The sequence below is a fragment of the Pan paniscus genome, chromosome 9 (assembly GCF_029289425.2).
Source record: "Pan paniscus chromosome 9, NHGRI_mPanPan1-v2.0_pri, whole genome shotgun sequence".
Taxonomy (NCBI): domain Eukaryota; kingdom Metazoa; phylum Chordata; class Mammalia; order Primates; family Hominidae; genus Pan; species Pan paniscus.
In genome coordinates, this window is record NC_073258.2 from 120,812,861 (window position 1) to 120,883,509 (window position 70,649).

The 70,649-nt window shown below is 48.6% G+C and overlaps 2 protein-coding genes across 3 annotated transcripts; one reads left to right on the plus strand and one right to left on the minus strand.

Annotated features, from left to right (window-relative positions):
* Positions 1-232: 232 nt before the first annotated feature.
* TRIM29 (tripartite motif containing 29) lies at positions 233-29,888 on the minus strand. Of its 2 annotated transcripts, none has more exons than XM_003819986.6 (9): positions 26,179-29,888; positions 17,353-17,448; positions 16,289-16,522; positions 14,638-14,836; positions 11,892-11,993; positions 9,487-9,579; positions 7,180-7,278; positions 4,283-4,359; positions 233-1,422 (listed from the first exon to the last, which is right to left on the minus strand). In XM_003819986.6, the coding sequence occupies exons 1-9, from the start codon at positions 26,980-26,982 to the stop codon at positions 1,360-1,362; spliced, it is 1,767 nt and encodes a 588-aa protein (XP_003820034.1). In that variant the 5' UTR covers positions 26,983-29,888; the 3' UTR covers positions 233-1,359. The 2 variants fall into 2 exon arrangements, with proteins under 2 accessions (XP_003820034.1, XP_034789783.1); XM_034933892.1 differs by lacking the exon at positions 26,179-29,888 and adding an exon at positions 17,601-17,864.
* Positions 29,889-57,914: 28,026 nt separating this feature from the next.
* LOC103786306 (uncharacterized) lies at positions 57,915-59,747 on the plus strand. The gene is made up of 2 exons (XM_008973402.5): positions 57,915-58,086; positions 58,716-59,747. Exon 2 carries the CDS (start codon positions 58,755-58,757, stop codon positions 59,724-59,726), a length of 972 nt encoding a protein of 323 aa, XP_008971650.1. The 5' UTR covers positions 57,915-58,086; positions 58,716-58,754; the 3' UTR covers positions 59,727-59,747.
* The last annotated feature ends 10,902 nt before the right edge of the window (positions 59,748-70,649 follow it).

Consider the following 70,649-nt stretch of genomic DNA (forward strand, 5'->3'; position numbering starts at 1 on the left):
CTGTGTTCATTGTTAGCCAAGGCCTGCCTCCCTAAGGCCCAGGTTCCTGCACTGCACCCCCTGTGTCCCAGACAGGGTGAGGGAGGTCAAGGGAGTTTCAAAGGAGCCACGTTTCTGAGAGGAGAGCAGGAAGATGACCGTGCCCTCATCAGAGGGAAAAAGTGCATTCAGAAGAACTGGAGCCTGTTCCTCTGGGGACCCTCAGGGAAATGGTCATTCAATACAAGAGAAGTGACAGACCAATGGTTTATTCCAAAGGGGAAAGCCCAAGCTGGATGTCTCCCTCCCCAACCCCTGCAAGCTGGCCCATCCTTCCAGAGCCCCCATAGGCCTGGGGCTGTTGAGACGGGAGATGTCCCCACTGTGCTGCTCCTGGTTTTGTCTCCTCTCCAATCCTTGAGCACCCTGATATGCAACATGGGGGGTAATCAGAAGGAGGAGGCAGCCTCTGATGGGGCAACGGCTGAGGGTGGGGGCAGTGTGTAAGGCACCTTTTGCGGTCAGCCCAGCCACACTCCATCGCCAGAGAGAATGCCAAAGTATAGACTGAATGAAATTCTGTAGGCAAATGGTAAATGGTAGCTGCGCCAGTAGCTATTTGCATGGGTGGATTATATCATGTTAAGGGAATTCTTTATCTCAGCAGAGGGAACAGAGGAATATCTTGGCTAAGGTCATCCTGCCAGTCAGGAGAAGCCACCCTCCAGGGACCACAGACTCAAAGTGGCTGTGGTGGAGACCCACCACCTGGGTAGGGTGATGTCAAGACACTGAGAGGTTTCCATCTGCAGTGGCCAAGGGCTGCAGGTTCTGCCATGCTGGGCATTGATAGGTAGGACCAGAGAGAGCACGTAGGGCCAGTCCTCTGGGAAGCAGGAGGTGGGCCATGTGAATGGGAGATGGGTGGCTGTGCTGTCCAGGCATCTGCTGACAACATTGGGGGATGGGGCCTTGGAGAGAAACGTCTATAGGCCTGGAGACAGCAGGGCGTGGGCAGGAAAGGCAGGCTGACACCATGCGGGTACTCACTGCTAGCCCCCAGATCCAGCCTGAGAGGAGGAGGCTGGCGGGTTAGGGCAGGCCCCACCTATCTCACCCCTGTGATGGGTTGGCCTCTGAGCACAGGAATGATGGTGACCATCTGAGGTCACAAGGCAGGAAAGGAGTCTGAATGGAGTGTGGCCAGTGGGGAAGTCGGAGAGGCCAGAACTGCCCCCAAGAGGCTGGCAGAGGGCTGCAGAGGGCAGGTGCAGGACCAGGCTCCCTCCCACCCAGACAAGCACAGTAGCTTAGAAGGCAAGAGCAGCAGGGTCAGAAGGAAGAGCAGGGGTGTGGCGCCTCGTTCCTTCCGCCAGGAGCTCATGGGGCTTCGCTGGACCCAATCCCACTGCCTTTGTTGACGTAGAATGGCCGGTAGTGAGACTGTGGGGGAAACAAGAGTGGTCAGCGAGGCCAGACGACAGATGAGCCTGCTAGCTAGACCCACCCTACCCTAACCTGCCTCAGGAGGCAGCAGTGATCCAAGCCCCGACAATTCTAGGGGCCTTTTTGGCCTGATCTGCAAGATTTACCTACCCTGTGATCAGGGGCTGGTCCCTAATGTCAGGATCTCCAGATTGGAATCCTAATTGGAGTCCATTCCCATAGTTAGTGGGTGAGCTTGAACCTCAGCCCCCGCATTACACTGGTCGAAATTTCTCTCCACAGCTCAGGAGGTTCCTCCAGCGCCACCACAGCTACTATTTATATAGCACTTTCTACTCCACAGAACTTCACAGCACTGTGCCGAGGGCTGTATGTGGATGCACTCATTTAATTTTTACAACCACCCAATTAAATAGATTACTATTATCATATTCAATTTATAGTTGAGCAAACCAAGGCACAGAGAGGCTAGGCAACTTGCCCAAGGTCACTCAGCTGGTAAGCAAGGAGCCAGAATCCAAGCCCCAGCAGGCTGCCTCCAAAACCCACACCCCCAGCTGCCAGTTCTCGGCATCACTTCTCTTATGGCGAGGGCTTCCAGGATTTTCTTCGCCTCTCTCTGCATAAATTTCCCTTACAGAAGGGGTGCAGAGAGGGTAAAGAACTGCCCCAGTCCAACACGGTCCCAGGCTCCCCACAGCCCTTTGCCTCTCTCGTCCTGTTCCTCTTCCCCCAGCCATTGGTACAGGGAGCATCTCTGGAGAGAGAGCCCAGTGACAGCTCTCCCAGCCTTCTCCATGTATTGTATCTCCCAGTAATTTCATGAAATCAGCATGCCCCACCCTGCCCAGATAACTTCATCAGGGCCCTGAGGAGGCAGCCCTCCAGGATGGAGTGGAAGAGCACGGCTTAGCTGCTGCTCACCCACGCAAGCACCGTCAGCCCCCCGGGGTCTCAGGAAGAGGATTTGTCCCTGAGCTGGGTCAGAGACTGAGCCCACTCCCATGCCCTGCGGATCCCAATACAGGAGACATCATTTGCCCCTCACACACACACCTCAAGGGTGCACTGCCTTTGGCCCTGTCTCTCAGGGAACTGACACCTCCTGGTCAGCTCCTTGCCTTTGTCTGGTCCACAGCAGGACTTGAGGGATGCTCAGACCTTGCTTAAACCACCTATTAAACAAAGGAAGAAACTGAGACCCAGGGAGGGGTAAGAACAGCTACTTACTGGCAAAGCAGAGCCTGGACCAGGTCTCCTGACCCCCAGGGGCCAGCCTGGACCCCAAGCAATTCATAGGGCAAAGTGAACAGATTTGGAAATGGCTGAAGCCTTTCTTTGAGGAAGACTGGGTCAATAATATGGGTTGCAGGTCAATGAATGGCATTGTCTGGTTAAAAGCCTGGAGTGGTAGGTGGGCATCAGGGCAAAATGCTACCTTCACCCTCCCATCCCCTCCCTGGCTTGAGGTCACAGCACATACGGCAGGTGGAAGAGCTGCAAAATCATCCTAATTATGGATGGGAAAACTGAGGCACAAAGGAATCATTTTTCCTCATGCAAAGTCACACAGCAAGTCAATGAGACAGCTGGGGCCAGCCCCCAGGGAAATTGATTCCCAGCTCAGCTTCTCTGCACCCCAGCGCCTGTCTCCACTCTCCCAGTGCTGGGTGCTTGCTGGACACCAAAACCTTGCTCTGCCAGGGGCCTCAAAGTGCTGATGAGCCTTCTCTTCAGGGCCCCAGGCTCTGAGAGGGTGGAAAAGTATGTAGTAGGGAGGGGAAGGACTGAGTCTAGAACAGAAACCTTCTTTTTTCTCCCCACATCTGCTTTCTGCAGTCCTGCTGTTGCAATGCCCCTGGGTCCAGCTCCAAATTACACACACGATCACTTAGCTCCCATCCCCAGCAATTAAAGATCCTCTCCAGTTAAACCAACCCCAGCCATTCTTTGTGGTCCAGGGCAAATCACCTCTCCTGCTCTGACCTCCAATTGCAAGGACAGCAAGAAACAAGGGCTCCGGCCCTGGTTCCAGCAGAGCTCCTGATGCCATCCACATGCCACGGCAGTGGCCGACTCCTGTAGCAGGGCCTAGAATGGACCTTCAGGAGCAAGGCATTCAGGCACATGGGGGCTCTGCATGTGAACTACAGTCCCCGATCACTGAGGTCTCAGTCAGGGTCAGATATGTCAGATCTAATGGGCACTGGGGATCATCTCAGTCCCCACATAATAAAAAGCAAGGAAGAGTCTCAGAGAGGGTATCTAACTCATCCAGGACCCCACAGTCAGCAGGTGGCCTGGACCCCAAAGCCATGCTTCCCTGTCATGCTGCTCTTCTGATATGCCTGGCCTCGGGTCATTAGATATTGACCCTAAATATATCTATTCCCGACTTTCCAGCCTCTCCCACCCCCACATTATCACCCCAATGGCCTCTATGCTGTCAGAACTGGAGAACTGCCCCCAGGGAGGTGGGACCCATCTCTAGGAGGCGGCCTGTCCTCCCACTGGGCTGTTTTACAATCCCAGAGCTGGCAGAACCCAAGCTGCCATTCCACTAGCATAGGCATCCAACAAGCATTTGCCAAATAAAAAAATCAAGGCTGCCCATTTTATAGATCAGAAAACTGAGGTCCAGAGAGTGTATGCTTAGCTAGTCCCCTGCCCATTAGCCCTGGGTCTCTACTACCCTCTGCTGTGTACAGGTATTCAGGCCACTGCTGCCTCCTTCTCCTCCACCCCATGGCCCAGAGAAGTCCTCCCACAGGCCCTGGAACCGATTGCCTCCAGGGAGCCCCCTTCAGTGCCCAGGTCTCTGGATGTGCCCAGGCCCTCCCGGCAGCACTTCCCTTACCAGCATAGTCTGCTTGCCAGATTTCCAAGTCTGGGGCTGGGCCTTGGGGCTTTGGCTCCGCATGAGGGAGGGATAGCCTGGGAAGACAAGAGATTCAGGTCAAAGGGAGCAGCGCTGGTGGTCAGGGGTCCCCGGGGCCAGAGCAGCACAGCTGCCTTCTCCAAAGTGACCACCAAGCATCATCCAGCCCATTACCAAATGCAGCCGTCTGAACACGCGTGCAGCAGCCAGGGTGCCGCAACCGAAAATCCTGGGGAGGCTGGCCAAAGGGAGGAGGCAGCAAAGCAGACAGAAGGAGGAGGAGCCGGCCAGGTGGGCTGGACCAGGCAGCAGGGGAGTGTTGCCCCCACATCCAGCGCAGCATCACACTGCTCTGCAGGGATTTCCACTCACCCACCCCGGAGGTTTACACCACGGGCCCTCCCCTTCCCAGAGCCCAGGAGCGCCACGCATAAGCATGGCCTGCCAGAGTTTCCCAGCAGGAGGCGCTCACTTGGACTCCCCTGTGCTGTTTGGACGATGCTTCCCATTCACGGAGCCCCACTTGTGCCAAGCACTGTGGAAGGGACTTTGTAGATGTCTCCTCACTGAGCCTGGCCCCGTATCTATGAGCTCAGCAGTCTGCCTGAGTTGCACAGCTCATAAGCAGCAGTCAGGATTCCAAACCAGGTGCTGGGGAGCACCGCAGGCAGGCGGGGGACAGAGTGCCGGAAATCCAAAACCCAAATTCATGTTTTTTTCTCCCTGGCTCTGTGGCCCCTCCCCTGTTTCACTAGCCAGAGACTAGGGCCTAGAGAGGTGCAGGAATTTGTCATTGTGGCCACCACCCAGGGTTAGGATGGCAAGCCCAAGAGGCCTGGAGCAGGTGCGCTCTCTGAGCTTGGTTGCAAAGATGCTAGTCTAAGACGGGGCCGCCTTGACTCCCTGCGCCTCAGCCCAGACAGACCTGAAAGGAGCTCTGGTTCACAGCACAGTGAAGGCACTCTCAGTGTCAGCCATCAGCCTGCAGGGACGCCTGGGAAGACACAGGCCATGACCTGGATGCTGAGGCCCTCAAGAAATAAGCAGGGTCTGTCCTTGGCCAGATCTCTGTCCAGTGAGAGGCTGCATGCGGTCTGTCTCGGGAAAGCCCCTCTCCTGCCCTGCTCTAAGTGAGGATGAGCAGGTCAGGCTCATGATGAGCACTGCCAGGCTGCCAGTTGGGTTGGCCCTTCCCAGGTTGGCACTGAGCAAGGAGGAGGGGGAGGAGACAGAGCAAAGAACCTGGGTCTCTTCCTGCATCTGAGGGTGGGAGCAGCCTTGGAAAGGGGGGTTCCAGGGATCCTGAGTGGAGATTAACAGGGGTAATTCAGGCCTCATCTCTCAGTTCCCAGAAAGAAAATCCCATGCCAGCCATGAGAGAGGGGAGAATGGAAACAGGGGTGGGGTCAGGGTGGCCCAAGACACCCGCCTTGTGCAGCAGGCAGAAGTCCAGATAGAGAGTGTGCTGGGGTGGCAGGTGGGGCATGCATCCCTCTCCAGGGAGCTCTGGGGAGAAGGGACCGGCACACCCTAGAAGTGGCAGAGAGCCCCCCATGTCCCACCTGCCCCGCTGTGGGAGAGAAAAGGGGAGGGATGGAAAATGGGCAGGTACCGGGATTATTTTTAGACAGCCCACTGCGACCCAGTGGTTTGGAAAACTCTGCAGTGGCCTGTCCCAAGGTGGTGAACTGATAAGGGGTTTTCCCAGTGCCTGCTGGGAGAGAGAGAGGCATTAGTGGCACAGCGCTGGTCCCAGAGGGGCCAAAAGGACCCACACCTCATTCTGGGGGCTGCTCTGAATCACACCTGAGAGCGGCCACCTCCCCTGCCAGGTGCTCTGCGGGCCAGGCTTGAGCAGAGAGCAGAAAGGCACCTGCTAGAAGCCAAACAGGCCAAGGCAAGTCCTGGAGCTCCCCAGGCCCGGATCAGGGCTAAGACATGCCCGGGGCTCCTGCAGGCTGGGACCCTCCACCCATAGTCCTGTCTCCTCCCTCTTGCCGGCAGCTCCAAGAATCCCTGTCCTGGGTATAGTATAGGACCCTGGGCCGGAAGGGACAGCTGAGTGATGAGGCCTCAGAGACCACTGTTCAGGGGTCTCTCTGCCCTGCATAGCCCCTTTCCCTCTCCTGAGCCCACCCAATGTGCTGATCTTGACTTCCAGGCCAGATGTTTGGGGTGCCAGAAGAGAGACAGGGTTACTCCCACCACAGCCATTAGAGCTGTCCCTGGGATCTTTCAGGAGATACATGAGGGTCTGGGGCCCATAGCCAGAGTCTGGTTCAAGCCTGCCCCCTCAGGATGCCCCCAACCCCCAGGGACGGGAGGCGTCAATCACTCTGCCTTGTCAGAGTGCTGGGAGCACCACAGGCAGGCGGGGGACAGAGTGCAGGAAAAGAGGATCAGCCTTGGGGGGACTTAGGGTCGTCTGGTCCTGCCTTTCCCAAAGGGGCGCCTGCAGGATTGGATCTGCAGGATGCTGGCAGGTGCCCCATGGCCACAGGACCCTAGAGCCAGCCAACGCTGGGAGTTAAATAAACTCTGCAGTAGGAGAAGCAGCATCCTGAGGATCAGAGAGGTCGGGTGCAGGGGGTATGGCGTGTCCCCCCGTCCTGACCACTGAGAGCTGTTGTTGCAGCCTGTAGTTAGAGACTAGAGAGCGGTGAAACAAGCCCTGGGAAACGCTGATGTGGCCCAGCCCCCACCCCTGCCCTCATTTTCAGCAAAGACCATGGCGGTAGCTCCCGGGCTCTCAGGCCAGGCCTCTCTCCTCCACGAGGTGAGGGAGGAACTAGCAGCTCAGCGAAGAGACCCAAGCAGGGCTTGGGAGGTGTGAGGCAGCTGCAGAGGAAAGCAGGGGCCAGGGTGGGCAAGCTCACCTTTCAGGGAGAAGGAGGAGCTGCCTTGGACGACGGGCAGGTCATTGTCAGAGTTCTGAATGCTGGAGGAGTACTCCCAGACCCGGGAGGTGTAGTTACCTGGCAGGACAAAGAAGGGCTATCAGGCCCCCACAGCTGGGAGTGGGAGAGGAGGCAGGACCAGGACACAGCCAGGTCTATGACTCTCCAGCCGCTGGCCACAACTTAAGCCAGGATGCCACTGTGTGATCCCAGTGACGCCTCACCCCCATCCTTCTGCCACCAAAGCTATCTTTCTAAAATATAAAGCATAGTCTTGTCCCTGCCCTACCTAAAGGCCACTGTCCTCAGAATAAGGGACAAAGTCCCAAGAGCAGCCCAGAGCTCTGTCGTGAGTTGCTCCCCCAACCCCCACCACCCACCCACCATCTCCCACTTCTTGACTTCACCTCTGCCCTCCCTCCACCACTGGACACTCAAACCAGGCTAAGCCTCAATGTCTGAGACACTCCATCTTCTCTCCTGCCCCAGGCTATGTGCCCAGACCCTGTCCTCTGCCTAGGACACTTCTGCTTGCCACCCTCGGCGATTCATGGGTGGGGTCTTCAAGTGTCAGCTTACATGGCACCTCCCAACGTCTGCATGTGCCTTCAGCTCCATCCCCACGTCGTCCTACACCCCCTACCCTCTGGGTCGCAATTACATGTTCAATTGTCTGTCTCCCGCAGTGAGCTCATGTGAACTGGGAATGTGCCTGTCTGGCCCCTGCATCACACCTGGTGCCTGGTACAGAGCCTGGTTCCTGGAAGGTGCTCATTGTATGGTTGATGGATAGAATGCATGAACCAACGAACGAATGAATACAAACACATCCTAAAACTTGGGGACAAGACAGTTGATAGTTGCCAAGTTGAATAGGCTAACACATGCCTATGTGCAGACATGTTCTGTAGTCCAGAGGAGAAGAAGGCAGTGGGAAGGGGGTGGGAGAAGCTGCCAGGGCACTCAGAGGGCACTGGAGTGGGGGGCTCAGAGTCCCCATGGGTGACGCACACTTCTCCAGCACCACACCCCCACCTGCCAGGCTTGAAGCATCAGTGACCTCCTTAGTCAAGCTCACTCCTTAGCAGCCTGTGGGGAGGGCTGGGGGCTGACTTTTGGGCTCAGGGGTCACAGATGGCTGGGGTTGGCCACCTGCCCCTGTGCAAAGCCCTCCCAAAGGGATCCCAGGCAGCTTCTGTAGCAAGGCCTCAGTAAGCACGTCCAGCCAGCGAGGCCAGACACCTTGCCCTCCTGTTCACTCATGCCTTTAGCCTCTCTCTCAACAACTGCTTCCTGACCCCCTCCTACTTTTGAGCTCTGGGCCTGTAGCAGCGAACAGGACAGACACAGCTCTGTCCTCAAGGTGCCCAAGGTCTACTGCATATGTGGAGGAGGGGTGCCGCTGATCACGGCTGTGAATCCAATTCTGGATGTAGAGGCCCAGGCATTGCTCTGGTGCCCCTGACCCTCCAGTCTCCATGAGTCTTGCCCTCACTGAAGAGTCCTCCAGTGCTATGTCTAGGGTGGGGGCTGACCCAGTCCCCTCCCTCCCCGTGCATGGCTGGCATGTGACCAGGAGCCCCCAGGACAGAACCAGGGCCTCCCAGAACCAGGTCTCATTGAATGCATGGCCCTGCCCTTGAGCAAATGGTCCCATCAGAGCACTGGGCAGAGGGAGACCCTGAACTTAGCAGCTCCCCCTGGGGAAGCCACATCCCCACACCCATTTCATCCCATCTGGGTCTTAAGGTGCTGCTCGCTCGCCTCACCACCTGGAGCTCCAGGGCCAGCCCCATTTCCTGCCATGCCTTCCTTTCCAGTCACAGCCAAGTTGACAACTAACCACTGTACGACTTTTCACTGCAGAAGTACTCAAATCAGTAGAGATTCTCTTTGGATCCTCGTGCCCTCATACTTGCCGGGGGTGGGGGCGCATTCCCCACACTTAAGCCCAAGGTGGCTGCTCAGACCCAGTTTTCCCCAGATCCTTCCTCAGGGATCAGAAGAGCACACAGACTCAGGGATCTCCAGGGATGCCGAGATTCCTGGCTGTTATTCCTCCAGCCTAACTAACGGTGTCCCCCACACATGTACACACACACACACTTTAAGCTCGGTAGGTAGGACCCCTCCCTACCCATGCCTGGACCCTCCACCCATCCTAGCTTCCCACATTCATCTCACACTGGGGTCCCAGCCCTGTGCCCCTGGACCCACCTCTATGCCCCTCCTGCCTGCACAGCACCACATGAACTCTGTGCACCCTTGAGCTGAGCCACCACCTACCTTTGGTGCCATAGAGATTGTTGAAATTCTTCTGGGTGGTCTCCTTGGTGAAGCGGCCAGGAGACGAGGGCTGGTATGATGTCCGGACCCCACCTGTGAAGCAGATGAAGGGGGCTGTCATTGCAGAAAATTGTCTCATCAGGACTCCTTGCCCCCAAAAAGTTGCCCAAGTGCCCATCACAGGACCTGGATTCCACCACTGAGAGAAGTCCTTTGGGTCTGACATAAGTCAATCAACTAATTTATCACCCAAATTGGCATGCTTTTGAGAGTAGAAGGACTCTGTTAGTAACCGTGCAGAGAGCATCAGCATAAACTTGGAGAGGCCATGGCAACCGCGAAGGCAGAAGCAGTAGGCTCTCAGCCACGTGAGGGTGGGGCCTCCTGGAAGTAGCCTGATGAGCCAGAAACACCTCCCAGGGGCCCACCCAGGCTGCTGCTTCCCGGGAGATCAGAGCCTCACTTCACAAGTGCTTTCCTTCCCGCACACCTGGGCTCTCACAACAGCCTTGTGAGGAAGCAGTGGGGACTGATACCACCACCGATACCCAGCTGAAAACAATGAGCTCCCCATGTGTATTCTAGCCCTCTGTTACCTCTGTCCTTCCCCACCTGACCCTCAGATGACACCACACCCCCAGTTCCGGTCCTGCCAGTCCTTCCTGTAAGCCTTTGTGCCTGTGGTCCCTGATGCCCTCTGCCCTTCGCAGTCATGCTCCCTCTACTGAGCACAGGTTCCTGGAAATTCACCCCTCCCGGGAAGGAGTCACAGCCACTGTCAATCCCACTGACCTCAAAGCTCCCAGACTCAGGACCCAGTCCCTTTAGGGGCCTTGTTTCTTTCATCTCCTTGGTGATTGCTTCGTGTCCTCCCCCCAACTCCACCCTGAGCCTGGGAGCTCCCAGAGGGCAGATTTCCTGTCCCTCCTGTCCTCGGCACAGGCTACCCACAGTGCTTGGGCAGGGATGCTGAGGGAACCTGTTTCTTCCATCACAGACATCATAGACTGACTCACAGTGCAGAGCTGGGAAGTCTCCCAGCATGTGGGCACAACCTCCCCTCTCTTCAGATACAGGTACTGAGGCCTGCCCAAGATGCCCCAGGCCCTAGGCCCTTGGGGTGGCATCATAGTGGGTGCTGCTGTTCCCTCCACCCCCTCCCACAACCTGCGGGAGGCTCACACTGGGCCCTCAGTCTCCTACAGAGCAGGAGAGACCCGCAGGAGCCTGTCAGGGCACTCGATGGCACCCCAGGGCCTGGTCCATGGATGGAAGGGAGAGACAGGAGGGACAGGGCCGGGGCGAGGCCAGATAGGGGTTCTGAGGAGAGGGGTGCTGGGGCCGGCTGGTTGGAACAGCTTATCCTCTCCCAGAACTTGCCCAAAGGCACAGCACCCCAGGCAGGGAGGAGGCAGGCTGGCCGGCTGGGGCCTGGCCCACACCAGGAATGTCAGAGGAGGGAAAGCCCAACAACCAAGAAGCCCAGGGGTTGTTTTCAAACTGGGTGGGGCAGCACAGGTGCTTTTCTGTTGAGCTCATCTCTCCAAATCCCCCAAGCCTCTCCCATTATGTGTGTGTGTGTGTGTGTGAGTGTGTGTGTGTGTGTGTGTGTGTGTAAGACGTGTGTGAATTACTGATTAGCTCCCAGAGGCTTCCCCCTCCCCAGCCCCTGTGCCTTACCCAGGCCTCCCTCCTCCCCCAGCCTCCCTCTCCCACATGCACAGGCACACACCCTCATGGTCCGAGGGCTGGCACACCCACCCTTATGTAACGGGTATTGCTGTGGTTTGTTGCTGGCGCCCAAGAATGTGAGAGGCCACCACAGGGCAAAGACAGGCAGGCACTGGTCTGTGCTAGGCCGGCACCTTGCAGGCTGGGACTGTCCAGGGCCTGAGAGGGAGGGCCAAGGGGGAACAGGGTGCAGAGCCAGGAAACTCAGAAGAGGAGGCACCACTCTCCCTGCCTAGGGGAGCAGAATGGTCCTGGGGTCGGCAGCCATCTCACAGGGCTCAGGCCCTACAAAACCTGAGCCAAAGCAAAACACAGCACCGGCCTGGCAGAAGGGAGCCCAGGAGACCTCCGGAAGGAAAGAGAAGCAGAGGTGTGGGCTGGAAGTGAGAAGACAAGGAGGGCAAAGAGGGGCTGCCCGCGTGGCCCGGGAGGAATGCCTCTGAGGAGCTGGCACCAGGTAACTTCTCATTCGAACCAGGACACTTCTGAGAGCTAACACAGACCTGTTCATCATCACATCAGGACAACACGTAGATGCCAGGACTTTCCCAGGCAAACTGGACATGCCATCACCCCCACTCAGAAGGAACCTGGCTGAGAGTCACTGCACGGACTTTGGGGGCCCCTGGGCAGCAGGAGAGACACTAGGTCTGGGGTGAGGGGCTCCCTCTTACCTTTGGGTGTCAGGTACATGGAGTATCTCTTCATGGTGTCCGGTGCACTCCACTCACCCCCGAAGCTGTTCGTGTAGTTGTTCACATAGCGATGGTCACCACCTAGGAAGCAGAGGGTCGGGTCAGCAGAGGAGCCAGGTGGGAAGGAGGAGCCAGCCACTGGGGACTTTTGGGGCTCAGAAGAGTCACCCCATAGCCCTTCCCCTATCTCCCAGGGAGATCCAAGTTTCCCCAACCTCAGAGAATATGACGCCCTGCCCAGCATTCACTCGGTTCCTGAGCTCTTGGTGGAGAAGGTGTCTGCAAAGAGCCATCCACCCTCTTGGACTGAGCCCTTGTAAATACGATTGTGTGCACAACACTTCCTAGCACTTCACCTTTACAAGGTGCTATTAATGCCCATTTCTTAGTTGATCCATACATCAATTGTGGTTGTATCCCCCTGAGACAGATAAGGAAATTGAGACTCAGGAAGTAAGAGAAGCAGCTTGCCCAATGTCACATGCCGATAAGGGCAGAGTTGGGGACTGAGCCCTGGCTCCCTACTTCCGGGTTCAGTCCCAGCCACTGCTGGCAGCCTAAGGTGAGGGGATGAGGTCCCAGTGTTGGCCTCCATGGCCCAGGGATCCAGGCAGTGGAGTGAGCTGCTATGGCAGGGGCCACTCAACTGCAGACCCCCTAACTCAAACAGATCTGCTGCTCGACACTTGACTTCCCTCAGCCGCCTCCACCCCATTCCTTTCTCTTTCGACTTCCCCGTCTTCTACTTTCCCTGTCCTTCCCTCTCTCTCTCCTGAGCAAGAGGAGGAATGTGCCTGAGACCCTCATTCTTCATCTTCATCACCTGCGCCTATCAGTGTCCTGGTGCACAGCAGATACTCAAAGAATAAACAAATGCCCTCCTAGGTGTTAGCCCAGCCCTGTGCCCCACAGAGTCCAGGATGAAGTGGCCTGGTGTCTCTTAGCGCAGGGGCCTTTGAGGGTGTGGACGAGTCCCTGGTCTGGTGGGCAGGCTAGCATCGGGGAGGAGTGGATGGTCACTCCACTGTCTGACTCACCGGCCACCACCTCCTAGAGCAGACACACTCCCAGCATCCACACAGCAGCCACACGAAAAAACAACACAGAGGCAGAGGAGCCGCCCCCACGGCCCCAGGCACAGGTGTGGGCTACTGAATCAGCAGTGCCCATCCCTGCTCCTGCTTGCCACCTCGCCACACACCTCGTACAGGACGCAGGGCCACACCTGTACAGAGGCCGTGGCCAGCATTGTGACCTAGAAATGGGACAGTGAGCGGCCAGGAGCCTGAACAGTTTCTGCAAGGCTCACCCCACCCCAGTCTAGGCCATCCCCCAGGCCTGGCCAGACCTCACCGGAGGGGCTGCCCTGCTGAGTTTGTACCCCAGGGACGATGATTATCACACTCCTCAACCCCACTTCTGCAGCCACCGCCAGCTGCAGCTTCTCAGATGAGAGGGCATGGGAGACTGAATAGCAGAGTGTTCAACCCCGCCGTACCCCCTACCGAGCTGTGCGCCCTTTGAAAGGATGCTTCTCTGAGCCTCAGCCTTCTCGCCTGTAAAATGCAGTACACCCCACAGGGAAAATAAGGTAATGTGCGTGAGGAGCTCAGCGAAATGCCCAGCATCGAGCGAGCACTCAGTCATTGTCAGCTGTCACCATCACCATTAGCATCATCACTATTGTCATTAGAAGGAGGATTTCGGGATCTGAGTGCCGTTTGAAGCCAAATGATTGTCTTGCTGAAATGGCTTATCTGTCCTTGTGTGTGATTGAATGTCCCCCACATTTCACAGGGACACCATGTGATATTGCCATCGCCAAGGTGCACAAATGGCCTCCTGAACCCCAACCCTTCTGCACACTTTTATCCTCCTCACCCCCTTCTCCTCCCCCAAAGAATCATATGCTGTGTCTGGAGAGCAATCAGGGGTCCTTTCCTTTGGGGTATTCACGTCTAGCAGTCATTAACAAAGCTGTACTCTCAAGGCCCCGTGCAACACCTGGGACACCGGGTGGGGCCTTGGGGAAAGTGCCCAGGCTTCAGGCCCTAAAGGGACTGGGTGGAAAAGGACTTGACGATGTTGTTTCTCAGGTTCAGAGGTTTTCTGTGAGATGATTCAGTTGACCTCTGAGGGGACAGCATGACTCAGAAGAAGAGCTGACTTCAAGGGAGCTGGTGAGTCACAGAGATACTGTGTCCCACCATCCCCAGCCCAGCTCAACAGGCCAAGTCCAGCCTCTGGGCTCAGCACTGCTCAGCATGGCCATGATGACAGGCAAGTCCTCCCTCCAGGCATGGCTGCAGTTCTAGGTCACGTCTGCTAGAGTCTGCAAAGCCACCAGTTTGGAATCTGGCCCATACTAGTGGCAGCATCCACACAGCTGCTGGGCTGGGCCCGGCAATTAGATGTAGATCTGAACGAAACCAGTCTCTGAGTTTGATGCACAACCCACAGAGAGGAGGCGTTTGTGGAGCCAGTGCCCAGGATGTCCCTGCTCTGGAGGTCTCTTGCTATAGTTGCATAACTTTGGCAGCAAGTTCAAAGGAGGAGGAGGGTTAGAATCCCTGTATCCTAGTCCAAACGGCCTGAGGAAGGGTGGGTGGGTGGGTGGGAACAATGAGAAGAAGCTCACTGGAGGCCAGCCCATGTCAGGCAGCAGGAATTGATTTGGGAGAGAAAGGTCTATGGCCTTGGGGCCCAGCCACGAGAGGGGACCTACCGTTCTCCATGTGGTTCCTCTCAATGAAGTTACGGCTCAGGTCCGCCTTGCACATCTTCTCAACGTGGCGCATGCATACATTGAGCAGGTCGTCCTTGAAGTTGCCTAGTGACTGTCCCAGGCCCTCCCCCTCCAGCAGGACATGATAGGTAGGCAGGGGTGGGGGGAGAGAGTAATTGCTCATCAATGCACCAAATTCCTACCAAGAAAGGAAAGAACAATTAACTGCCTGGGTCTTCATGAGCTATGAGGACGCTTCTCTGCCAGGGGCTCTCACAGTGCAGCTGGGGGTCTCAGCGCTGCAAGCCCCACTCTTCCTCACTGGATGTTTGTTTCTTCTGTAACGTGAAAAGGTTCAACTAAAAGCCACTGGATGCTAACATCCCTGATGGCACTAGCATTCAGATGTGTGACTCCACGACTCCCACCTCTAAAGTGGGTGCATCTGTTTACCTCAGGGTTTATGAGAGGGACACAAACTGCAACAAACTGGGAGTGAACACACTAAAGAAATGCACGGAATTACTATAGAATTTGGGGTCAGCCATGGTGGTATTTCTTTCTTTCTTTCTTTTTTTTTTTTTTTTTGAGGCGAGTCTCACTCTGTTACCCAGGCTGAATCTCAGCTCACTGCAACCTCCGTCTTTTGGGTTCAAGCAATTCTCCTGCCTCAGCCTCTCAAGTAGCTGGGATTACGGGTGTGTGCCACCATGCCTAGCTAATTTTTTTTTGTATTTTTAGTAGAGATGGGGTTTCATCATGTTGGCCAGGCTGGTCTTGAACTCCTGATCTCAGGTGATCCACCCGCCTTGGCCTCCCAAAGTGCTGGGATTACAGGCGTGAGCCACCATGCCCGGCCCACAGTGGTATTTCGACCTTTACATGCCATGCTCAGTGCTGCCTTTGCACTTCTCATTTCCCTTACTCCTCACCAAAGACTCTGTCCTCCCTCTCAAATCCTAACCGGCCTCCAAGACCCAGTTCAAACTCCACCTCCTCCACAAAGCTGTCTTAGCTTCCTCCAACCCGCCTGCCCTTCTCTGAGCTTCTACAGGCACTTATCTCCTGAGCCATATGCTTTATCATTTAATTACACACTTTTCTATATTGTTCTTTAATTGTACATGTCTTATCTTCCCAGCTGGATTGCAGTTGCTTGGGGGCAGAAACCATGTCTTGTACTTCTCTATTCGACACAGCACCTAATAGAGTACTGGGTATGCAGTAGTATCCAAAACATTCTAGCAGATGGAAGGATGAATGGATGAATAGACAAACGGACTAGATCCAAGATAACAAATATGCAGCACTCCTACACCACTCCCCCTCTACCCGATTCACTGATCTCACAACTCTTTCCTACTGAGCCCAGAGCACTGCTAGCACATATCAGTTGAAGTTGGTAAAAGGTGATATTTGTTTGCCATCTTGAGAGTAGGTAAAGAAATGGATTGGATTTAAAAAATTAAATAGAGAGAATGGCGCTTGGATAGATGGATGAATGGATGGATGGTTGGATGGCTGGATGGTGGATGAACGGATAGACGAATAGGTGGATAAGTGGATAGGTGGATGGATGGATGTCGGAGGGGGGTCTCAAAAAGTGGATTGTGAAATCGAGGGCTTGAGTGACAGAGGAGTGGCTTGTTACCTGCAGAAACAACACAGAGTCGCTGATGCTATGCAGCTGCTCCCGGGTCTGCTTGTCCTCATGCAGCACCTTGGCTCTCTCATCCAGAGCATCCACGATCACCTTCACTTGGTCCACAGCATCCTGCTCCCGCTGCTCCAGCGCAGCCCTCACTTCCTCCTTTTGCTTCTCCAGGTCCCGCACCAGGTCCCGGAAGTTCTGCTCCAGGATGGCCTTCTCATTGGTGGTGAAGCTCTGGAGGTCCAGAGTCAGGGAAGAGATTAGGCAGGGCTTTAGTTAGGGAAAGAAATCACCCTAGTCGGGTATGTCTTTAGGTTTCCAGCACAGGATCAGGGCATTCCCACTGCCCTAACCTGGCAAGCCTATTTGGCCAAGAATCTCATTCAAAGGCATCACTGAGGGATGCCACCTACTGACAGAGATAGCCAGGTTTGTTCACAGTCCACACTTCTTATCTACCTGTGGCTCCTTCCTCTTGGTGGGTTGATATGAGCCATCATTCCCTGTGGGCCCCAAAGTTCTCCCATGGGTCACAATATGCTCCCTGAAACCCTAACCAGAACCAAACATCATTCAGAAAATGAATGTATATGTAGAAATGTGTATTCAGAAAATGAATGTGTATGCTGGCTGTCTATGTAGTCAGGGTCAAGCAGGCAGTGATTTCAGATTGTGGTTTGCAATTACCCAAACCATGGCAGACATACATTTAGCCAAAATGGCATAAGTAGAGAAGAAATGGTGTGTATTTGGTGGCTGGGGAGTCTGGTGGGCAGAACAGACATTGGAGGACATTGGAAGACACACTGGAGGAAAGTCTGGGGTCTTTACTTGCTGGGATAATATGAAATGGGCATTAGGTCACAGACAGGATCCCACCTGAGTGCCTGGCTCAGACTGACAAGGGGAGTCGGTGAGAATGTCAGAGGAGGTGGGAGAAGCCAGAAGAAACACATTGGGATGTCTACGTGGGCCTGGGACTCAAATGGGAGCCAAGGCCTGCCTCTTTCCAGGCAGGCCAGGTCGGATAAGGGAGCAGCAAGGTGAGCTTGGGGGCTGCTCACCTTGATGCGGTCCTTCTCCTTCTGCCACTTCTCAGCTTCATCCTCAATCTCAATGATCTTGAGCTGCAGCTGCTCCTTTTGCAGTGACAGCTCCGTCTGCAGAGAAAGAGCCAGGATTGGAGAAGTCAGGGGGAGGAGATGGAAGAGAACCAGAGAACCAGGGAGCGGGTCCACTCAGGGGGCACACTCGCAGCCAGGTCTCATCACTCATCTATTCAGCTCTTCATTCAGCAAACATTCATCAGGACCTCGGATATGCCAGGCACCATGCCAGTCGCCAAGGATCTAGCAGTAAGTTAAATACCATCTTGCTGTATTCTCAGGCCACTAGGGCTGGATATCCTAGCCATGTCTTTTTAAGGGCTAAACCTCTGCCTGTCTCCTCCACCCAGCAAGAGCAGGAGGGAAACTCATTTACAGGGTGCCTGCCCTTTTCAGTGGACCTGGAGACAATGGGAAGAGAAAGGAAGGGGATCCAGCCCAGCTCAGCCCAGCCCAGCCCAGGGAGTGTCTCGTGGCAGTAACAGTGTGCAGCGTTTCTATGGCATGACGTAGGGCTGTGTTGCAAGCAGCAGCCAGGGTTGCCGCCGGCATGGACTCCGTCTGGGCAGGCACAGCTATAAAACCTGTTTATGGGAAAGGGAAGGCATTCTGCAGTTTTGGCAAGACGGAGACTTTTACCCAGGGGCTCTGGGGAAGGAGAAGGCTAGAGAGGAAGGCAGTGTAGAGTGGAAGAAGAGGTTGTAGGGACCCCTGCTCAGGAAGAGGACACAGACTGTTGGGGTCTGGGGTGGTTTAGGAAGAGGTTGTATCAGTAGCACACTGGGACATTAGCTTTCACTCCCATACTCACCTTTCATTTGGGGAAATGCCCTTCTCTGAAAAGCAGCCACAATAGAGACAAAAGGAGAGGCATGAAGCTAAGGCCAATCCCATCCAGCCAAGCCTCTGTTCTGCTGGGCTGCCCTGTAGGACTCTCAAAGCCCCTTCTAGCATGGACAATAGGTGGATGATCTCCACCTGACAGAACAAAGCATCCGAAAGAGCCTTGGATTGCTCCAGATCTCCCCACTACCACTGGGTTTTGAATGCAGAGTCCCACCCCTTTCTCTGGCCATCTCCTTGAGGAGCCCAAAAGAATAGTCAAGGTGAGGAAGCCACAAACCTCTAGGAATGGGAGTCCCATCAGCCAGGAGTCATGAGCACCTGGGCACATGCAACACCATGCGGCACACCTTCTGAACGCTCCACCGGGCCAAGGGAGTGCTAACAGGGGACCTGCTGCAGGCACCCAGAGAAGTGGATCCGATGGCAGATAGAGCTTCCCTGGCTTTCCTGGAAAAGGTGCCCAGAGGGTGGGGAAGTCATGGGGCAAGAGCCACAGAGCTTCCCAGAGAGTCCTTGAATCCCTGGCCTCCCCGCCCCCACCACCACATTCCTGGGCTCTCCAGGCAGGGAGATTCAGAGTTGTTCTCAGTAGCATTTGCCCCACCAGCAAAAGGCTGGAAATGCCATAGCATGGAAACTACCATCACCAGAGATGGAAAAGAGGGCCTAAGGAGATGAGGATGGAGATTTGGCCCCATCTCTGGAAAAAAGGCTGGAGAGAAGCCAGCAGCCACTAAATAAGGTGGTGAGACAGTGGAAAACAGAGAAAGCAGGCCCACTGTAATGGCAGAAACTCGACCCTCACACTCTCTGACGATGCAGAGCCCAAGAGCCCAGGAAACACAGGCTGGCAGATCCCACATCCCCAAAGGCCTCCGAGGAGGCTGGACTTGGCAAGCAGATCTGAGCTGTGAGGAAGAGTCCAAGAGAGTGGACTGGGGGTCTGTCCCAAGCACCTTTCTCATCCCTGGAGAACTCCTGAGTGAAGTCTGAGGTCAGGGAACAGCTGGAGACCCCCAACCTCCTGACCCAGCTCAGTGATGGAGGAGTTGGCACCTGGGTTCCTCACCCCACCTTACCACCCTGAGAACAAGATCTGATGGAAAGGAAAGCAGAGAACAAAACACAATCCCTCCCACCATAGGCCAGGGCCCAGCACTGGTAAAAGTCCTGTCTCAAATAGGAGATGGGCAGCCCTTCCATGAAATGAGCAATGGTGGGCTCAGAGGGAGCTCCCCAGGAGCACAGGACAGCAGGTGCCTCTGAAAGTTGCCTGGCTTCTCTGTGCCTCAGTAGCCCTGTCTGGTCCATGGGAGCAGGAAGAGGACCTGCCTTCCAGGGAAGCTGTGGGATGCCCTGAGATTGGGAGTGAAGCCCCCAGAAAGCATTTGGCACAGCGTGAGCACTGTCTGAGCAATGGTTCCCATCATCACTATTGTGTGGGCACTTTCCATGGACCAGGGGCCAGGCTGGGTGCTTTCACTCACACCATGCTCGCAGCAGTGTGTGCAGCATGGTGGGAAGGTGGGCCCGGCATTGGCAAGTGAGGAGCACAGCAGATGTGGTCAGGTGAGGGGTTGGTGGTGTTCAGTGGTGAGGATAGTGTACGCTGTCAGATTGGGATCCAGATGGAGTGTGTACACTGTCCGGACATAGAGTGAACAGTAGGGAGTGCATAGGCTGGCGAGGTCAAGACACTGGGCTGAATGCAAGAGGGAAGCGTAGCTCATGGATAATTGAAGATTGGAGGACACTGGTGGAAATGAAGGAGGACAAAAGGGGATGGGGGTGGACTAACCACCTGCAAGTGGCAGAAGGTCTGACCAGAGAAGGTGAAGGCCAGGAGTTGAGTGCCTGGAGTGAGCAGAAGTGCACAGGGAGACCAGGTGAGGGCTGCATGGTTGGGGCTGCAGAGGAGGAAAGGTCTCCCCAGGTGAGCGTGGATTCATTGGCCAAGACAGACGAAGGAGATAGTGAGTTCAGGGATGCAGAATTCAATGGGGATTAGAACAAAGAAGTGTCTAGGCCAAGGGCAGGGAGAGGCCAGTCCCACAGGAGTCCATCCTGTGTAAGAGAACAAGGGAAGAGGGCAACAGGGCTAGTTGAGCACCGAGGGGTGGAGAGTAGAGCCAGAGGTGTTGGCGGATGATGTGGAAACCTGTGAGGGCAGGGTCAGAAGGGGAGACTGTCTGCAGCTGTGGGCAGAAGAGTCGGTCAGGGTGGAGGAGAGACTTGGCCTCCTATTTCTTTGGGGCACTGAAGAAGTCGGACACAGGCTGGGAAGGGGCCTTGTTCCCACAGCATGTCTTGCAAGACCAGACCGGCAGGACACAGCAGGCTCTTGGAGTTCCCATGGACTGGGAACTCTGTGCTGCTAGAATGGTCCTTTCTCACCTCTGGGATGAGTCCTACCCTGTCGGGGGAGGAGCATTTGGGGTGACATCTAGAGATGCACCTTGTGTCTGTTCAGCTCTTGGCAATTTTTCCTGTATAGGAAGTAATATAACATGGGAAGGTTTAAAAGACGCTGGGCTCTCCTTCAACACTAGGAGAGGGAAGGAAGGCAGTGTTGATTACTGAGCATCTACTATGTGCCAGGACTTTTCTCCTTTAACCAGCAAAAGCCTCCTGTGGAGGTAAGTGGCATTATCCCTCCGACTTCACAGGTGTGAAAACCGAGGCCTATAAAGATTACACAGCTTGCCTGAGTTCTCACAGTTGGAAAGCGGTAAGGCCAAGCTGCAACAACAGGACTCAGATCCTATTCTGTGCCTCAAGAGGCGCACCTAGAGGTGGTGGCACTAGGCTGTCCTGTGTGTCTTCTGTGGCATCGTCCTTCCCCTTCACTCCTGCTGGCCTAAGCCCTCCCATGCTCCCTTCACCTCGCAGATGGCACTTTGGCAGTTCCATCTCTTTCCTTTTGCCCCCACTTCCCTCCCAGCACCCTCCCCATTGTCCTCTGAGGCCCCAGCTTTCTCTCTCCCTCTCTCCCTCTTCCCTCAGAAAGTGGTTGAAGGCCCTGATGGCTGACAGGGCCTCTGATCCCCACAGTCCCGCCCTGCCCACACCTCCCTCCTGACTTCCTACTCTCCGCTTCATTCCTCCCTGCCCAGGCCTGTCCCTAAATGACTCCTTTGTTCCCTTCTCCCACACCTGTCTGTTTGCCTCTTGCTCTCTGATGCCAGGAATGGGCCCTGCATGGGCCACCTAACCTTGAAATCCTTCAGCCTTGGGTGAGCAGAGGTTTTCCCGAGAGCAGATGGGTGGTGCAGCAGCTAGCAGTGCCTCAACCTGGATGTGGTCTTCAGGTGGAGACACACCTGAGCACCCACCCGGATAGGTGTACCTGCACTGGCTCCAGGGAGGAGAGGACTGGCCATGATCTTCCCCTGGCCTGAATTCACTACATGGGCCGTCGGCTGTGACATTTGCCAAATGAGCCAGTTAATTGCCAAATTTGTACTCTCAGACAAATGGTAATTATCTGGATAAGAATCTGAAATGCTGGATAGATTTCCCCATTTCCACTCGGACGTAAAACAGCCCAGGATCAGTTAGTCTGTTTGACTGAGATTTACTGTTCCTTTTGCTTCCTCACAGCCTCAGGTCAGGGGAGGGGTGAGATGGGGCAAGGAAGGTATCACCCTGGCCATCTCCAGCCAAGAGTGGGGAAGAAGACAGAATGCCAGGCCCACAGAGAGTTAGCAGCCCCCTCAGTCTCCTCCTTCACCTTGCAGATGGGGACGCAGGCACAGTGGGAACCTCCCCTTCCTGGGCCTTGGTTTCCTTGTGGTGAAATTGGACTAGATCTCTGATTCCCAACCCAGCTACACATTAGAATTCTCTAGGGAGACCTTTAAAATACCTCCTGGGCTAAGGCCTGGGAATCTGTGTTTCAACAATTCACCAGCTGATTCTGGTCTGGGGATTGCTGTTTGGGAGCCACTGGACTCGGTGATCTCAAGAAGACCCTTCCAATCCTACAGGAATAAAAAGGCTTACAATAGCGGAGAGGAATCCCAGCTCTGCCACTCTTGAGTGCTGTAACTTGTGTAAGTCTCTTGACGACTTTGACCTTGTTTCTTCATCTACAAGTAGGACATGCTGGGCCCGGCACTGGCACTCAGGTGTGTGCCACAGACACTGGGTTGCCTCCTGCCTGCCTGTCACTTTGCTCCCCTGCTTCCTGTCTCCAAGCCTCTTTTATTTTGTTATTTCCCCCTTAGCACCCAGAGAGGTCCCCCTACCTCCTTTCTCACCCACCCTGTCCCAGGGCAAGCATTCTCCCCCAAAGTCACCAAGGTCTCCAGGGAAAGTGGGCCCAGCCCCTCCAGGGCACCCTGGCCTTTAGCCTGGCTCCCCTTCCTGAATCCCAAAGAGCTTTCCTGGGCAGACCAGCGCTGCTCAGAAAAGCAAGGACCAGCGACTGCCCATGCCCAGCAGCCAGTGGCTCAGCTTTTGTGTTAGATTTGGGAATGAGACGAGAAACAAAGCCACAGATGTGGTGAGAGAACTGAACTGAACCAAATGGTGGGATTGAGAGAGTGGAGGAGGCGTGAGGCTAAGCCTCTCCAAAGCAATGCTCCTAGCTGAGTGACCTCCACACATGCCTCGTCATGCTGCCACCCCAGAGCAGGCCAGATCCATGACAGGGCAGGGCCCCCCAAGAGCAGCCAGCCATCCACCCAGGAGGTCTTAACATCCTGGCCTGCTGAAGCTTGAGATAGGCAGAAGGAAGGGCCATAAGACACAGAAAGGGATGTATGTGTACATTTCAATCTCACCCACCTAACCTAGCCTGGGAAGTGTTCAGTGGCAGAGGGGAAGACAGGAGGACATGTATGAGGCCTATTGTGACATTTGGGGTGGAACTGGAAACATGCTGACCCAGGGACCACCAGAGGAAGGTGCTGTCATGTTGCCGCACCAAGTGATCTTTTTCTAACAGAGACTCTGCTCAGAGTCTGTAGGTAGAGCTGAGGCCCAGAAGACAGGCACCCACAGCCCTGGGTGTCATCGTAGCCTCACACAACCAACCGAGGCAGGTCTGAGGCTATATCACCTGGGCCTTCACCACTGGCCTGCAGAACAGGTTCTGAATAAGGCCACTTGCAAACAGCTATGTGTGGGCTGATGTTTGGGTCTGCAGGAGATGCCTCAAAAGGATGCCAGGACTGGCATGCTCATTCACTTTGGCCCATCTACCCACTAACCCTGCTCTGTGCCAATGTCCCCCACCTGTGACATTCCAGCAGAGCCAGGCCGAGACAGCCCGTGTGCCCAGCTCAGTCTCCTGGCTTCCTGGCTCCACTTCTCCCTGCCTAGCCCTATGCTGCAGGTGCACATGTGTGTGCACACACACGGAGGCTACCTGAAGCTCCCACCATCACAGTCACTTTAGAGGACCAGGCATTTTCTCCTAAAACACACATATCCCAATCCCATCCCCTTGGGACCCTTTCCCTGAGGCACTCTCAAACACTGGAAGAGGGCTTAGGGGGCTTCCTCCTCAAACAAGGACCTTGGATAGGCCCCTTCCTTCCTCTGTGCCTGTGTCCCTATTTGCAAGGTGAGGGAGGACACTGAGGGGGTGGCTAATACTCTGTTGGCCTGGCATTCTGTCTACTATGGCTTGATGTTAACTTCTAGCCGCTCTGCGTAACTAGACGGGTGCTCCCCAGTCCTGTTTGTGTGTATGAGCCCTGCCTCCTGACCCACATCATGAGCCCTCCCTCAAGGAAGAACTGTGAGTCCCTCAGCGGCCCCCATGCCAGAACCTGAACTCTGAACTCTGAGCTCCTGGCACGTCCACATAGGGCTGCCCAAGACCCTCCTGCCCACCAGAACCACCTCTTCCAGGGGTGCCCAGGCTTAAGCAGAGATATCCTTGGTTCAGACCAAATTTGAGGCCAAACCCACATAGAAGATAATCAATAAGAATGTCCTTTGCTTGTAGTCGAGGTGGGAACCTGAACGCTCCGCCTTCTTGACACTTCTTTGCCCCCTCCTCATCCTGAGGCCTCGAAGACATGTCTAAGAATTCCAGGGCTCTGTGGGGTAATTTGAAAACCAACAATCTAGCCTCACCCCTTGGGAGAATGAGACTGAGCATGGAAAGGACTTATTCACAGCCTTACAGTTAGTTAGAGGCAAAAACTGGGACTGGAACTCGGTCACATTTCCTAAAACCTTGTCTGAGGCTCTGCAATTTCTCAGCTGCTGTGATGAGGATGATTGCCTCTTGTTCTGTCTAACCTCCCAAGTAAACTCCTTAGAATGAGTTTCATGGCCCCGTCCCATCTATATCTCTCAGTATGAAACCTGAGGCCACGCTGGAGTCAGAAGATGGGGGAAGCTGGAAACATCTTCTTCCTGGGCCAAACGAGGCTTCTGGAAGGAATCTGTGAGTCTGTTCCCCTCTCTACCTCAGCCCTTTCTGTCCAGGGGTATGGGTGAGAGATGAAGGGAAAGAGTAATCAACCAGCTCCTCCTGGTCAGGAAGGCTGGGCAGGAAGGAATCCTCTGCTGTCCAGATCTGAGGCATGCAGAAGCTCTTCAGGAAAGTGGAGTTCACTGCTTTGGAGGCCAGGAAGGTTTGCCCCAGGAAGGCCACCCACAGCAGGAAGCTGTGTACCTTAGGGAAGAGTGAGCCCCACATCTGTGGGGCAAAAGGCAGTGGCCACAGCTGGGCCCTTTGCCCAAATCACCTTCCCCAGGTATGCTACATCCACAAGCCTGCACTTGCCTCTGCTCCTCCCCATAGAAGTACAGGCACAGTCACATAGAACTCATGCAAACACACTTACGTATCACATATACGAATACATGCAAACATCCACAAAGGCACAAAAACACCCACGTGCACATAAAATAAACACATATACAGATGCTCCTCAACTTGTGATGGGGTTATTTACCAATAAACCCATTGTAAGTTGAAAATGTGATAGGTCAAAAATGCTTTTAATACACCTAGCCTACCAAGCATCATAGTTTAACCTAGCTTACCTTAAACTTGTTCAGAGCACTTACATTAGCCGACAGTTTGGCAAAATCTTCTACTACAAAGCCTATTTTGTAATAAAGTGTTGGATTTTATGGAATACTGTACTGAAAGCATAGCACTTTCACATCATTGTAAATCAAACCATCCTAAGTCAGGGACTAGCTGTACACGTACACGCCATCCACACACAAACTCCAAACTTCCCCAACGGTGTCTGCCTGCAGGAATATGTGTGTCCACACACAACCACACACGCAAAACACAGGGCCCAGCTGGGAGAAGGATAAAGGAGGCTGTGGAGGAAGTCAAGAGACCAGCTGGGGATCAGCTAGAACAAGAAGCCACTGTACGACAATAAAAACTACAAAGACAGCAGGAAGGACCTTTCAGTGGGCCCCAAAATTCTCTCCTTCTAGTATCTTTCCTCACCCACAACCCATTCCCCAGGGGCCAGTCCGACTCAGGTTGGAGGAATTATCTCTTCTTCAAAGCAAAAAAAATAATAATAAAAGAAGAAGAAGAGGAGGAAGAAGAGGAAGAGGGAGAAGGAAAAGAAGAAGAAGAAAGAAACACCTCAGCCAGGCACAGAGCCCAGAAGTGAGGTCTGTGCAGTTGGGTCATACTCTCTAACCTGACTCGAATTTATCCTATGACTTTGGTCAGGCCCCCAATCTTTTCTGAGTCTCCATCCGCTCATCTAGAAAATGTCCCTGTCTCCTGAGACCTTAGGGGATTGGGGAGCCACCTCTGATCCCCAGCTGGGATTAGTGGGGACAGGGTGCATGAGGGGAAAGAAATGTTTTCTAAAAGAGCCAAGGACAGTAGAAACTTAAGCCCCAAACCCGAGGAAGCCCGAGTGGAGAAGATGAAGTTCGGAGGGGTGGGGTGAGAGAGGAGAGGCCTGGAGGGGCAGGAGGGGCCCCAGCACTTACCTCCTTCTCGGCCTTGGCCTCCTCCACTGTCACGGTGCTATGATTCTTGTGCTCCTGGAACATGCAAAGGTAGCAGATGCAGGTCTGGTCGGTCTGGCAGAAGAGCTCCATCGTCTTGCCATGCACGGGACACTTGCGGGCCTCAAAGTCCCGGATGGGCTCGAGCAGCTGGTGGTCTCGGAAGGCGGCGCCTTCCAGGTGGGGCTTGAGATGCAGCTCGCAGAAGGAGGCCTGGCACACCAGGCAGGACTTGACCGCCTTCTGCTTGTTGCCGATGCAGGAGTCGCACAGCACCTCCTCGGAGCCGGACTTGGACCGTGAAAAAAGGCCCGTGTCGGCCCGGGTGTAGCTGTTCCGCCGGGTCTCCCCGGGCTCCATGATGGACACCGTGGGCTTCCGGGACTCCGAGAAAATGGACTTGCGCAGCTCGCCCTTTTCGGCAAAGGTAACGGGTGGCTTCTTGGCAGCCCCCAGCTGGAGCCCTGCGTACGGCGACCTCTTGCCTTCCATAGAGTCCATGCTGAAGTAGTTGGAGTTCTTGTCGTCCCCGGACTCGACAAACTGGATGATGGGTCGCCGCCACTCATTGCCCGCGAACAGGGCGCTCCTACCTTCCCCTGGCTTCAGGGCGCTGCCCAGGCTCTTGCCCTCAGCTGCCTCCCCGCCGTGCCCGTTGGTGGTCTTGGCATCCTTGCCGTCAGCCTTGGTGCCATTCTCCAGGCTGCCATTGGGGCCCGACGGGCTCCGGGCATCCCTGGCTTCTGGGCTCGACCCGTTGCTCCTGGAGGCATCTGCAGCTTCCATCGCAGGGTGCTTGGCTGAGCTGTTTCAGGCTTGCTGGGGTTCAGGATAGGTGACCTTTCTGGCAGGCGTCTCGGCAGGGAGTGGGGCAGGCAACCACGGGGACTAGAGACACACCTGTGAGGAGGAGGAGGGGGAGGAGTGGAGGGGAGGAGCAACAGGCACAAGCCTGACACAGCGGCCCGGGAGAAGCAGGCAGCCCCGCAGCCAGCAGAGCAGATAATTGCACAGGAACCACGCCCTGCACATTCATCCCTAACCTGATTTTTAAAAGAAGTGTTTTTTCTCCCCCAGCTTAATTATTTTCCACAACCCAGCAACCAGTTGGGCTGCTTCCCTCTGACGCACTTGCTTCTCATCCGGGGAGCGGGGAGTCTCCGTCTTCACAGATGGGCAGGCTTCACTGAGCCCAGAGGCCCCTGGGGCAGAAGGTGAGGTGTCTGCAGAGGCCTACCGGACACAGGGCTGTTAACTGGGTCACACAAGCCAAATAGCCTTGTAATTTGCAGGCCTGAGTTTCAGAGGAAAGATTGTCCACCCTGGGACTGTAACGCTGCTTTTCACCTTAAGGGGGAAGGATGGGTTCCATTTGATTTGGCTACTGAGTATTGAACCCTACTTGCCAACCTCCAGGCACGTTCCTAGGTATTGCATATATACGAGCTCATTCGGGCTTCCCTAAAACCTGTTCAATTACCCCTTTTTAACAGATGAGAAAACAGGCTTTAAGAAGATAACTCACTGGCCTAAGTCAAGTGGCCGAGCTGGGATTTGAACCCTAAGCCTTTGAGAAGCCAAAGTCCCTTCTTCAGCTGGGTGGTCATGGAGTCACCTGAATATCTCATCAGAAGATGGCTTCTGAGAGTCTGTCCTATCCCAATGGCCCCAACAAGATACATATAGACCTTAGATTATTGCTACCTGCGTGGATTCAAATGACCAAGGCACAACAATGAGGGGAATCCAAGCAATGCCAGCCCAGGTGGTTGGGTCCTCAGGGCCCAAACACTTGACTCTCACCTGTCTCCACACTTGGTCTGCTGTGTGACTCAGAAAACACCTGCCCATCCTCTCTGGGCCAGGCCACAGGCAATGCCCTCCAAAAAGAGGTCAGCAAAGTGTGAGATTCAGATAATCTCAGAAGTCACCTGTTCAAATATGACTATCATATAAATACAGACCTCAGGAAGAAAAGTGAGAAAAACAAACTTCATCCCCTTCCTCTCCGTGGCCCCTGCGGAACACCAGGGACCCTTAGCTCTTGTAGGACATGCCCCCCAGCCACTTCTGGGCTCTGACCCATTGACCTGGTCCTAGGAAGCCTCCAAACCCCTAAGGAAAGGGCCGTGCCTCTCCAAGGCCAGGCTGGGCAGGGCAGAGCAGACAGTAGGTGAGGCTGGCGTGGCAGGTTCTGGGCTGTGTGGAGGGGAGTGGGTTTCCCTTCCTTCCCCTCCAATCCAGGTCAAGCTAGGAAGCCCCCGCCCCTTTGCCTCACCAGGCTGAGCAGCTAATCCTTTGCAAAAACAGCCCCTGGGAACAAGGGCAGAGACAAGCCCAGCTCACAAAGCAGTTCACTTATGAGAGGATGTATGTGAGGTGGTGTTGGCGTGGGGAGTGCTGGCTTCATGACGGGGATTCTCCTCTTGCCTGAGGTCTCTGTCTGTGGGCCCCAAAGGAGCCCCCTCTTGTTTGAACTCACTGGTGAATTGGCTAAGAGCTCGTTGGGCCTTCTGGGGATGGGGCCACTTACTCAAAATGCCAGGCCCAATTTCTCTGGGCTCTTGCCTGAGGTATGGAGGGAGAAGGAGAGAGGGAAGTCCTGTCCTGGCCTGCTGGATTGGGACATGCCCCTCCCCCTTTCCCTAATAATATTTCCCTAACCTGGAGAGAACAGGCGGTGAGGAGAAAAGAACAGAGAGGACACAAAGAAACAGAAGAGGAAAGTCATTGGGTTCTGGCTACAGTCCAACATCAATGCTGGATGAGCCTGGGGCACCCTGGAGGGCCTCCGCTAGTTCTTACAGTTCATGCACCCATCTTCCAGAAATCTGGGGAAAGATTCTGAACCTTAGGAATAGGCTGACACAGAGTAAATGTTCAGAGAATATTTGTGGGTGGGTGGATGGACAGACGGATGGATGGATGGATGGATGGATGAATGGATGAATGCATGGAAGAAGTTAAAGCTAGATGAATGTGAATTGGGAAATAAATGAACAGATGGATAAGATGTGTAGATAATGGATAAGTGGGTGGTTGGATGATGAACAAATGGATGAATGGATGGATGGGTAGATGGATGGGTGAATGAAATAAGTAAAAGCTAGATGAATATGAATAAGGAAATGGGTGGATGGATGGATGGACAGATAGTTGAAGAAATGGGTAAAAGAATTTTAAAAAGAATGGAAGAAGAGAGAAAGAAAGGGCGATACATGGGAAGGAGAGAGGAACGAGAAGGGAAGAGTAAGGAAGGAAGGAGACAGATAGGCAGTAAGTAGGTGAGTGAGTGGATTGCAAGGGTATGCTGATAAAAGTTTAGCAACGGACTCTTCCAGGCAAAAAAGCACTGGTTTTTAGCATTTGAAAATTTCACCCTAGTCAGTCTCAAGCTACCAATGTGAAGAGCACTGGAAAGAGATGCACACAGTCAGCTCTCCCAAGCCAGTGAGCCTGCTCCAACACATTGCTGGAGGACTAGTGCATGATCAAAGTGGAAGACATAAGAGGGAGGATAGAAAGATGGATGCTGGATGATGTCAGGGGAACAGGTTCAAGTGATTCAAGGCAAAGGGAAGATGAGGCAAATTTCTCTCTTCCAAGAGGCTTTCCCTAACCCAAGCCCAGTGACCACTGCCCCCATTCAACCCCTGTAACATCTATCCCTGCCTGTCCTACTCAGGAAGCATTTAGCTCAGCCCACCTGGTGTTGTTAATTATTCATTCATTCACACATACTTGTTGAGCATCCTACCATGGGCCAGGGTTAGGCAAGGGACTGATCATACGGACAGGAAGGAGTCCCAGATCATGCCCTTGGGGAGTTCATAGTTTAGTGGGAGGAGAGATCAGTAAGCAAATCACTTGGATTTGGCATGAACAGTGAATGAGATAAATATGTGTGAGGGGCTTGGGCTGCTCAGAGGAGGGAGGAACCAGCATGTGCTGAGAGAGGCCGGTCTCTCCAACCAGGATGAGCATGGCTCACTTTCCATGCACATAAGTGGCCTCCCTGGCTACAGAGACAGTGTTTGACTTGACTCAGCAGATATTTATTCAGCCGAATTCTCAGTGGGTGCTGGTTGACTGGTCTTTTGGTTCTCCTAGGCCAGGGTGCAGGGCCCCTCCTCCCTTGAGGGACTGCTCTACCCAAATGCCTAGCAGAAGGTAGAGTCTCCTGGAGATCCCAGAAGCCAAGAGCTGAAAAGAAGCAAACAATTGTCCCTTCAGGGCTGGTCCCCAAGCCCTCGTCCCACCACCCCAACATCCCTCCTGGAGCTGAACCAAAGAAGAGGATTCCCACCCCTGGAGGTCTGAGGTCTGGATGGGCACTGCACACCTCACAGGAAGGTGATCGCTCCCCAAGCTCCCCAGGCCCTCACTCAGGACCTGACTACAGGCAACCCCGTCTGCTGAGGTCCTGCCCCTCTCCAGCCTCAAACTCAGTTGCACAGGTTCCATAAAGGGCATTTCCTAATGGCCCTCAGAGCCTATGTGTCCTGTGCAACTTGGCAAAAAGCCCCCAGAGACCATCATCTGCACTGCTGTGGCAGAGAGGCCTCTTCACTTTTAAAGGCCTTGAAAGAAAGGGAGCCCGTGAAGTCCCCCACGCCAGTCACTCCTCCCACATCTCACCCTGTTCTCCCTCTGGTCTAGCTTAAAGTCTTCCTGCTGCAATGTTTCTCCCTATACCAGGTGGTGGTGAGATGTGACTGGCTGCCAGCCCCTGCCTCATCCCTTGCAAGCTTTAGAAGGTAAGAAGAGCTGGCAGGTGTGGCTTCCAGAGAAGGATTCCTATGGAGCAGAGGCAACTTCTACCTCTTCCTGCTTGGCCCTGTCAGACCAGGCATGCCTAAAAGCCCCCACAGAGTCCCTCCTCCCACACGCACCCGCGGGCCAACCCCAAGCCTCCTCCCAGGCTTCTCCCATGAGGCACCTCAAAGCTGTTCCCTTCCTGGCAGCCTCCCTTGATTCAGCAGGTGGAGCCACCTTCACTTACCTACTGTGTGGCCTGGGAACACCTGATTCTGTCACCAATCATCTTTAGATGAAAGAGGAAACCCCTTAAAAGGAGAAAACTTCTCAGGCTTCCTTGGAGTCCCAGGGTTGGGAGGGAGTGGTCAACCGGTCCATCCCCTTGCCCCTGGGCAAGGCTATATCAAGAAAGTCTTTGATGTATCTTTTAAAGAACTATATATTATTTAAAAGGCCGGCAAGAAAAAAGATTTCATAGCTTCCCTCAGCCATTCATTTCAAGCTTTAGGACTGCTTGCTGCAGGAAGTTCTTCTTTGGGTCTAACATAAATACTCTATAAATGAAAGTGTACTGTTCAATTGGAGTTAAGGAACTGAGCCTCTGGCCCTGCAAAAGGGAAGCTATGAGGTAATTGTTTCTGTGAGGGGAAGAGTCTCATCAAGTCTTAATGCTTACATGGTTCTTTTGACTTCTTTTTTTTTTTTTTTTTTTTTTGAGACAGGGTCTCACTCTATTGCCCTGGCTGGAATGCCTTGGTGTGATCTCTCACTGCAACCTCCACCTCCCAGGTTCAAGCAATTCTCCCACCTCAGCCTCCCAGTGCCTGGGACTACAGGCCTGTGCCACCACGCCCAGCTAATTTTTGTATTTTTTGGTAGAGACGGGTTTCACTATGTTGTCCAGGCTGGTCTTGAACCCCTGACCTCAAGTGATCCACTGGCCTTGGCCTCCCAAAGTGCTGGGATCACAAGCATGAGCCACCGCGCCCAGTCTCTTTTGACTTCTTGGTGCCCTTGTCCTCTTTTCATACCTCTAGCTGTAGACAGCAGCAAAAAGCCTATGGCGGTTCAAAACTTTATAGCAATAATAAAATTTCTAAAGTCTAATTTTCTCATGCCTGTTATCCTAATACAACTGAATTTGTCCTGAAATTGGAAGGATTTAGATTATATATTAGGAAGAACTCTATAGATGGAGCAGTACTGTTTCTGTGATCATAAATTCCTTTCTCGGAAGCCCTTCAAAAACAGGACTGATTTCTACCTGCCCGGAGGGTTTCAGGTACCCTACCTGGGAGGGGAGGGGAAGTAAAAGGAAAAGACATTTGTGGCACCTCTCCAGGGGGCTGGGCATGGTCTCAGCCCCAGTGTACAGAGAATAAGAAGATACTGTCCTCACCCTCAAGGGCTGTTAGTTCACTGGGTCCCTTAGGATTCAAGCAACGGTCCTCTTGCTCCTACCCTTGGCTCCTTCTAAGGGAGGAGACCACCCCTCATATTGTCTTATGCCCAATTTCTGCCTCCAAAGAAAGAAAAAGTAAAAACTAAAAGGCAGAAATGAAATCCACAAGCAGACAGCCCGGCGCCACACCCTGGGCCTGGTAGTTAAAGACATAACCTAATCGGTTAGATAACATAACCTAATTGGTTATGCTATCTATAGATTACAGACATTGTATAGAAAAGCACTGTGAAAATCCCTGTCCTGTTCTGTTCCATTCTAATTACCGGTGCATGCATCCCCCAGTCACGTACACCCTGCTTGCTCAATCGATCACGACCCTTTCACGCAGACCCCCTTAGAGTTGTAAGCCCTTAAAAGGGACAGGAATTGCTCACTCGGGGAGCGTGGTTGTTGGAGACGTGAGTCTTGCTGAAGCTCCCAGCCAAATAAAGCCCTTCCTTCTTTAACTCGGTGCCTGAGGGGTTTTGTCTGTGGCTTGTCCTGCTATACTTCCAAGGCTTTTATCCCCTGAGAAGACACTGGGTCCTAACTGTAGCTCTCAACTGAGCAGCATCAAGACAGGGCATCCCCAGGGGAAGGTGATCAGGTCTGGGTCTGGTAGTACAAATTGACCTAGGACTCTTGCATAATGGGGAGGTCCTCAAGTCCCCTGCCAGCTTCCCAACACTGGCTTAGGACTCTGTGGAAAATGCCCATTGGATCAGATGCCTTGGGGACCCTGTGCCCCCCCACCCATCAACACCCATAAACAGTGCTGTGATGGGTACTTGCCTGTGTCAAGTTGGCTAAGCTACAGCACCCAGTCATTTAATCAAACACTAATCTGGGTGTTGCTGTGAGAGTGAAGTCACCTACAGTCCGTTGACTTTAAATAAAGGAGATTATCCTCAATAATGTGGGTGTACTGCATTTGATCAGTGGGAAGGCCCTAAGGGTTAAAAACCAAGGTTTCTCAGAGAAAAATAAGTTCTGCCCCAAGATTGCAGTATCAGCCCCTGCCTGCCCTCTGGATTTCCGACTTGTCATCCCCAACAATCTCATGAGCCAATTCCTGGAAACAAATCTCTTCATATAACTATAGGTCCTATTGGCTCTGTCTCTCTGCGGGATCCTGAGTCCTGCTACAGCCCAGCTAGGGCTGCCCAGAACTTTGTCAGGGTTTCTCCATGGGAGAAGTACTTCACCCGGGGCCTGAGGGACTGGCTGGCTGTGGGTGCAGCCAGACCTGGGGTGGAAGAGCCCCAGAACTTTCTTGATATGTGAATTTGGGCAAGTTACTTAATCTCTCTGAGCCAGTCTCCTTGCCTACGAAATGAGGCTGATCCTAGCTCCCTGGCAGGACTGTTGGGGGATTAGGGAAGGTGAGAAATTGTGAAAATGCCGAGACTGTGCCTGGCTCCCAAGAACTATTCAGTACGTTTTTGTTGAATATTTCACTTTGAGGGAAAATGAGCAGGATTTTCTCCGCTGGAGAAGGACTGGAGACGGCCTGGTGAAGAGGAATTGCCAGGGCTTTCTTCCTGCTCCAGAAGCTGGGGCGGGCAAGGCTTCTAACTGTCTGCTCCTGGCTCTCCTCCATGTCATCTCCCAGGTACCTTCCAGCCCTGAAATTCTATGATTATAGGGTTGCATCCTAAAATGCAGAGAAGGGCAGTGAAAATAATTAAAGACTTGGAAAACAGGACCTGAGAGGAAAGGGTTAAAGGCACTGGGATTACTTAGCCTGGAGAAGGGGTGTTTTAATAACACCCTTCTTTACCTAGAGAGGGTTATTTGGATGGAGGCACTGGTCGGTTTCTCTCCATCCCTTTAGAGGGCAAAGTCAGAGGGGATGGGGAACCGACTAACAGGCAGCTAGAGGGATTGAAGTTAGACAGTGGGGTGCCTGCCTTGCCCAAATAACATCAACTATTTCACAGGACTTGTGGGGAGGTTATTTGTGTTAGGAAATGAATTAGATGACCTCTGGGTTTTCTCTTTGCTATTTGAATTCTAGACACCAATTTCCCCAGAATTGTGAAAAATAAGAGCAAAGAAAAAAAAATCGAAGAGCAAATTGAACAGGCGTGGTGGGGATAGCCCAGCAGCACTCCCTGGCCCTGCCCCTGGGCACAGTGGAGTGTCAGCCCAGGAGGCCCAGAGCTTACATGGGGTCAATCAGAGAGAAGCTTGTGCCCTGGGCTTGTTCCTTGTTGCAGTGTTAACTGCAACTTGTCTTCCTCAGACCTCAGAAGATGTCTTTCTTCCTCACTCCTTCCACGCACATTGAGTATGAACCTGCCCCAATTCAGGAAGGCATTAGGGAAAAGAAGACGCGCCCCTTATCCTGAGGCTGCAGTAGCACTGACTCCCAAGAAACATCCAGACTCGACCAGTTCCCTCCCAGACCCTGAGCTTCTTCCCTCCTTCATCGTCATTGCCACCATCAGAATAACAAGGCTGGCTACTATTCTTTGTTGAGGGCATACTCTATGCCAAGCACTTCATATAGAGTACCCCTAATTCCATGGTACATGGTATAGGTAAGGAAATAAAGGCCCAGAGAGGTAAAGCAACTTGCCCAAGGCCACACAGCAGAGCCGGGCTCAGCCCTGTACCATCTATTCGTGCTGTCTGGACTTCACTACTAACCCCTGAGAGAACATTAGCCTCATCTTACTGATGAATAAATTAAGACCGAGAAGTTAAGCAATTTGCCCTCAGTCACTCAACTATTAATCAATAAAGCCAGGTATCTCAGCTCCAAAACCTAAGCATTTCCCCTCCTAAATGAGGTTGGTGAGGCATACCCTGCTACTTGCAAGTTCTCATCCAATGGATGGAGGGGAAAAACCCCTGGGAGACCCCCCCTGAGTGGGTGATGGGCAAAGGTCACTCCTCTGTCCATCAGAGAAACTGGACAGAATAATGACAAGAAATAGCATTATTATCATTTTCATTAAGCACTAACCCTGTACCAGGCACTGTGCTAGACCCTTAACATGCTTAACAATCAGTCCTCCCATAAGGAGTACGAAGTGGGTACTTCCATTCTCCCGTTTTAAATATGAAGCAACCGAGACACACAGAGTTTCAGTAACCTGCCCAAGGTCACAAGGTGAATAACTAGCAGAACTAGGTTTGGAACTCCATGTACTCTGACTCCAGAACTCTCCCTCTAATCCCTTGAACTGTGCTGTGAATTTTTTCCTCCTGAGCCAAGTGTGCTAACGAAATTGAGTCTAACAGCTACTTCTGTGCTGTCTCTAAGTTTTTTCCATGCCCTTCATGTTCTTCCAGCCTCTACTCCTGAGGTGCCCCAGAGCCGTCTCATTCCACATGGCAGCACCTGTGCCCACCCCGGCCTCCTGAGCTCAGAATAGGGGAGACTCCCATCCCAGGAGGAGGCTCTGTGGTCAGAAGCTGCTCTGCTATCCCAGGCAAGGCCCGGCTCCCTGTGTATGGGCTCACCTGGGGACACAGCTGAGCCCAGGAGCCAAACCAGAGCTGGAGCCATAACCCAAACGTGACCCAGATGCAGACCCAGAGCAGAGCACTCGGGGGAGGCCCAGGGAGCAGGAGGAGGCAGCCTGACCCTGCAGAGATGGGAGGTGTGGATGGCCCGGAAGGAGATGACCCAGCTCTGCCTAGGTCACTGCCCTGCCTGAGGCTCTAGGGAGAGAGGAATGGGAGGGAGGAAGGGGACAGAGTGAGGGGGCACTCAGGCACCATCTCAGTGCCATCCTGCTGGAGCCATGTGCTGCTCCAGGAAGGGCTGGGCGGGGGCCCACCTTGGAGTCCTCGTCATCCAGGCAGGGAGGCTGGGTGTGGCAGCTTCCAGCAGGGGAGCTGCTGGGCTCTCCACGCCTCACCTCTTGACTGGACCCTCCCCTCATACACAAAGCTGAACCAGACTGAACCATCTGCAGCTCCCAGAAAGCGAGTGCGCCCCTCGGGCTGCCCCACATGCTGTTCCGGTGCTTCTCCACCCTCTGTGCGTCTCAGCTTAGTCGGCATTTCTTCCAAGAATGGCTGCCTGACCTCCCCGCCCCAGTCCAGGCTGAGTGACCCCTCCGTGTGCCGCTACAGCTTCACACAGTTCCCCAGGGCCCACCTTGCCCACACTGCATTGAAAGCATCTGTTTACACCACTTCCACCAGCAGGCGGTAAGTCCAGGCCATCTCTGTGGCCACAGAGTCTAACACAGTGCCCAGCAAACAGTGGTGCCCAATAAGTATCTGTCAAGTTCACGGGTGGTTAAAACAGAACAAAGCCAGCGCAGACTGCAGGCAACTTGTGGGTACTGCCCCAAAGCCCAAGGTTTCCAGAGGACTGCCAGGCACTCAGCTGGTTCTTGGCAAGAACAGATCAGGATGCAAGGTTGTGGGATGCTGACTGCTGCGGCAGTGAGGCCAAGTCTGGTGGAAGGTGAAGGCTTGAGGAGGAAGGCTGCCCAGAGCAGGGCAGCTCCAGTAGGGAGGCCGGCCAGGGTGCAGGGCTGTGAACCTGGCTCAAATTTCCACTAATCTGACAGTTTTCAGGGAAGCCAGGTGGAGGAGACGTGTTGGGACAACGGCAGCCTGTCCATCCTGTTACGGATGTGCTGGCACTCAGATGACAGTGAGGCAAGAGCCCTGCCTGCCTCCACCCTGGGGAGACATAGGGTGGCAGAGCTGGGGGGTGGGCAAGCAGCAAGAAGAAAGAGCAGGAAGCAATGCCTTGGGGTGTCTGTCCTGAGCCCCTCCCTCATGATCTCCCCTGAAGCTGGGGACTGCTGTCCCTGAGCCCCAGGGCTAATCTAACCATCAACGGACCAAAGGCAATGGAGCAGGGAATAAGGAAGAAAACTAGGTGGGAGGGAAAGAGAAATGAAACAGGAGTGGCAGGAAGGTAAGAATGCAGCAGACAGCAAGAGCCAGAGTGAGTCAATGAGAGGGGAAGCAGAGCACATGGAGAAGCTGTGTCAAAATACACTTCACGGCCGGCAGAACCCCGTCTCCAGCATTGTATGAACGCAAAACAGCCCTGTGAAGTATAATTATCGTTTTCTTCCCTTTTGTTTTATTTCACTTTTTATTATGGAAAACTTCAAAAATACACAATGTAAACACAATAGTGTAATTTCAATCCCTATGTATCCATCACCCTGCTTCAACAATGAGCATATCGTGCCATTCTCCTTTCACTGTATTTTCACCCACACAATTTTTATTGTTTTTTGACATTACTATTTTTTGGGAAAACTTGCACACATTAAAATGTGCAAACAGTAGCTCTACAATGTTGATAAAATGTTTATATCCAAGCAAACCACATCCCTATTATAATATGGTACACTGCCATCTCACTGGAAATTCTCTTACATTTCCTCCATCCCCAACTAATCCAATTTCTAGCTACAGATTACTTTTGGCTAATCTAGAACTTCACTCAAGTGGACTCGCACAATATTCACTCCTTAGTGCCTTGCTTCTTTCTCTTAGCATAATGTCTCTGGGACCCATCCATCTGGATGCATGAATCGTGGTTTATTTCTTTGAAGTTGCTGACTAGGATTCCACTGTATGGACACATCAGAATTTACCTAGTGATTTCCTGTTGATGAGCATTTGGGTTGTTTCCTGTGCATGACTATTGTGAATAAAGCTGCTATGAACATTTGTTTTTATGGACATGTTTTCATTTCCCCTGGATAAATACCTAAGAGTGGAATTGCCATATCTAGCAGTAGATGTAAGTTTAACCTTTTGAGAAACAGTCAAACCGTTTCCTAAGTGGTTGCACTATTTTGCATTCCCATCAGCAAGGTATATGCATTTCAGGTGCTCTGTGATCTCATTAACATGCAGTTGTTGTAAGACTTTTAAATTGTAGCCATTCTAGTAGGTATGTAGTAGTATCACATTGTAGTTGTACTCTGCACTTTTTAATGACTAATGATGTTTAAGCAATGTTTCATGTGCTCATTGGCATTCCTATATCTTCTTTTGTGAAGCATCTGTGTAAGTCTTTTTTTGCCTGTTTTTTTTGTTAGCTGGGCGTAGCGACACATGCCTGTAGTCCCAGCTACTTGGGAGGCGGGAGGATGGCTTGAGCCAGGGAGGCAGAGGTTGCAGTGAGACAGGATTGTGCCACTGCACTCCAGCCTGGGCAACAGAGCAAGACCCTCTCTCTCAAAAAGAAAAAAAAGTATTTTGCCCATTTTTAACATGATTGCTTATCTTTTTATTATTGAATCATAGGAGTCCTTTGTGTATTCTAGTAACAAGTTCATCAGATATATCTTTTCTGAATATCTTCTTCAAATCTGTGGTTTGTCTGTTAATTTTCTTAATGGTGTCCTTTTAGATTTCTTAAGACATAATTTAAGGCCGGGCATAGTGGCTCACATCTGTAATCCCAGAAGTTTTTATTGGTCTATTCATGAATTGGACTTCTCCCTGGTTTAGTCTTGGGAGGGTGTATGTGTCCAGGAATGTATCCATTTCTTCTAGATTTTCTAGTTTATTTGCATAGAGGTGTTTATAATATTCTCTGATGGTAAGTTTGTATTTCTGTGGGATCAGTGGTTATATCCCCTTTATCATTTTTTATTGTATCTATTTGATTCTTCTCTCTTATCTTCTTTATTAGTCTGGCTAGTGGTCTATCTATTTTGTTAATCTTTTCAAAAAACAAGCTCCTGGATTCATTGATTTTTTTGAAGGGTTTTTCATGTCTCTATCTCCTTCAGTTCTGCTCTGATCTTAGTTATTTCTTGTCTTCTGCTAGCTTTTGAATTTGTTTGCTCTTGCTTCTCTAGTTCTTTCAATTGTGATGTTAAAGTGTTGATTTTAGATCTTTCTTGCTTTCTTCTGTGGGCATTTAGTGCTATAAATTTCCCTCTAAACACTGCTTTAGCTATGTCCCAGAGATTCTGGTACATTGTGTCTCTGTTCTCATTTGTTTCAAAGAACTTATTTATTTCTGCCTTAATTTCATTATTTACCCAGTAGTCATTCAGGAGCACGTTGTTCAATTTCCATGTAGTTGTGTGGTTTTGAGTGAATTTCTCAATCCTGAGTTCTAATTTAATTGCACTGTGGTCTGAGAGACTGTTTGTTATGATTTCTGTTCTTTTGCATTTGCTGAGGAGTGTTTTACTTCCAATTATGTGGTCAATTTTAGAATAAGTGTGATGTGGTGCTGAGAAGAATGTATATTCTGTTGATTTGGGGTGAAGAGTTCTGTAGATATCTATTAGGTCTACTTGGTCCAGAGCTGAGTTCAAGTCCTGAATATCCTTGTTAATTTTCTGTCTCATTAATCTGTCTAATATTGACAGTGGGGTGTTAAAGTCTCCCACTATTATCGTGTGGGAGTCTAAGTCTCTTTGTAGGTCTCCAAGAACTTGCTTTATGAATCTGGATGCTCCTGTATTGGGTGCATATATATTTAGGATAGTCAGCTCTTCTTGTTGCATTGATCCCTTTACCATTATGTAATGCCCTTCTTTGTCTCTTTTGATCTTTTTTGGCTGAAAGTCTGTTTTATCAAAGACTAGGATTGCAAACCCTGCTTTTTTTGCTTTCCATTTGCTTGGTAAATATTCCTCCGTCCCTTTATTTTGAGCCTCTGTATGTCTTTGCATATGAGATGGGTCTCCTGAATACAGCACACCGTTGGGTCTTGACTCTTTGTCCAATTTGCCAGTCTGTGTCTTTTAATTGGGCCATTTAGCCTGTTTACATTTAAGGTTAATATTGTTTTGTGTGAATTTGATCCTGCCATTATGATGCTAGCTGGTTATTTTGCCCATTAGTTGATGCAGTTTCTTCATACTGTCGATGGTTTTTACAATTTGGTATGTTTTTGCAGTGACTGGTACCAGTTTTTCCTTTCCATATTTAGTGCTTCCTTCAGGAGCTCTTGTAAGGCAGGCCTGGTGGTGACAAAATCTCTCAGCATTTGCTTGTCTGTAAAGGATTTATTTCTCCTTCACTTATGAAGCTTAGTTTGGCTGGATATGAAATCCTGGGTTGAAAATTCTTTTCTTTAAGAATGTTGAATATTGGGCTCCACTCTCTTCTGGCTTGTAGGGTTTCTGCAGAGAGATCTGCTGTTAGTCCGATGGGCTTCCCTTTGTGGGTAAACTGACCTTTCTCTCTGGCTGCCCTCAAACTGTTTTCCACAGTGGCTATGCTATTTTGCGTTCCCACCAACAAACTGTAAGACTTCCAGTTACTTCTCATCCTGCCAAGACATCATATAATCAGTCTTTTTAAATTTTAACCGTTCTAGTGGTTGTACAGTGGTATCTCAGTGTGGTTTTAATGTGAGCTTATCTAGTGACTAATAATGTTAAGCTTCTTTTCATATGCTTATGTGCCACTTGCTTCCCTTTACTACTGAAATGTCTCTCCATATCTTTTGCCCAGTTTTTAATCAGGTTGTTTGTCTTCTGATTGAGTAGGAAGAGCTTTTTAAAAGATATCTTGAATCCAAGTCCTTTGTTAGATACATGTTTTGCAAATAGTTTCTACCCCATTATAGCTTGCCTTTTTATCTTCTTAACCATGTCTTTTAATAAGCAAGTTTTGGCCAGGCACGGTGGCTCACGCTGGTAATCCCAGTACTTTGGGAGGCCAAGGCAGGTGGATCACCTGAGGTCAGGAGTTTGAGACCAGCCTGGCCAACATGTTGAATCCCTGTCTCTACTGAAAAAAAAAAAAAAGTACAAAAATTAGCTGGGCATGGTGGTGGGGGCCTGTAATACCAGCTACTCAGGAGTCTGAGGCAGGAGAATCACTTGAACCCAGGAGGCAGAGGTTGTAGTGAGCCGAGATCATGCCACTGCACTCCAGCCTGGGTGACAGAGCAAGACCCTGTCTCAAAAATTATATAAATAAATAAATAAATAGAACAAGTTTTTTTTAAGGAAGTCTGATATACTGATTTTTTTTTCTTTAAGATTTGTGCTATGTCCTATCTAAGAAATTTCTATGTTTGCCTCAGTTTGCGGTTGGTATAGATAGAGCTGTTCTGCATAACAGGTTATAAAGATTTTAGGTTATAAAGATTTTAAATCTTAGATCCACTATTTCAAGTTAATTGCTGTTTATGATGTGAGATAAGGGCCATTTTTTTTCTTGTATATGGATACCCAATTGTTCCAGCACCATTTGTTGAAAAAACTATCATTTCCCCCGTTGAATTACGTTGGCACCTTTGTGAAAAATCAGTTATCTACATATATATAAATCTATTTCTGGACTCTCTATTCTGTTCAGTGATCTAAATGTTTACTTTATTCCATAATACACTATCTAATTACTACTACTTTGTTGTAAGTCTTAAAAATCAGGTAGTAAGTCCTCCAAGCTTGGTCTTTGTTTTTCATAATTTTTTGTACCTATTATGATCCATGGCATTTCCATATGAACTTTAGGATCAGATTACAAAATTCTTTAAAAATCTGCTCTGATTTTGACTGAGAGTACATTAAATCTGAAGATCAATTTGGGGAGAACTGACAGCTTAACAATATCAAGTCTTAATAATATCAATACATACCATGAACATGGTATGTTTCTCTATTTATTTAGATCTTCTTTAACTTCTCCCAGCAGTTTTGTAGTTTTTAGTGTACTATACAAATTTTTGCTAATTTATTCTTAAGTAGTTCATGTTTTTATGCCATCATAAATGTTATTTTCCATTTAAATTCCAATTGTTAGTTTCTAGTATATAGAAATACAATTAGGCCAGGCACAGTGGCTCACACTTGTAATACTAGCATATTAGGAGGCCAAGGTGGCAACTCCAGCTACAGGCCAGGAATTTGAGAACAGCCTGGGTAACGTAGCAAGACCCTGTCTCTACAAAAAATTTAAAAATAAAAAAGTCAGTCAGGTGTGGTGGCACAGGCCTGTAGTCACAGCTACGTGGGAGGCTAAGGTGGGAGGATTGCTTAAGCCCAGGAGCTTAAGGCTTCAGTGAGTCATGATTGTGCCACTGCACTCCAGCCTGGGTGACAGAGTGAGGCTCCCTCTCAAAAATAATAATAATAATAATTAATTTTTGTGTATTGAACCTATATCCTGCAACATTGCTAAACTCATTTATTAACTGTAGTGTCTTAGCTTGCTTGTGGATTTCCTAAGATTTTCTAGATAGAAAATTATATTGTTTATAAATAAAAACAATTTTGAATCTTCTCATCTGTGCCTTTTTTCTTTTTCTTGAATTCTTGCACTGGCTAGGATCTCAGTACACTGTCAAATAGAAATAGTTATAACAGACTTACTTGCTCTGTTCCTAATCTGAAAGGAAAAACATTCCATTTTTCACTACTAAGTATAATGTCAATTGTAGGGTATTTTTAAATAGATGCCCTTTTCCAGATTGTGTAAGTTCCCTTGTATCCCTAATTTGCTAAGATTTTATCATGAATCTTGATAAATTTGTCTTGTTGAATTTCGTCAAAAGCTTTCCCTGAATCTACTGACATGATCATGTTTTTTTCCTTTTTAGATCTGTTTATATGGTACATTCATTTTCTATTGCTGCCGTAACAAGCTTAGTGGCTTAAAACAACACAAATTTATTATCTTATAGTTTTGGAGGTCAGAAGCCCAAAATGGGCTAAAATCAAGGTGTTGGCAGGGCTGCATCTTTTCTGAAGGCTCTAGAAGATAACCCGTTTCTTTGCCTTTTCCAGCTTGTAGAGGCTGCACATGTTCCCTGGCTCATGGCTTTTTCCATCTTCAAAGCCAGCATTTCTATCACTCCAATTTCTGCTTCTGTCATGACACATCTTTTTGTCTGACTCTCCTGCCTCCCTCTTTTAGGTACAAGGATCTTTGTGATTACATTGGGCCCACCCTGATAATCCAGAATAATCTCCCATCTCGAAATCCTTAACTTAATCATATCTGCAAAATATCTTTTGCTACATAAAGTAGTATATTCACAAGTTCTGTGGATTAGGACATAGATATTATGACTACCACATATGATAAATTATAGATTGACTTTTTAAAAATTGTGGTTAAAAACACATAACACTTACCCTTTATCATTTTTGAGTATACAGTTCAGTAGTGTTAACTACATTCACCTTGTTGTATAACAGATCTCTAGAAGTTTTTCATCTTGCAAAACTAAAACTCTATACCCATCAAACAACAACTCCCCATTCCCCCTTCCCAACTCGACGAAACCACCATTCTACTTTCTGTTTTCATGACTTTGACTACTTTAAATATCTCATATAAGTGGAATCATACACTATTTGTCCTATTACGACTGCTTATTTTACTCAATACAGTGTCTCCAAGGTTCATTCAAGTTGTATATAAATTGACTTTTGAAACTAAAAGTAGATCTACCATTCAATCCAGCAACCCTACTGCTGGGTAACTACCCAGAGAAAAAGAAGTGATTATACAAAAAAGACACACACATACATGCAGGCACACTCACATTTATAGCAGCACAATTTACAATTGCAAAGATATGGAACCAATCTAAGTGCCCATAGACCAATGAATGGATAAAGAAAATGTGATGTGCATACACTGTGGAATGCTATCAGCCATAAAAAGGAAAGAAATAATGTCTTTTGCAGCAATTTGGATGGAACTGGAGGCCATTCATTATTCTAAGAGAAATGACTCAGGAATGGAAAACCAAATACTGTATATCCTTACTTGTAAGTGGGAGCTAAGCAATGAGGATGCAAAGACATACAGAGTGATATAATGAACTTTGGGGACTTGTGGGTGGGGAGGTTGGGAGCGAGGTGAGGGATAAAAGACTTCATACTGGGTACAGTTACACTGCTCAGGTGATGGGTGCACTAAAATCTCAGAATTCACCACTATAGAATTCATCCATGTAGGTAAAAACCACTTGTACCCTAAAAGCTATTTAAATAAAATAAATAAATAAAGATTTTAAAACTTAAAAAAACTGACTTTTGAATGTTAAGCCAACCTTGAATTCCTAGGATAAATCCCATTTGACCACACTTTGTTATTCTTTTTATATATTGCTGATTTTTTTTCTGCTAAAATTCTGTTTAGAAATGTTTCCTCCCTGTCTCTTTTCTGCAACAGTTTTTGTAGAATTGGTATTTTTTTTTAAATGTTTAGCATCCCAGAAATGGCTTGTACTGGCCCATGACAATGTACTTTCAAATTCTCAGAAATTTTGTAAGCCAGCTGTTAAATACAGCCGGTATTAAAAATTAAATAAATTATGTTAAAAGCAAAAGTAATCCATATGGAATGAATACTTATCATATCTTAAATATTTTGCTACATTTTATTAATATCAATGCTATTAGGGTATTTATGACTATTTCATTTATATGGTATTATCTTTATATATATTTGTGCATATATATGCACATCTCTTTTTATCTCCATGATGATTGACATCACATTGGTAGCATGAAATTGACCATAGCGGGAATATTTACACTATGAAAAGTGGCAAATGCTACAAAACAGGTTGTTGTTTTTTCTAGAGTGCCAGGTGTAAAACATTTACCAATACACCTGGGGGTAGAATGCACTAGTGAAACCACTTGATCTTGGAGTTTTCTTTATGAAAAAGGTTTCACTTTTTTAAAACTATGAATGTAATTCCTTTAACAGATATAAGATATTCAAATTATTTCTTATTGAATGACCTTCATAGTTTGTGTTTCAAAGATTATGTCCATTTTATCATCTAAGTCACTGAATTTATTGGCATGTAGTTGTTTATAATATCTCCTTAGGTTTTTTTCAACGTTTGTAGGATCTGTTGTGACATCCTCGCTTTCATTCCTGATATTGGTAATTTGTGTCTTTTCTCTTTTTTTCTTGATCAGTCAGGTTAGAGTTTTATCAATTGTATTGATCTTTTCTGTGGTGTAAGAACTAAAATTAAGGTTCAATATTATGTGCTACCTTGACACCTGATGAAAACAGGAGGGCCTCATCTAGCCTAGCCCCAAGTTCCTCATTCCACTCTGCTCCTAACCCCTAGCCAAATCCTCTTAATAAAGAGAACCAGGTGCAGTTAAACAAGCCAATCACAGCCTCCTGCAGGAACTATGGGCCACCCCATTCTGTTAGTGCTACAACCTGGCCCCCACAGCCTCTAGTTGTTCTCTGCTCACAAGTACAACCCCCATGTGATTGTTCATTTCTGTTCCCAAGTGCAACACCCCTGCATGAGATGTGGTGTCCTCCTCCTGCTGGCTATGAGTATATGTAACTAACAAACTGTTGTCAGTTTCATCTGGTGTCAGGCATTGTGTCATCCCCATAACCCTAGGGTGGGAATTTCTCTGTCACCTACTTGGTTAATAGGAAGCAATTAAAATACTTTCCAAACCATATATTTGAGATTTCTTGGATTTTTATTTTTCTCTCATTTTTTAATATTTCATTGATTTCTGTTTTCATCTTTTTATTTCCTTCATGGGGTTTAATTGGATTTAATTTTCTCTTTCTTGTCTAGCTTCTTTTGGCAGTAGCTCAGGTGATTGATTTTAGAACATGTTTTTCTAATAAAAGCATATAATACTATATGTTTCTATCTAAGCATTGATTTAGCTACATCCAAGAAACTTTGATATATTGTTTACATGCTTTTTTTTGTCTATAGTAGAATCTTTTTTCTACCAGGATAGGGATCACCTTTTGGACTCATGCCTTAGAAGTCCCCAGAAGATGCCTTATGCATCTCCAGAGGCAAATTGGTGATTCTTTGCAAAAACAACTTTTTGGGACTCTTAGATGCCAAGTAGTGACTGACAACACTTAAGTTCTTAACAGAGGTTCAGTCCTCAAGTGGGAAGTATGTGTGATTTACAACTGCAAGTATTGCAAAAAAAGATAATCTACTGACCAGCAAGCATATTGGCCTTTCTTCTCACATAGAAGGAACTCCTAGTCTGAAATCCTATGATCAAGGTGGTACTGGGTGTGGAGAATTATTTCCACTTTCTCTTAGTCCTACCTCAGATGGTGCTGTAGTGGCAATTTTGGCCAGTGAAGCATTTGCACAGGAGTATGGCCTGCAACCCAAAGAGTTCCACATGGCTGATAAGGCCTCAGGAAACTTACAATCATGGCAAAAGATGAAGAGGAAGCGAGGCTTGTCTTACATGGTGGCAGCAGAGAGAGAGCCCTGTATGCTTTTTTATTCAGTTCAAAACATTTTCTAATTATCCTTTTGATTTGGTTTATTTCAAAATCTGCTGTCCAATTTCCAAATATTTGGGGGATTTTCTAGATATATTTTGCTTATTGATTTCTGCTTTTATTTCACTGGTGTCAGAGAACATATTTTCTATGATTTCACACTGTTTAAATCTTGAGACCTGTTCCAGAAATCTATCTTGGTAGATCGATCTTACTTGTACAATTGAAAAGAATGTATGTTCTGATTTGTTGGATACAGTACTCTATAAAATGTCAATTAGGTCAAGTTAATTGACGTTGTTGTTCAAATATTTTGTGCCCTAACTGATATTCTTTCTACTTGTTTTATCAGTTACTGAGAGAAGAGTGTTAAAACCTTCAACTATAATTGTGAACATATCTATTTCTCTTTTCAGATCAGTTTTTGCTTCATATAGTTTCAAGCTGTGTTATTAAATGCATAAACATTTCAGATTTTTGTCCTATTGATTATTTTACCTCTTTTTCATTAGGAAATATTTCTTTGTTCTTTGTAGTATTCAAAGTCTACTTTGAACATTATTTATATAGTCTCCTCAATATCTTTTCATTAGTGTTTGCATGGCATTTTTTTCTATCATTTTAATTTTAATCTATTTATATGTTTACATTTACAGTGAATTTCCTATAAATAACATTGTAGTTGAATCTTTTTTTAATCCAATATGACAATCTCTGCCATTTAATTGAAGTGTTTAGACCATTTACAATTAAAGTAATTATCACTATTGCTGGGTAAAAACCTATCTTCTTGCTATTTGTTATTAGCTCAATTTGTTCTGTGCTCCTTTTATCCCTCTTTTCTGCCCTCTCTGGATGTAAGTAAGGACTTTTTATGATTCCTTTTTATCTCCATTTGTGGTATATCAGCTGTTTCTCTTTATTTTATTTTTAGTGGTTGCTCTAGACTTTACAATATACACCTTTAGCTTACCACATCTACCTTCAAATAATCTTTACCATTTCACATATTTTAAAACAGGTGTCAGTAAACTTTTTTCATAGTGTCAGACATTAAATATCTTAAACTTTGTGGGTCATACAGTCTCTGTTGCAACTGCTTAACTCCACCATTGAAGCAAAAGCAGCCACAGCTTATCCATAAATGAATGATCTGTATTCCAATAAAGTGTTATTTACAAACACTAAAATTTGAATTTCATATAATTTTCATGTCACAAAATATTATTTATCTTTTGATTTTTTCTCAACCATTTAAAAATGTAAAAACCATTCTTAGGTCATGAGCTATAGAAAAACAGGTGGATGGCTGGATTTAACTTATGGGCCATAATTGACCAATCCCTGGTATAAAAGCTTTATAACAATATACAGGCCAATTTATATTTCCTTCTCATCCTTTGTGATATTGTTGTCATAGAATTTTACTTCTACACCTATTACAAAGCCAAAATACTATGCTGTTATTGTTGCTTCAAATATTCAATTAAATTTTTTAAACTTTTGAGTAAGGAAAAAATTTTTATATTTACCCTTATATCTTTCAATTATTTTCAGTGTCCTTCACTCCTTTGGGTAGAGTCAGATTCTCATATGGTATTATTTTTCTTCTCTCTGAGACCTTCCTCTAAGTTTTTTTTTTTTTGTAGTGCAGTTCTACTGGCAGTGAATTTTCTCAGTTTCTGTTTGTCTGAAAGCCCTTTATTTTATCTTCATTTATGAAAGGTATTTGACTTGCTATAGAATTCTAGGACACAGGGGTTGTTTTTTGTTTGTTATCCTTCATGCAGTACTTTAAAGGTGTCACACCTTTATCTTCTGGCTGTCTTTTTTTCTGCTGGATTTTTGAACAAATTTATTTATTTACTTATTTTTTTGATAGTCTTGCTCTGTCGCCCAAGCCGGGGTGCAGTGGCATCTTTTTTTTTAATGAGAACTCTATTGCCCTTCTTATCTTTGTGCTCTGTACATGATGTCTTTTTTTCCTCTGCCTGCTTTTGATATTTTTTTATCATTGATTTTCAGATATTTGATTATAATATACCTTGATGTCATTTTCTTCATTTTTATTCTACTTGGGTTCATTGAACTTTTTAGATCTGTGGGTTTATACTTTTTATTGGATTTGGGAACATTTGACTAATAAATGTTTGAAATAATTTTTTTCTATTTCTCCCGTCTCCCATCATCCCCTTATAACTCCAATTACATTGCTCCACAGGTCATTGAAGTTCATTTTTTAACTCAGTATTTTTCCCTATGTGCTTTATTTTATATAATTGATATTGCTCAATCTTCAAGTTCATTAATCCTTTTTTTCTTTCAGTGTCTGATTTTCCACTAATCCCATCCACTGTATTTCTTGTTTCAGATAGTTGCATTTCTAGAAGTTCCATTTCTAGAAGTTCCATTTCTAGAAGTTCCATTTGAGTCTTTTTAGTACTCATTTCTCTCTCATTAAGTTCATGCATTCCTCTACCTTCTCTAACCTATGAATCATATTTATAATAACTTTTTTAACATTCTTGTTTGCTAATTTTATTATATCTGTTTTTGATTGGTTGGTTTATCTCCTGAATATGGGTCATATTCCCTCATTATTTTTGTGTTAGAAATTTTAATTAAATGTTGGGCATTCTCAATTTTATATGACTGGGTGCTGGACTTTTTTGTGTTTTTTGAAGTAGTATTGGACTTTATTCTGGTGCATAAGTTAAGTTGGATCCTTGCAAATCTTATGATTAAGCTTTGTAATTAAAGTGGGCCCATTGCAGCCTTTAGACTAGAATTAATTTAACCCAGTACTAAGCCAATACCCTTCTGAACATTCTATCTAATGTCCCATGTATTATACGATCTCTCAACTTTGGCTGGTAGGAACACAAATTCTAAGTTCCATATAAGCTCCAGAAACTGTTCTGCCCACTCTTTTATTATTATTATTATGTCAATAGCTTTAGGGTTATGAGTAGTTTTTGGTTAAATGGACATTAGTGACTCAGAAGGCAGGAAGGTGGAAGGGGGGTGAGGGATGAAAAACTACCTATTGGGTACAATATATGCTATTTGGGTGACAGGTATACTAAAAGCCCAGACTTCACCATTATACAATTCTGCCCATCCTTTGGTGATTCTTCAGCTTTGGGTCATTTACTCTCACAGAGTATAAATCCAAGTAGCCTGTCAAAGACTCAAGGGACACCTATGAAGATCTCAGACCTCTGTCTGTTTCTGTGAACTTTCTCCTCTTTGGTACTCTGCCCTGCAAGTTCAAGCACCTTGGCTTCCCCGAACTGCAACTTTCTTCTCAATTCAGTGAGACTACCAGGTGTATTTTGCTTCTCTCCCCCTGCTCTGTGACCTGGAAACTGCCTCCAGGCAATAAGCCATTGTAGGGCTCTCTTCATTTGTTCCCCTTCTCTTAAGGATCACAGCCCTGCACTGCCTATTATTTAATGTCTGTAAAACATTTTTTTCACATATTTTGTCCAGTTTTCTAGTTGTTGAAAGTGGCAAGGTAAATCTAGTCGCTGTTACTCTATCATGCTGAAAACAGAAATGCTTCTTGATAAGCAAAATTTTTTTTTTATTTTAATGAAGTCTAATATATTATTTTTTCTTTAATGATTATTGATTTCTGGGTTCCATTCAAGACATCTTTGCCAACCTTTGAGTCTTAAAAATATTATTTTATGCTTACTTTTAAAAAACGTATATTTTAAGCTGCTATATTTAGATCTATGATCCAATTCTAATTAATTTTTTGATATATGGCATAAGGTTCAGGGGTCAAGTTTCATTTTCTTCAGAATAAAGATGTCCAATTGTTTAAGCACCATTTGTTGAAAGATTTTCTTTCCTCTATAGAATTGCTTTAGCACCTCTGTCCAAAATCAATTAACTATGTTAGTGCAAGCGTATTTCTAGAATTTCTATTGTGTTTCACTGATCCACTTGTCTATATATGCCAATACAACAGTGTCTTGATTGCTGTAGTTTTCTAAGTCTTAAAGTAATCTAGCATAAATCCTTCAGCTTTGTTTTGCTTCTTTTTCAGGATAACTTGGGTCTTTTGTACTTCTACATATTTTCAAAATAAGCCTGTAAAATGCTATCAGTAAAGCCTTCTAGGATTATTATTGGAATTACATTAACTCTTTAGATTAATTTGGCAAAAATTACCTCTTCTCACTCATAAATACGGCTTATCCCTCCATTTATTTAGGTCTTCTCTAATTTCACTTAGCAATGCCTTGTAATTTATAGTACACAGTTCTTGCATACTTTCTGTTAAAGAATTTTTAACTATTTTGTTATTTATAATAGTATTGTAATTGGAATTTTTCCTTTTCCAATTATTTTTCCAATTGCTAATATGCAGAAATGCAATGCATTTGTATGTATTGACCTTGTATCCTCCAACCTTACTAAATTCACTTATTTGTCTTAATAAGGTTTTTAGCCACATAAACTATCATGTCATTTGTGAATACATACTGTTTTACTTCATTTTCAGTATTTATGTCTTTATTTGTCTTTCCTTATTGCAGTGGCCATGATCTCCAGTACATTGTTTAATGGAAGTAGTGAAAGTAGAGATCCTGGTCTTTTTCCTCATCTATGGGGAAAGTATTCAGTTTTTCACCAGCAAGTATGATTTTAGCTGTAGGTTTTTCATAGATGCCCTTTGTCAGGTTAAGAAAGTCACTTTTCTAGTTTTCTGAGAGTTTTTATCATGAATGATTGGAGTTTTGTCAAATGCTTTTTGGGCATTTATTGAGATATAATATGAATTTTCTCCTTTATTCTGTAAAAGAGATTAATTATAATAACTGATTTACAAATATAAAATGGATAAACCTCATTTAGTCAGATATATATCCCTTTCATATATTGTTGGATTCAGTTTGACATTAAATAATACAGCTTCAGATAACTCAAGAATTTAAAAAAAGGGGAAATTTTAAAATATTTTGAATAATGAAAATACAACATACCAAAATTTTATTTAATTTCTAAATATCTTATTAATTTTAAATTTAATTCCATCTTTGTTAGAAAACACTTTATAATATTTCAGTCTTTTGAAATTTATTGAGACTTGTTATTTTACCCAGCATATGATCCATCTTGGTGAATATTCCATGGACACTTGTAGGGAAAATGTGTATTCAGCAGTTATTATGCGTAGTATTCTATAAATGTCAATTTAGTCAAGGAAGTCAATAGTGTCATTCAAATATTCTGTATTCTAACTGCATTTTTGTCTAATTATGCTATCAGTATCTGAGTTGCAGATAAAATCTGCAACTATAATTGTAAATTTTTCTATTGATTTTGTTCTATCAGTTTTTGCTTCATTTTGAAGCCCTGTTATTAGATTTAGTGCAGATTATAATAATTATGACTAATTATTATTAGATTTTAGTACATATTTCTAAGTATTATGCTTCCTTAATATATTTATCCTTTTATCATTATGAAATATCCCTTTAATTTCTGGTAATACGCTTTGTCTTGAAGTTCAGTCTGTCTGATATTAATTTAGTAACTCTAGCTTTATGAGTTCTATTTGAATCGTGTATCATCAGTCAGTGTTCTACCAGAGAAACAGAACCTACTGGATATCTATATTTCTATAGATATACAGGGGTGTGTGTGTGTGTGTGTGTGTGTGTGTGTGTGTGTGTGTTCAGAGAGACAGAATTTCAAGGAATTGGCTGATGTGACTGAAGGGGCTAGCAAATCTGAAATCTGTAGAGTAGGGTAGGCTGGCAGGATGGAAACTCTCTAGCAGGAGCTGAGGCTATAAGTCCACAGGCAGAATTTCTTTCCCTGGGAAACCTCAATTTTGCTCTTAAGGCCTTTCAACTTACTGGATGAAATCTACTCAGATTATTAAGGATAATATCCTTCACTTTAAGTCAACTGATTATAGATGCTAATCACATCTACAATATACCTTCGCACCAACGCCTAGATGAGTGTTTAATTGAATAACTGGGTGCTATAGCCAAGCCAAGCTGACACATAAAACTAACCATCACAAATGGTATATCTTTATTCATCCTTTTACTTTCAACCTATTTGTGTTTTTTGTATTTAATGTTCATCTCGTACAGTCAGCATATACCTAGGTCCTGCTTCTTTGTCCATTTTGATAGTCTACTCCTTTTAATTAAAGTGTTTAATTCATCATTTTATCAATAATTTGTCAAATCACATTTGATGTAATATAAATAAATTTGAGTTTAGCTCTGTCATTTCCTATTTGTTTTCTATTTATTTCACATGTTCTCTCATTCATTTGTTCTTCCTTTCCTGACTTATTTGAAATTATTCAGCTGGGCACGGTGGCTCACACCTGTAATCCCAGCACTTTGGGAGGCCAAGGCGGGTGGATCACAAGGTCAGGATTTCAAGACCAGCCTGGCCAAAATGGTGAAACCCCGTCTCTACTAAAAATACAAAAAGATTAGCTGGGCGTGGTGGTGCGCGCTTGTAATCCCAGCTACTCAGGAGGCTGTGGCAGAGAATTGCTTGAACCCATGAGGCGGAGGTTGCAGTGAGCCGAGATCATGCCACTGCACTCCAGCCTGGGCAACAGAGTGAGACTCCTTCTCAAAGAAAAAAAAAAAAAGAAAGAAAAAAGAAATTAATCAAATATTTCTAACTATTTTATTCGATTCCTCTATTACCTTTCTTATCTATTTTTCTTTGCATTTTAGGGGTTGTCCCAGGTATCATAACATGCATCTTAACTTACCACAATGTACTTACAGTTAATATTGTACTTTACATAAAATGTAGGAATCGCAGGAATAATTCCACTTAAATTTACCCCCATACTTTGCTCTGCTTTTGTCATATATATTAATTTACATAGGTTATAAACCCCTCACGACAGTGTTATAATTTTTTCTTTAAACAGCCATATGTCTTAAAGATTTAAGATAAGAAAATATGATATGTGTGTCGTCTTTTATATTTACCCACATATTTATCATGTCTGATGGACTTTATTTTTCTGGCAAATCTAAGCTACCATCTGGTGCCATTTCCCTTCAGCCTGAAAAACTTCCTTTAACATTTTTTGTAGTGTAGTTGTGCTTCTAATGAATTCTCTTCATTTTTATCTTAAAATGTATTTACTTTGTCTTCATGTTTAAAAACATTTTGCTGAATATAGAATTCTGGCTTGGCAGGGTTTTGTTTTGCTTTTTTCTTTCAGCATTTTAAAGATGCTGCTCCATTGTGTTGAGAAGCTGATCATGATCGGGAACATCGTTCTCCTCTGGATACTTTCAACGTATTATCTTTATCTTTGGATGTCAGCAGCTTGAACATCAGGTGCCTAGGTATGGTATTCTATGTACTTACCTTGCCTGGGGTTCACTGAGCTTCTTGAATTGCTAATTAATGTCCTTCCACCTAATTTATGAAGTTTAGGTCATTATTTCTTTAAACATTTGTCTTACTCATTCTCTTTCTCCTCCTTTCCTTTTTTAACTCCAGTGGCATTCATCTTAGACTGCTTGATGTCCCACAGACCTCTGAAGTGCTCTTCATTTTTCTTTAAAATTTTTTGTTTGTCCTTAGGATAGGATAATTTTTAATGGTCTAGCTACAAGTTCACTAACTCTTTTTCCTGCTACCTCCAATCTGATGTTAAACCCATCTAGTAAATTTTTTATTTTATTGCTTGATCATTTTTGGCTCTAGAATTTCCATTTGTTTCTTTTATTATAGGATGTATTTTTCTGCTGATATTCACCATCTGTTCATTCATAATCCATATATTTTTCTTTATATTCTCAAATATTTATAAGAGCTGCTCTAAAATCTTTGCTAATTGCAATAGCTGGATCACCTCAGGGTTGAGGTCAATCGAATGTTTTTTAGTTGAGTATGGGTCGTGTTTTGTTTCTTTGCCTGCCTGTGAGTTCTGATTAGATACTGGACATTGTGAATGATATGTACTAGAGACTCCGGATTCTGTCATATACCTTTGAAGAGTAATTTTTTTCTTTTTTTAACTTTTATTTTAGGTGTGGGGGTACATGTGAAGGTTTGTTACATAGGTAAACACGTGTCATCGGTGTTTGCTGTACATATTATTTCATAACCCAGGTATTAAGCCCAGTACCCAATAGTTATCTTTTCTGATCCTCTTCCTCCTCCTACCTTCCCTCTCAAGAAGACCCCAGTGTCTGTTCTTTCCTTCTTTGTGTTAATAAATTCTCATCATTTAGTTCCCACTTAGAAGTGAGAACATGCAGTATTTGGTTTCCTGTTCCTGCATTAGTTTGCTAAGGATAATAGCCTTCAGCTCCATCCATGTTCCCATAAAAGACATGATCTTGTTCTTTTTTATGGCTGCATAGTATTCCATGGTGTATATGTACCACATTTTCTTTGTCCAATCTGTCATTGATGGGCATTTAGGTTGATTCCATGTCTGTGCTATTGTGAATAGTGCTGCAATTAACATTCGTGTGCATGTGTCTTTATGGTAGAATGATTTATATTCCCCCAGGTATATACTCAGTAATGGAATTGCTGGGTCAAATGATAGTTCTGCTTTTAGCTAGAAGAGTAATTTCAACTGCAGCAGTTAGTTAACTTGGCTAGACTCAAACTCCAAACTCTGCCTCTCCTGTGGTGAGTAACATTTGAAACCTTTGCTCAGTTCCTTCAGCTTCTAGCTGCTGCTTTTTTGCCAGGCTGCCTGGGGTCTCCCTCATACTTGACAGTTTAGCTTAATAGCTTAGCAATCAACCAAGGATTTGAGCAGATTTTACATTAGATTTTAGGGTTCACGCCCTCTGCGGTTCCCTCCCTTTCAGCATTCCCAATTTTCTGATTGCTCTGCCTGATACCTCAAACTAGTAAGTCTGCAGCTTCTGCCACTGAACCCACCCATGTGGTATGCCCTCAGAAAAAGGCTGCAAACTCCTAAGTCTCATTCTTTGCAGTTCATTTTTTCATGGGCGGACATCCCTTCAGTTTCTGCCTGCATTTAATCATTCTCCAATGTCTTCGATTAATGGGTTTTAAAAAATATTTTGTCTAGATTTTATCATTGTTATCTGCTGCTGGTGGCTGCTTGGGGAGGAGAGAGGGAAGGAGGAAGGGTTAGTACAACAAAGCTATTCTTCCATTACTGGAAGCCAGAACTTTATTGTCCCTTTTACACAGTAGGAAACTGAGGCCCAGAGGACCAATGTGACTGGTCCAAAGTCTTTTGGCTAATAATCAACTTTAATATCCAAGCCTTGCTATCGTTGATTGATAGGGGCAGGTGATCCTCTGATTTTTTTCTATCTTGAAATGCCTCCATCTACCTCTCTCTTCTCACCCCTCAGACAGATTTACCCTGGATCTTGTGTGAAGTGTGAACACCTTACTAACTGTCCATTCACAAACTGCACTTGCCTTTTTCTTCCGTTGTAAGTACAACTGATGGGGCATGATGGTGGCTATTGGCCATACAGATGCTGGGTAAGACCCGTGGTAGGGATAGTGATGCTACCAGTAGCACCCTGGCCATAGCAGGGAGTTGATTATCAATTGTACTGGGAAGGCAGAGAGGGGTACTGTAAACAGAATCTTGGGCCATGAGTGTTGAGTTTGGTCCTGAATCTGCTGCATAATCATTATGAGACCTAATACAATTCTAATTATCACTCTAAACGTCAGTTTCTTATGTGTGCAGTTGAATGATAATTCACAGTAGTATGGTGTTGTTCTGAAGATCAAACAGAGGAGCATATATGGTTTGTAAACTAAAGTTCAAAAATATGAGTCCTCCTAGTTGTTATCAGTGCCTGGTGAGGATGGCGGATGGTGAACCTGGCCACACAGGCACAGCGGTTATTGCCAGCAACCGGGGCAGAGGGAAGCCTCCGGGGTAATTCTCCGAGAATTAAACTGGGTAGTGAAACCCACACAGGAAGGGTATAGAGGTGGCCCAAGAGACTATCCGTAAATTTGAAGCTGAAAAGATTTGGAAACGTCCAAGTTTAGTCACAGCGACGAGGGTGTATACAGACAGGCAGGACTGGTCTGTGATCATAACTGGAAATAAGAAGCCCAAGCGTTTGAGCCCTGTTTGGTCATCAAAAAGTGATGGCTGGCAGGAAGCCAGAAAAAGAGACGGAATATTTCCATGCGATCCCGCAGTTCCTGGGGGAGCCCCACCGCATATCTGGTGAACAGGGACACTTCAGGCACCAGCGAGGCATGTTCTGTTGGAGGACAGGGAACTTCAGGGGGCCTCCCTGAGAACTTCCGGTGACACTTCACAAGGATGGATGAACCATCATTTGTTCTGAATCCAAGCCCACTGAGGAGCCAGGAGACCTAGTCAGCATCCTAGAGAAGCACCATATTTGGCAGACCCGCATATTGGACACTCTCTCCATTCATCACAGTCACAGCTAACATGATCGGCACAGGCACCGTTCTAGCACGTGTGTGTGTGTCTGCCAAATATTTGTGAGGGTGTCTCACAACAGCTCTGTGAGAACCTTACATACTACATTGACGTTATACTTTCTTTTCAGTCTCCTGGAAGTTTGTTTATCATTAATCAGTTCCTCGAAGACAGACTGCCTCTGACTCTACAGACAGAAGCAAGCTCCGGGGTCTGAAAGCAATGAACGGACTACAGATTGTGGCGACCCCAGCCACCACATACACACTCTCGGGGGCTGCTCCCTTTTGAGGGCCTGACGTGGGGTCCAGGCAGGCACCCGACTGGACGTCTCTACATTGGCTGTGGACATAGTGGTGCTAGTGATGGTCACAGCTTACCCATGATGTGGCACATCTGGTGGGAGCCTCAGGCCGGGAACACCCTGGGGTGGGGAAGGGATCTCTGCGAAGGGAGGGGGTCTGCAGTCCAACGAGTGATGGCCTGGGGCGGCTTCAGGGAGTAGGGAGGGGCTGGACCGACGCCCGAATCCCACATATATGTGTAACGCATTGGAGTCTGCACTTGCGTGACCCTGTCACCGTCACCTCCTGGACTTCTCAGGAGTCTCCTGGTTGCTCTCCGTAGGGCAACTCCAGCTCACTCCAAGTCACCCTCCACCCAGCAGCCAGAGGGATCTTTCCGAACATAAATTCCCTCTCGCCACCACCTCCCTCCTTCACACCCTGCCCAAGTCCCTTCAGTAGAGAGACCCAGGCCTGGAGACTGTACAAAGCCCTGCAAAGTCTGGCCCCGCCGCCGCACCCTCGGAGCCCAGCGCGGAGAGGGCGCTTAGTGCGTGAGCTACCGTCGTTCCCCGCGACTCAGCCGAGCGGCATCCGCACACCCTGCTAGCCTAGGAAGCGCATCGAGGGAGCCCGCTCAAGCTGAAGCGCTGCACGAGCTGTGTCTTCCTTCTCTCCGCCGCCAATGCGGGCAGGATGCGAGCAAAAGACCCGGCAAAGAGGGCGCCGAGGGGGCGCAGCCGGGGCGCTGGGCGGACCCAGAGGGGACATGGAGAGGAACGCGGAAGGTACGCAGTAGAGACGGGGAGGTGGCGCGGCGCGGGACATGGTGAGCGACCCGAGACATGGTGAGCGACCCGAGGGGCGCGCGGACGGGGCTCGCGGACGTAGAGCAGTCGAGGCGCGGATGGGGAGCGCGCCCCCGTGTGGCCAGGCGGGGAGGCGCCACGGCCGGGGCCGTGGGGGCGGTGGGAAGCGCTCCGCGTCCGGGCTCTCAGCGTTCCCTGGCCTGCCCCGGCTCGCTAGGCTTTGATGGCTGCTTCCGCTCCCCATAAAGGCCTGTTTCATGGCCAACGCCGGCATGGGCTTTACGTCTGCCCTCGGGCTCCCTGCGGGCTGCAGAGGGCAGCGGTGAAATCCCCTGTCCGGCCAGGCTGTTCTTGCTCTAAAGGGAGGCCCAGGGAGTGTGTGCGGGCGGCGTGCTCCGTGCTGGGCTCTGTGCCGAGCCCTATTCATTGCATATCCCAGTTTCTGTCTCTGGGTGCGTTTCCCTGGCCCTGGCCACTTCCCCTCTTTGAGCGTGGGCACTGTGTTTATTAGTTCATTTCCCATCCCCACACCAAGCACTGCCTGGCACAGAGCAGGCGCTCGGCAAAGGCTTGCGGGATGCGCAGACCAGCTCATTTAATGCTTGCAGGTGCCCTCTGCGGTGGGCATTACTATTTCCACCATCCTCATGATGGATCTGGAATCCACGGGGGTCCCCTGCCCAGGATCGTGCAGCCTGTGGAAGGCAGCAGGCGCCGGGATGCCGAATGGATTGAATGAGCTTCTCGGGGATTCCCTGAGCTTGGTGAACGGAGAGCCCACCCTGACGGTCAGGCCTAACCCCACCGCCAATAACAGAGCAGCCCTAGGTGGAAGTGGGCTGCCTGTGCCTGGCACTGGGAGCGGCAGAGGCGGCTGCCGCTGTGGAAGTAGCGCCCGCAGTGCCAAGCTCCTGTGCCTGGGAGGACGCGGGCACTGGGCGACCTGCAGTCGGGGCTGCCCCCAGGCAGGGCTCCCTGGCTTTCTCACAGCGCGGCTCGCGGGAAACGACGCTGCCCTATGGCACAGTGAAGTAAGGCGATGGCTGCTCTCAGCCAGAGGCGGGGCTGGGGGAGGGGGCCAGAGATGCCCCGGGAGCCCCTGGACCCTCTGGAGGGTCGGGTGGGGGAGGGGAGATCTCTGTCTTGACCACGCACTTGTAACCCATTCTTGGCACACCGGGATACCTTGCCTGCAGGTAGTGCTCTGCTCTCGGGGAGAGGGCACAACCTCTAATCCTCTGACCGAGGCTCTCTGCCTCTCACAAGAAGCCCCCAACACACTGGTTTTCCTCACAGCCTGCCCCAACTGCTCATCGGAACCTGCAGCCCCCTTCCCTGCCCTAAATGTCCCTCTGCGGATCCCATTACCCTACTTTCTGTCGAGCCCAACTGCCCTATCCTTTATACAGGCTGTCGGGGGCAATGGTGGTGAGCATGGGCTATGGAGTCAGATTGCCTGGGTTCAAATCATGGCTCTGCCATCTTCTGACTGTGTGACCTTGGGCCAGTTTCTTTATTTCTGTGCCTCAGTTTTCTCATCTGTAAAATTGACGGGATGGTGGCATCTGTCTCATAGAGTGGCTGTGAGGGTAGCGGGCACACTGCCACAGGCACGATGAACGTCAGCTCTTGTTGCCAACCTCCCCCCACAACACACACAGCTTAGTAACTCTACCCTCACCCAACACATAACACCTAGCTTGTCCCTCATAATGAGCTCTCAGCCTAAATCAGTGCCCTCAGCAAACCTGTGGTGCAGGGCACGTGTTAGGGTAGACAAGATCCTGGGGAAGACTCACTGACTCCACCGAAGCAGCACTGGCTGCAGCTGGGATTGGCCCAGACATTTAAGAGCCGAGGACTAAGCAATGCCTGCATTGCCTGCTATGTGCATATGTCGAGCAGGACGGCAGTGTCAGGCCACTGGCCAGTGGGGACCAGCCTCTGAGCTGGTCATCCGAACACCCTAGGAAAGAGTCCACCCCATCCTACATGTTCTATCACTGCTTGGCCTAGCTAAGCCAAGCACCTGGGCCCAAGCCCCACCGTGGAGATGGTGGCTGGAGCAGTGTCCAAGGTCACAGATGGAGGAATGCGACCTCCAGCCCAATCTCGACTCTGCTCTTTGCCAGTTCAGTCTTGCCCAAGTCACTTGGGTTCTCCAAGCCTATGATCTCCTCTTTAAAATGGAAGGGAGAGCTGGGCATGGCGGTTCATGCCTGTAATCCCAGTACTTTGGGAGGCTGAGACGGGAGGATCACATGAGGCCAGGAATTCAAGACCAGCCTGAGTAACATGATGAGACCCCCATCTCTACAAAAAAAACAAAAAACAAAAAACACTTTCTTTTTTTTGTTTGTTTGTTTTTGTTTTTAATTAGCAGGGCATGATGGTGTGTTTCTGTAGTCCCAGCTACTCGGGAGGCTGAGGCGGGAGGATCAGTTGAGCCCAGGAGTTCAAGACCAGCCTGGACAACACAGCAGACCCCATCTTTATAAAATAAATTCAGTAAAATGGAAGGGAGAGAGTCCATCTCTATTCCAGGTGCTTGGTCCTGGGGGAAGGTAGGGGAAGGGGCAGAGAAGGAAGCAGGAGAGGCAGCACCAACACCTCTTCCCACCTGTGGGAGATTCTGCTCTCTCATTGGCTGGAGCTGGGCTTGCCAGAAAGTCAGATGTGGCCAGTCATCTCTCTCTTGCCCCACCTGAGGTGAGCTCTAACTGTACCTTCTCCATCTCAGAAATAAACGTGGCCTTTGAGTGGGGACACTCAACAGTCAACTTCCCTGCTTCCCATGAGGCAGAGTTGCAGAAACCTAGATTCAATCCCTGCTGCACCAGTCCCTTACTAACTATGTGACACTGGACAAGATGTAGCCTCTCTAGCAGTGGCCAACTTTGTTTGGCTCTTATTACATACCAGGCTCTTGGGCAAGCACTTGCCCCCATCCGTGCAACAACCCTACGAAGTAGCCCATCTCACAGGCAAGAAAACTGAGGTTCCAAGAGGTTATGTAAGTTGCCACCATCACACAGCTGGAAAGTGGGAGAGCTAGAAGGTGGATGGTGGCAGAGTCTGGGCATTGGCACGTCACCCTCCCAGAGCACTGGGATGGGGAAAGGAGGTCTCTGGAAAGTATCTATCCAGCACAGGTGGGAACTCAACGCTGGTTCTGGGTTTTTTGTCGCATCCCCTTTCGGAGGGAACCAAACTGTGATTCCTCGATCTCACCACAGGGTGTCTCCACGCCACTACTCAACCAGCCACCCGATGCCCGGGCTACCTTTGGCGCAGCCCTTCCTCCTGTGGGACTGGCTGCAGCCCTCCTGCTCCTGTGTGGCCTGTTTGCGCCTGTCTTGTCTTCAGCGGGGACAGGCTCTGATTCCTCTGGGAAGCGTGAGGGCTGTCACTGACCTGCACCCCCTGCCTTGTGGGGTTCAGCGGAGTGGCGTGGGACAGAAGTGCTGCTTTCCACATGGCCTCTTCTCTGCCTCCCCCAAGTTCCCCCACACTGTCCTGTGTCAAGAGTCACAGCCAGAGCCTCAGTCTCCAGAAGTCACGGCAACAGAGCTGTGGGGAGATCCCACGCCCTCCCATGGGGGACCTTGATCTGCCTGGAGAGAGGGGCTCGTGCCACCTGCGTGGGGCCCCTCCCCAGTTTGGCTTGGTAACTGCGGACCTCTGTATTGCTTCCTCTTCTCCGCAGCCCATGCTGCCGTGAATGTCCCCGTGTGAGAGTTGTTAGAAGGGGAGTAATTACCTCCTTTTGGAAGTTTCAATGAGACCATGTAGGTAAAAAACATCTTGCAAGCTCTTCATTGAAATGTTGCTTGCCAAAAATAGGGAAACGGGGGCTAGGTCAAATGACTGTCCCAAAGCCACTCAGTAAGTCAGCGGTGGCCATAGGATCCTGATCCCAATCTAGCGATTCTCCCAAGAAATCACACTTGACTTTGGGGTGGCCTCCTCTGTGTGAACCTAGTCCAGGGCGTTGAAAGGGCACAGAATAGAGATCCTCGGGAGGAGGAGGAATCTGGGGATGAAGGAGTTAAGGGGGCCTGGAGCCGGGATGGCTGAAGGCTATTAAGAGACCAGTATGAGAGGAAGAGGCCAGCGAGGGGCCTGGCTTTGATTAGGCCCCCAAGGCCATCTGGAGAACCAGACGCTGGAGATGGGTTGGTTTTATGGGGGCAGATGGCATAAATTATAGGGGCGTTAATGGGGCAGAGGGGTTCCCCCCACAGTGCTTCTGAAAGGGGTTGCATGGGGGGTCCTCTTCCCTAGCAGCCTGGGCCAATCCCATCTGCTCCAGCCTCTGCTGTGTCTCCCTGCCTGCAGTATAATACCCTCCACAGAAACTGCCCCCAGAGGCATCTGAGAGCATGCTCCAGCACTCAAAGGAAAGAGAGACCCTCTGCTGCCTAGACAGGAGCCACATCAGGACGGTGGTACTGCCTGGAGCCATCATATGATGGGCAACCCAACATCTGGCTCAACGAATCCTCAACAGCCAGCCAATTGAGAATGGTCATGTCCCATTTGTCTCCAAGCCAACTGCAGGACTTGAACAGTCATCAGATCACACCCTCAATGGTGAGGGGCTTGGTGACCATCCTGTCCAAACACTTCAACAGAAGCCTAGGGCTACACAGCTAACTGACCTCAGGGCTGGACTTGAACCTTAGACTCCTCACACTTGAGCCAGTACATTTTCATGACCACTCGCCATCATCACACAGCCTCTCTGGATCTCAGTCTTTTCATCTAACAATCGCTGTTTGGCCTCCCTCCCAGCTGAAGTGGAATGAAACATCAGCTGCAAAAGGCTTTGAAAAGTTAAAACCACAACACAAGTGATTGCAGCATTTTGTGAGCAGAAGTTGGGGAGCCCATGGAGTTTCCCAGGAATGGGCTAGTGGTTCTGCTCTGTGGAGGAGTCCAGCTGACGCCTCTGGCCCTCACAGGCCCTCTTCATTTTGGCTCTGCTCAGGGACTCAGGTAGTGCTCAGCCTGAGCCCACATCATTAGGAGGGTGGGTCATTCTGAAAACAAAAACCTCTCTTTGTGCTTCCCAAAGTCCATCAAAAATGATTTTCAGTCACCCCACTGGGGGAGTTATCCCCATCATTGTATCCCATTCTTGCAAAGGATAGGAAGTAGAATGTGGGGAGCAGGGATGGAGAGTTGACAACCAATTCTTCCACCACTTCATATGCAATCTTAGCTAGTCAGAAAACAACCTAAACAACGTCTAGCAAACTCGAGGTACATATCTCAAATGCAGCAATTTCTCTTCTAGAAATCTACCCCTCAGTTATATTAGCACAGATGTCTTTGTACAAGACTGTTCATTGCAGCTTTGTTTGTAATAACAAAGACTGAAAGCAACCTAAATATCTATCATTAGGGGATGGAGCAAATAAATTGTGGTACCCATACTATATAACACCAGGCAAAGAATGAAGTAGATTTATAAGCATATACAAATGCAGTCGATTTATATAAGGATCTGCAGGATATATTGTTAAAAACAAGTCATATATGGAACAGTGGAGATACTATGTTCCTGTTTATGCCCAAGAAAAGAAGGTACATGTAAAGCATAAGAAATTTCTGAATGATACACAAATTCTGTTCATAGTAGTTGCCTCCAGGTTGAGAGACAGGTGGCTTCCGGTAAAGAGGGACTTACTTTTCATTATATTCCTATTTTAGCATATGTATTTGTTCCACTTTTTCAGTTAAATGGAGAGAGGTAGTTAAAAAAAAAAAAAAAAAGAAGTCGGTCTAGAAAAATAACTGCTTGGACGTAACCACATTTCTGCACTCAATCCACCTTCTGCCTTCCAAGTCTTGCCCCTGCTCCCTTGCACAGCTCTGACCCACTCCAGCCAATAAGCCTCAGCTTTCATCATAGCCACAAGCCTTGGGGGAAACTGCCCTTCATTCTGCAAGGACTGAGGCCTCCCTGTCATGCCCAGCTGCAAGAAGACTCAAGGGCTCCTATACGAGGATCTCAAGTGCTTGGAAAAGGGGTGTTACCCCAGGTGATGCCCTTTGTACAAGCCAAGGGGCTTGGTTTCCTATTAAGCCCGCGGAAGGAGTGGCAGTTAAACACCAAGCTTCAAAGAGTTGAGGATTTTCAAAAATCGCTTTTGGGGAATCTGCAGCTTTTATTGGAGGTGTCAGACATTAATGAGGGTTCTGGATCATTCCCAGCCTGCAGAGCCCTCTCTCCCTCTCTTCTCCGCCCCCACTCATTCCAGCAACCAACTTCCCCACTTTGATGAATCAGGAGAGGCTGAGAGTTCAAGGGGGTATTTCTGTCCCACTCTCAGCCCACCTTCTCCCCTTTTGCTTCAAGAAGATGTGGAAGCTGAAAGGACCCAAGATGGGGGAAGAGGGTACAGAACTCAAGGGAAGGGCTGGGGAGCAGGTTCAGACAGAGGCAAAAGAACCCAGCCTTGCTTACCTGCTCCTCTGGAAACAGTTTCGTGGCAAAGAATTAGGAATTCTGGAGCCGCCCGCATGCCAGCTGGGATGAAACCCTCAACACACAATCACTCCCTCTGGGCAATGATCATGCTCTTAGATATTTTGAGATCCTTAAATGGAAGGAGTTGTAGGAGCTACATTTTGTCCAAATACGTGGTTACATATGAGCTTTTCTTGACCGCATTTTCAATGCTGATTGAGTTCCCAGTCTTAGGATGTACCTAGTGAACATGAAAGGTAAGTGGCATATCCAAAACAAAGGTGTGCCTTCCAATTCACTTGGAACAGACAACATGCTCAGAAGTATTTGTGGAATGAATGCATGCATTCGCATATGCGTGAATGAATGAATGAGCCTGTTTTATCCTTCTCTTTATTTACGAAATGAAGACATTAGATTAGATGTTAGAAATTAGACACTGGATTAGATTAGACATTTAGTTTAGACATCAGAAATTACTCTTGCTGGTTAGGGATTGGAATCTCTGAAAAGACTATACCATGAGTTGTTAAAGGAGAGGTCCACTGTCCTACTCATGTTTCAATAAATGACGGATGGATGGATGGATGGATGGATGGATGAGTGGAGGAATATATAGTACTTTGACCCCTGGAGTTCTAGGGGAAGAATAAGACAAACATATATCATTAGTCCTGCCTGAGGCAGGAGGATGGACAAGATGACCTATTGGGTCTATTTCCAACCCAAGTATTAGTATCTATAGCCAGAATGTGTAATCAGAAACATTTGTGGCTAGACCCTGAGAATATGTCATTACTCAGGTTTCTAAAAAGTTATTTTTCGCTAACTTGTGAACAGCCCTCAGGAAACTCAGTCTCTCACACTGGGGCAGGGTGGTCATCTCCACTGCTGGCCCCTGGAGCCCTCTTCTGATGCCAGTAACCATGGTGACTCAACACGGTCACCCATCAGAGTCCAGGGCTCCTCCATTCTACTCAGAGAAATCCCCTGAAAGAAACTGGGGAAAGAGTTCTGTGCTTTTCTGAACACCTTCGTCCTGGAGAATGTGTCCCAGGTCAAATATAGAGAAGTGAAATGGAGATATACAAGGCTTATTGGTTCATTCCACTTGAGGAGTAGGTGGATCTTAAGAGTAATACACTGGTGGAAAGTTCACTTTTTAACTTCCAAGAACCAACAAAGAAAGGAGCCCACCTGACATTGACCTTGAGATAGACTTCTGTCCCATTCTTCTCCAGACCTCTTGGTCTCTCTCTTTGACTTCCTACCCTTTTCCTAAAGTCCCTTCTTTCTGGTTGCCTGGACCAGTGTCCCTGCCCCATCCCTTCCCACAGAAAGCCCCCTTATTGATGGCCTAGCTGGCATCAGTGTGATGGAACCCTTTTAGTCTCCCATGGGAGAGCTGTGGTCGATGTCCTCAGTAGCCTAGAAGCAAGCCTGTCTCCATCCATCATGAGCACTAGTTTTTTTCTCAGCACCAATTATCTGGTCTCTTATGAAGAAGGGCTATCTTTCTGAGCTTGTCTTTGACCCTGCCCCTTATAAAACGATAGCCCCAGCATTAATTCATCTAAGGAGCATCACCCGTTCCTGAGCTTGGCTTACAGTAGAAGTGTCACCATGTCGGTTGTTCACTGTTCTCAGCATCTGGAATGACTAATGGTAGTCAGACTAATTCCTAACATCCCCAGGATGAAAGGTAGGGAGGCTGCCTGTGAGTTCATTCTGCCATAAGAATTATCACAGAGAATGATCCATCCAACTAGGTCCTGTCTCTGACAGGGGTGTGGAGCATATGCTATTCTCATGATGTCCCATTGAAACGCTAGTGGGGGATGCGTCCAATAGTTTTATTCCCCCAGTTGACATTTATGCATGACTTGATCCTTTGTAGTTTACCCAATGTGTTCATGCACATTGTGTCTTCTAATCCAACTTTAGGAGGCTGATAGCATCGTTGTCTCCATCACACAGTAAGGAAGCTAAAATTTGGAGACTTGTCCAAGGTCATATAATTGATAAAAGGCTGAGTAAAGCCTAGAACACAGGTGCCCTGACCCTTCTGGCTTCTCCACTTTACCCCTTTAAGACATGTATATATTTCACCTAGAAGTCATATTGGTACTGAGACTGCTACTACACCAGCTGAGAGTTATAAAACCACTTTCCTCTTCGCCAGACAGGGCTAGAAGCTGGAGTTCTGAAGCTGCAGAGAGTCAAAGGCCAGCACTTCTGATCCTCTAAAGCTTGGAAAGAAACCACATCATGAACAAAGATAGCTCATTGTATAATCTAGGGAGAGAGAGAAGAGGAGGAAGGGGAAGAGGAAGGAAGGAAGAAAGGAAGGAAGGAAGGAGCGGGAGGGAGGGAAGGAAGCAAGGAAGGAAGGAAGGAGAGGGAGGAAGGAAGGATGGAAGGAAGGAGAGGGAGGGAAGGAAGGAAGGAGAGGGAGGGAGGGAGGTAGGGAAGGAAGGAAGGAAGGAAGAGGGAGGGAGGGAGGGAGGGAGGGAAGGAAGGAAGGAAGAGAGACCATCAAACAATTCTCTAAAGATTTCTGGGAAATCACATACTCGATACAGAAACTGCATGCACACACATGTGCACACATGCATGCACACACACACACACCCCCCACACACGTCTGTATGAGGGTGTAATGGAACCAGCATAGGCTCTGGAGCCAGGTGGACCTGGTTAGTTTCCTGGCTCTAACATTACTGCTGTGAGTCTCTAAGTAAATCACCAGATCTCTATAAGTCTCCTTTTTTCTTCATCTGAGAAGCGAGGGAATTAATACCCATCCAAAGACCTCAAAAAGCTGAAGTGAAATGTTGAGCTAGAGACTGGAGGAGACAGGACTGGGGGACGTGCCCAGTGGGAGGCAGAAAAGCCCTAAGGGGAAAGAGTTTGAGACCCTCAGATAACCATCTTAGAAGTCACATTGAGGAAACCATTCTCCAGCATTCACAAACCCCAGAAGAAAGGTCACATTCTTTTCTCCTTACGATTTTGATACCAGGCCCAGTTTCCCTCCCTCTTAAGAATCCTTTCCACCCATCACCACCCTAATGCATCCTCCAGATTTGCCCAGAGGACTCTCAGTTGCCTCTATTCAGCCATGCTGATCTCTTCACCCTTAGCTTGTTTCTGTGCCAGAACCAAAGCCCCGTGGATGGGTAAACCTGAGACAGGCCTGGGCCTTCTGGCCTGAGCTGGGCCTCTCAATGGCGCACTGCAGAAACAGCAGCTGAGAGAGAGGGGCCTCACACTTACGGAGGCTAATGGAGGGCCTGGATATGTCAACCCAGAACTGAGATTTGAAAAGGTCCAGGGAGGGGAAAGGGCCAGGCCCACTGCATTCACTTTACTGACCAATGCCAAGGCCAAGGGCAAAACTGAGAGTCTGAGGTTGTTGAGCAAATAAGCTGAGCTGAGCCTAGAGCTCTGCAAGAGAACAAAAGGAGGTGGAGATGGTGGTAGCCACCAAGGGCCAGAGAGGGAAGCTGAGCATTGATGAGATGGACAGTCTGCAGCCACAGGTGCCCCTGGACATCAATTCAGTGGACTGAGTCAGCAACCCAAGCTGGAGGTGTGGAGAAGGCGATTGGGCTGGAACAGGCCCCTTCAGAAATAAGCGTGGGTGATGAGCTGGGAAGGAAACAGAGGCAGCTACATCAAGCAGGCCCCTGGGAAGCTCCAGCGTTAGTGGCCCAGCACTGTTACCGTGTTCCCAGGGCAGCTTTGATCCCCACCACATGGAGCATCACCACAGGGGCCGGCAGTCTCTGTTGGGGGAGCCAGCCCCTCTCCTCCTTGCTGCCTCATTAAATCAGACCCTCCCCTACTCCCACTCTTCTTTGCACAATATCTTGGATTTTCTTCTGCCCCCGACTTCCCTACAACACCCCACCCTCACACTCCTTCTTATTCCAGCCTTTCTCCTCCCTGACTCAGCAAGCGGGGAGCTGCCTCATCCAAGCCTAGAAGGGCAGGAACAGACACCCTTTGAAGGCTCCTCCGTGGCAACCTGCATCCTACTCCTGGCTGTGTGACCTGAAGCATTCCATGACCTCCCTGTGCATTGTTCCTTAAGAGAAGCGAAGAAGATTCCCGCCAGCCCCTGTGCTCTGTAATTCTCATCTTCTATGCAATATTAGTGGGGATGGAATCTCCTATATTCTAGACGCTGAGCCAAGGAGCTTCAAGGCACTTGAAGTTCCGAGAAGTTAAAGCAATTACCCAAGATTGCACAGCCAGGCAGCAACTGAGCCAGGATTTAGAACTGTGATCTGTTTGCTTCAGGCCAGGTACACAAGAGCCTCAGCAGTTATTAAATGATTGGCTACAGATGATTTACAGATTTTTTTTTTTTTTGAGATGGAGTTTCGCTCTTGTTGCCTAGGCTGGAGTGCAATGGCACAATCTCGACTCACTGCAACCTCTGCCTCCCGGGTTCAAGCAATTCTCCTGCCTCAGCCTCCCGAGTAGCTGGGATTACAGGCATGTGCCACCATGCCCAGCTAATTTTGAATTTTTAGTAGAGACAGGGTTTCCCCATGTTGGTCAGGCTGGTCTCGAACACCCGCCTCAGCCTTCCAAAGTGCTCGGATTACAGGCGTGCGGAACACCGCACCCAGCCCAGATGAATATTTTAACAGTGACAGGGAGAGAAACTCAGTGGGGTGTGCTGGCTATAACAGCTCAGGGTCCCCAAGGCTGTCTGGGTCTATTACTAGAATCTGTTCACTCACCTTGTTCCCCTCTCTCCACTTGGGAATGCATAGCCTATTCAGGATCCCCAAAAGTAACAACAATGTCAGGGGGACCCACTGAATGGCCCCCTGGGAAATTCCAGCCCAGCTAGTACACCCTCGGGGTCCTGTGCAGGACCCTGATTTCCTCTACAGGGAGTGACAGTCAAGGACACAGCTCTCACTTCCTCTGCAACGGGCCCCTGCAGCCCAGAGCTTGGGGCAGGAGCCTGGGGGAATTGGCTTGCGAGGAAGTCCTGGGTTTCCTGGGCATCTGACTCAAGGCCTAATTCAGGGGAAAGTTGCCTCCACCCAGCCTGGGCCCCAGCTTTCTCCTGTTAATTGAGACAATGACCCAGCTCCCAGGACTGCTTCCAGCTTGAAAGGGGCTTTAAGCTGCCGGGATGAAAGGCTGGGGTTGAGTACAAAGCAGCGCAAGCTGTCCTGGGAGTGGGAGGCTGGCCCTGGGCCTTCTCCAGTGCCCCCACCCCAACAAGGGCTGAGTCACTTCCTCCCTTCTGGCTGGATTTCACCTCAGTCATCCAGACACATCGAACTTTGGAGGGGCAGGTGATTGGGGGGGTGGAAATGGGGGGACGGAGGGGCAGCGGATGGTCCCAGAGAGTCAGGCAGGAACCTCAGTCACCACCAGAGGTCCCCATCCCTGGAGAGGAGGGAGGTGCTGAGGTCCTTGATGCTGGAGGAGCTGCGATCATGCATCATAGCTGCATGACTCTGCTCTTGATGTGTCTGGGGGAGCAGGATGGCTCATCCAAGAGCATCCTTGGTTACGCGTGAAGTAACCCAGGAACAAAGAGGCAAGGAGATTTCCCAAGGTCTCACAGTACATTTGAGGAAAGAGCAGATCTGAAACCTGTAGGCTCCCAGAGCCCCTCCCATGGGCACCCAGACCCCAGATCACTCACTCATGTACCTGTGAAGCTCCCCCATGAGCTCCGTAGCACTGCACTTTGCATTGCAGGGGCACCATAGAACTACAGACACGGTCTTCGCCTTCAAGGAATTTCTTTTGCTGCTAGACTAGTGTCTTATTAGTACCTGGAAGGATCACTAGATATTTCAGGATTTAAAACAACAACCAAGAAAGGGATGCTGAGAGGGAATGAGGCAGAGGTGAGAGCTCCTAAGGAAGAGGGTCCCCGGGCTGGCCCCTGCCACCACATCAGCACCACAAGGTCCTCCAGGACATTCTCCTCCTGCTGCCCTCAGGTACATCCATTATACTAACTCCTCGGGTTCTCTTGACCTGGGGGACCTCAAATCTTCCAGCTCCCAAGGGACTAGTGTTTCCA

Bases quoted from the DNA above. Each gene is read 5' to 3' on its own strand.
- LOC103786306 (XM_008973402.5), top strand. From the start codon at position 58,755: ATGATGGATCTGGAATCCACGGGGGTCCCCTGCCCAGGATCGTGCAGC.
- TRIM29 (XM_003819986.6), bottom strand. From the start codon at position 26,982: ATGGAAGCTGCAGATGCCTCCAGGAGCAACGGGTCGAGCCCAGAAGCC. The intron at 9,580-11,891 runs GTAAGAGGGAGC...TCTGCTTCACAG, and splicing joins CATGTACCTGACACCCAAAG to GTGGGGTCCGGACATCATAC. The intron at 1,423-4,282 runs GTAAGGGAAGTG...TTTCCCCCACAG, and splicing joins CTGGCAAGCAGACTATGCTG to TCTCACTACCGGCCATTCTA.